Genomic DNA, 72,089 nt, shown 5'->3' on the forward strand with positions numbered 1-72,089 from the left:
ACAAATAATTCAACAAGCAATAAAGCTACCATCATACCTTCTGCTGGTCAGATATGAACACCCATTGCTTGTCATCTCCTATTTCAGCAAGCAATAAATTAAGAAACCAGGTCCAACTGTCCTTTGTTTCAGCCTCTACTACTGCATATGCGAATGGGAAGTATTCATCATTGGGATCTCTGCCAACAGCACACATCAGCTGACCACCTGTCTTGGTCTTCAGATGGCATGCATCTAGACCAATGATTGGCCTGCACCCTGCCAAGAAACCCTTCTTGCAACCTTCAAGGCAGATGTAGATTCTTTCAAAATATGGCAGCCCGGTTGCCAATCCATGCTCAGCTGCCAAATCACCATCCTCATAAGTATGCACCTTCATCAATATTGTGCTCCCAGGACTGCACCTTCTCAACTCATCACAGTACTCCCATAGTTGGTTGAACTGTGCAGTGTGGGTCCCATCAACAACATCTTGAGCTCTCTCTCTAGCCCTACTTGCCTTGCCTGCACTTATGTCAACCACATACTTCTCATGCACAGCCTCCTGAATATCCTTAAGTTTTATGCTAGGCTGTCTCCTAACCCTCTTCACTAACTTCTTCCCAATGTATGATGCTGTGCATCTTGGATTTCTATAGCTTCTGCTGCATGTGTGTTCCATGTTCAGTGTTTTCAATCTAAAACTCTTCTCCCTTGGCACCTTTGTAAGGTAGGCAACAAAATTGCACCCTGGCTGGCATCGGGCTCTCACTCTCACCAAGTCATTTTTCACAAATTTTATACCCCACTCACCATGGACTGCATAATCAGTTATAGCATCTTTAAATTGTTTAGCTGAGATGAACAACATATCCTTTTCAAACCTAAGGTTCTCAGTTTTGGCTACTGGCCTAAAGATTGGATATTTCTGCTCCTAATAGAATTGTCAATCTCAGCAACAGGGATGTCATCATCACTTGAATCATCACCACCCTCACTGCTTGATGATGATTCATCAAGGCTAAGCAACTCCTCACTCTCATAGTCAGAATTCATGACACCACCACCCATTTGTCCTGCTTCAACCTCAGCATTTTCAACTTGATTGTCCCAACTATTAGGACTATCTTCACCAATATTCATTGGTTGCACTTTTGGTTCTGGCTCTGGCTCTTCTTCTAAGTCACTCCTCTCATCCTCACTACCCTCACTGCCCTCACTGCCCTCACTACTCTCCTCAACTTGGTTATCAACAACTGGTGCTTTGCCAGCCCTCTTAGCACAAACTTCCTCATCCTCTACCTCATATGGCTCACCATGGTCAACATTAACAAATTTAGCATCATCATGGCCTCCAAATTGTGAAAAATCAGGTCTGTACTCTTCACTATCATTTTGAAGCACTCTGTCACTAGAAAAAACCTCTACACCTACACCTTCTACTTCACTACCAGGTACTCCAGCAGCTAAGGGATCAAAATCCTCCATTGGTAACTCAACTGGTTCATGCACTAGATGCTCCACAAAGACATGAATCTCCCTATATCCCTTCACCAAGTCAGTCATGAACATAGCAGCATCATCATCAACCACCTGATGGAAATTTGACCGCTCTGGGTCCACACCAAGCATTTTATACCATAACTTATCTACTTCAGAGTAGCCAAAATCCCTACATATACTCTCAATCTCTACTTTTGACCACCTATCTGGGTCACAGTTATCCACTATATCAACTGTCCCTCCCACATACGCTTGAGGGTTCCACATGAAATGCCCACTATGGTGGACATGCAGAGTAAAAAGCTCATTCATCCTGCATGCAAATCACGGGAAGAAAACAGAATGAAAATGAAAACAGATATTAATAATACTTTGTTAGGCTAATAAACAAATAAAAAAGCATATAATACCGACAAAGGGATCACATGGACCCAGCCACTTCTTGAAAAGCAAGACACAATACAGACAATCAGTGCAAATACAGACAATCAGTGCAAATACCAACACAAAGATTCCATGGTTTATCAAAGGTCAATATAGTGGTCCCTGATAAACAATAGTGACACATAATACAGACAAACAATGCAATTGCCAACAAAAATACAGTCAGTAGTGTGGTCCCTGATAATGTGGTCCCTGATAAACAAAAGTAAAACAAAAGCTATAAAGGGAGACGCAAATAACAAAAGCAACACATAACAGCCAAACAATATTCCACTATCACGGTCAGTATTATGTCCACTACAAAAGCTATAAAGGGAGAGAGGAAGAGAGAGAGTGAAAGTGAGACACAACGAGAGAGAAACAGAGATAGATTGAAATTCCAGAGCAATAACAAAACACAACATCTCAAAATTCCCAAATTCTCAAAACCCAACAACTGAGATTCAAACCCAGAACGATTACCCAGCACTTAAAATGGCATTCATAACATAACTAAAGAGAGAGAGAGAGTTGGAGAGAAATACAACCTTCGCAATCTGCTCAGCACAAACACACTGAAGCTTGCCGATTTGTGGGATTTTTGTGCTTGCCGATTTGTGGGTTCTTTGATCGGTCTTGTGATGAGCAACGGGTAAGGTAAGGTAAGAGATTAGGGATTTTCAGCAAGTTCGCCGTTAGATCTCATCTGACTGATTTGGGGTTTTGTTTGGTTAGGGACCGTCACGTGAGTGTCAAGTGACTAGTAAGGGCGGGAGTAACTAACAGTGGCACTGTAGACATTATTTTATTATTGACTACCAATGCCGTTTGCCACATCAGCAATATCCGTTTATGAAGTAACGGTAGGGACCAAAATGGAACCGTTTTTCTAGAGAGGGACTAAAAGCGGTAAAAAAAAAAACTTAGGGACTAAAACGGGAATCGGGTCAAAATGTAGGGACCAAAATGTGTTTTTCACCAAAAAAAAATTATATATATATAGTGCGATGAGGGTCTTTTTTTTTTTTTTTTTTTTATAAAAATTTTTGGATAAGTTTTTTTTTTTTTTATAAATTTTATAAACAAACTAACTATTAAACACACACACTTAATTACGTTTTCTCACCAAACTCAAACACATTACTTAACCTAAAGTAATGGATAAGTTTGTTTTGAAGACATGGATTAGTAGGAGAGTGTCCTATTTTGTAGGCATTTTAAGTGAAGTTGGAGATATATATTTACCTAGTTGTCGCAAGTTTTGTTTCTATTAAACATAAGGTCTAGGAGTATTTCTTAATCACATAAAAATCTAGTCAAAAGAGAGAATCATGTTATAAATAGTATAGATAGATAACTCAATTGGTTGGTACCTTTGGCATGATTTGCAACCAAACATGGGAATCTGATGCCAGAGGAATCTGGATTTCCCCTTTAAACCCCTATTAGTAAAAACGTGGATTCCCTTTAAAATAAGTGGGTATTTAAATTCCCAAACTTAAAGGAAATTATATTTTTTATAAATTGACAATTTTAACCATTTTTCCTTATCATCTAAGCAATTATGATAAGATATAAAACAAATCATCAATATTTTTTTCCCTTATTTTTATCTTTTCCCGCCAAAATAAAATAAACAGGATAAACAATTTTGATATATTTTTTAACAAAATTCTATTTAGATTTCACGTGTGGAAAATTTTTTTTTTTGAAGAGGACCCTCCACTGTTGCCAGGTATTCACTTTTATTGTTGTATGTGTTGCTCAACAAATTATTAATAGTTTATATTTTTCTTTTCATTATTTATTTAGAGGAAGATTTTTTTTTTTTTAAAGGACTTGGTAGTTCATATTCAAATTTAAAGATAAAATGAGAAAAATAAATAATTCATTTAAGATTTTTGGGAATAAACCAAATATTATCATTTCACATTCATAGGAATCTTAAGAAATTCCCAATGAAATCAAACATAAAAATAGTTACGTCCCTAGGCATTTAGATTGTAAGGAATCACATTCCTAGGAATCTGGATACTAGGAGTAATGTGGAATTGTGGATTTCTCCGTACCAAATGCCACATTAGTATTTTTGTGAGACATATAGGGTTCAAATTATTAATATGTTTATAACATTTTCACAATAAATTCTAAGTGTCATATTGTTACTGGTTATTATTTGTAGGCAAAAAAATTAATTTTAGTGAAGGGTTCAAATTAGAACTAATAACAATTCACCTTCTAAGATTTGTTATGAAAATATTGTAGATGTAACATTTCTCTTTCATGTAATTATTATTTTTTTAGGGTGCAATTTATAGGTTTGGATCCTTAAAAAAAGAGATTGAGATAAGGTGCAATAAATTGCAACTAATGCAATTACCCACTTTCATCTCACAAATCTTTTTACTTTCTTAACTTTAACTTCTTTACTTTTTTTATTAATAATTTTTATTTAATGATTGATATGAAAAATAATTTATTTTTTTAACTCTCAATCTCAGCAATCCATTACAATCGCATGTCCTAAGTATTGCACCTCATAGTCAATCCATTATGGAGATGAGCCCTTATAGTTGACAGTTATTCACTAGCGAATGAAGGAAGACCTGAAAGCTGGAAACAGCTCATCTCTTCCACCAATCGCGAGAAACAAAATTCAAGTATAAGCCCAAATCTGTTACAAAAACTAAAACTGCCAGCCCACCGTACCTTTTCTTTATTGTCCTTATCATTTCCCCGTTAAATTTGTCAATCGGCTTTTCTAATACGAGACAATTCTCTATTTTCAGACTATTCCCACTACGCCATTTTACTCGTACTGAGTCAGTAGAGTACATAAGAAAAATAAAATAAAATCCAAACGGAAAGCCTTAAACGACGTCGTTTATTTGTAGTCGTTAGATTGTCCCCTCTCAGATATTTCACGGTGCCGCAGAACCAGTCCTACATGGAAATTTCCCAAAATTAGATTATTCCAGAGTTTCAACAAAAAAATCTCACATCTTAAAACCTCAACAAATCCTAAAGATTCACAGAGAATTAAGGAAACCATTTTTCCAAATCCATAATTGGATTTTGATCTTTTATTTGTTGTCTGAACTGTGTCTGAACTCATTACAGAATTTCCATAATTTTTTGATGGGGAAAGGAGGTGGCTGTGTTCCGAGCAAGAAGAAAGTCCCTTCCACGCTCGATGATCAGCGCGTCGCTAGGGACGCGCCGATCAAGATCGAGGAAGACGGCGCCACCGCCGAGCCAAACGCCGCCGCGGGAACCGCCGCAGAAACCGCCGCGCCACCTCTAGCTGCGAAGCTGAAAATCTTCATCGTGTTTTACTCGATGTACGGTCACGTGGAGGGGCTGGCTAGGAGGATGAAGAAGGGCGTGGACGGAGTTGATGGGTTGGAGGGGGTGCTGTACAGGGTGCCGGAGACGCTGTCAGGTGAGGTGTTGGACCAGATGAAGGCGCCGCCGAAGGCCGAGGGGATCCCTGAGATCACGGCGGCGGAGCTTACTACGGCGGATGGGATTTTGTTCGGGTTTCCGACGAGGTACGGGTGTATGGCGGCGCAAATGAAGGCGTTTTTCGACACGACTGGGCAGCTCTGGAATGAGCAGAAGCTTGCGGGCAAGCCAGCCGGGTTCTTCATCAGTACCGGCACCCAAGGAGGCGGTCAAGAAACCACTGCGTAAGCTTTTTTTGCTTCATCAAAATATTGAATGATCATTATGTATTTGTGCCTTTTATCTGTTTGAAGAATTGCCTCTGTGGTGTATGTCATTCAAAGATAACTAAATTTATGCGGAGTTTAGACTTTAGAATAGAAGAGAATGGAAAGTAATGAAATATTTATGTCTCTCTTGGAATCGAAAGGAGCTAAATGAAATATTTATGGGGATTTCGATAAAAAAAAATTTTAAAACGTAATTTATTTCTTTCAATTCCTTCCAATTTTGTGGGAACTAAAAAAGTAGGATTAAATTTCCTATCAAGCTTCCAATTTCCAAAGGGATTGAAAATAATATTCTTTGAAAGTTTTTTTTCTTTCCATTACATTCCCCCTATGTTCGCTCTCCCAAACAACCCGTTAAGAATTGGAGACCATGATCATTATTGTATAACTCATAATGGGATTGGATGAAATCTTTGTGTAATGTGTTGTTAATGTGATCTTAGTGCTTCTAGTATTAATTAATGATTACTTTGTAGTGTGATCTTGTGCAAGTATTAATGACTGCTATCTAGTGTGATCTTAGCGTTTCTAGTATCAATAACTACTTTCTACCGGGGAAAAAAAAAAGAGAATGTGTCTATCTCATAGTTTCAAGAATGTGATTTACCAATTTAAAAAAAAAAAAAAAGTTTCAAGTATGGGATTTGGTAGATGATATTATAGGGGAGGAGAATGAGGAAAATTGGCTTAGAATTAGCTTTGTTGATATGCTCGGGAAACGTGAAGTTATATGTGATAAATTTTGGGTTATCCTTTTGTTTTCTTGAAAATGAGAATTGAAATGCTGTCAATGTGGATTAACATATTAAGGGTTATTGTTCCCAGAAACTCTTCAGAAAGGTTTCGGGTAACTTATAGACACAGGAAAGCATGAAGTGCTTGTTCCATCAGAAGTTTGACTATGTAGTTAGCATGATTTGCTTCATTTAGTGGAATTATGATATATGTATGGTAAACAGACATGGGAGCATGATTGATAGCACTCAGAAAATGGATGTGTCTTATTATGTTAAAATCTTGAGGCCTACCTTAATAGTTGTTCTTTAAAGGCACTGTGGTTGTCGTTGAGAAAGAGATATATTGAACAAAGGGGAAGTTACATGATTATTTTGTGTATAGTTAGGGTCACTAACATTGGCTATTCTTCAATAGAGAAACATCAGCTGGTTTTATTCTTGTGCTTAGTTTTTTGAGTTCACCTTGGCTATACTTCTGTTGCCCTAACGACATATAAGTTTTGGCAAAGCTTGGTTTGAAATCTGTGGAGGATACTATACAACATTTAATAATAAAGGGCCTACCATGCATCTTTAAGGATGCGTTTTGTTCTATGGCACTAATTCCACTGTTTTTGTCCGGCTGTAGAAATGCTAGTGTGCTGCAAACTTGATATATAGCCACAACTGCACATGATATATATGTATTCCACACGACAATATCATACATTTGCACATACCTGACGTATGTGATGAAAACTATGTATTAATAATTTTTTTTTCTCTTTCTTTCCTCAAACGGGTTACTACACTCTATATAGAAGAATGTTGTTATTTGATTCTGCTTAGGGGTGTTCATCAGTTGCTGCGATCAATTTTTTATTTATTTTTGATAGGTAATTAAAATTTATATAAATCAAAAAGGGACACCCAAGTATACAGGAAGTATATTGGGGTTGACAATCAGTTACAAAAATTGCATAAATCTAATAAATCAACAACAGAAAATAAAGAAAGATTCTTCATTGTTGATAGCCAGTCCAATAATGTTCTGAAAAAGAATAACTTGAGGTCAAGCATAGATCTCTCGGTATCTTCAAAACTCTTACTGTTCATTTCCTTCCAAATGCACCACATCAAGCAATGGGGGATAACCATCCAAACATGACCATTCCAATGATGACCGAACCGACCCTGCCAGCAAGCTAAAAGTTCAACAGATTTTGGCATCACCCAATAAACACCAAACAAACCCAAAACCATGGACCACAAGTCTGAAGCAATAGGACAACGTAGCAATAGGTGATCAACAGATTTGCCATTACATTTGTACATATAACACCAATATGTAATCCATACCCTTTTCTTCCTTAAATTGTCAATCGTCAAAATTTTACCCAAAGCAGTAGTCCATACGAAGAAGGCCACTGTGATGCTACACAACCTGGTCAGTTTTGCAAGAAACCAAACTGCTGCTACACACTCTAGATGTTGAAAATCTGAGCTTTGATCGGTGGTTTTCCATCAGTGTGGCTAATCAATGTTGCTGGTGAGCAAAAAAAAATAAAAAAAAAAGAGGGGGGAGGGGGGCTTTTTACATAATGCCACTGCAAAAAAAAGGGATTTTGTTGCTAGTGATTTTCTTGACAAATTGGTGGCAAGCTTAGGTAGTGGGTTTTTTTGGTGGCCGATATGAATGGGTAGAGAGGTGGATGATAAGGGGTTGGCCAAATGTGGGAAAATGATGGGAGGTGGCTGAGGGGGAGACAGTGTGCTATTCATTGGTCTTCAAAACCTCCACCAAGGACTCTGTTGATTCTTTGGTTATTTCAAACAGCCCTTCCAGTCACTGCTGCCAACATTGTCAAAAATTGCCATTGCCAGTTGGCTTGGCATGGGTTTGGTTGGATGGTTAAACAGCCCTGGACAGTGGACTCCTACTGTCAAAGCAAATAAGTAATGGTTTTTGCCATCTATTAATATGATTTTAGTATGGATTATACCCATCCCAAAAAAAAAAAAAAGAATTTTAGTATGGATTATGGCATTCATCATATGCCTTGAAATGAGTAAAAGACTAAATTTTATATGAGATTTTGAATTTGAAAAACAGAAACTTCAGAACCTTGAAATTTTTGGGAGTATTTACTTTTTCTTCTTATCCTAATTTTTTGGTTGAACTGTTGTAAGATGGTGTTACAATTGTTTCAGCAGTGAATGGAAAGTGATGCTAATTACAGGTAGTTCCAAATATCAAAGTTAGATACAAATCAAAGTTCCCTTTAGCTTTGCTTTCTCTTATTTGGACACTTAGCTGCAGCTCTATCAGTGTCATTTAGATTCAGACCACCAAATCTTGAGGATTTAAGGCGGTGTTCTTTCCCTTATGGTTTGATTTTGATTTTGGTTTTTGCTCCTCTAGAGTATTTCTGTAATTAGAAAATGAAAGATTGTTTCTCTGTGTTGGTAAAATACATCTGTGCATTGGAATTCTAGCTTAAATTTTTATTGAATATGCTCTCCTCAGTTTTGATGATTGTTATAGACTAGTAGAAATAGTTTGATTGGATTATGTATAGGAGTGCCCCCCTACCAAAGAAAAAAAGAATTGGTATTTCTTTGGAACGAGTGGCACAAAAGGTTATATTAGTTTCAATCATTTGAAAGGATATATTTAAATAGTTTTCATTCTGCTATTGGCTGCAGTTGGACAGCAATCACTCAGTTAGCACACCATGGAATGCTATTTGTTCCTATTGGGTACACCTTTGGAGCTGGTATGTTCAAGATGGACTCCATTCGAGGGGGTTCTCCATATGGTGCTGGAGTTTTTGCTGGTGATGGCTCAAGACAACCAACTGAAACAGAGCTGGCGCTTGCAGAGCATCAGGGCAAGTATATGGCTTCGGTAGTCAAGAGGCTCAGCGAAGGATGATGATCACATACTACAGTTCTTGTGTATACATTAATTCAAGTTTATATCAAATCATATCCGTTCAATTTGTGATTGGTCTTTGGACTCTGCTTATTGCAGTCAGTTTTTTCTTCTATTTGTTCTCTCTCGCTACCTCCTTTCTTCTTTCTGTCAGTGTTACTCTTAAAAAAGCTGTACATGGTTTGAAATTCTTCCATTCGATTCATCAAATAATAATGCCAAATTGTCAATGTGTGGTCACGTTTACATATATATATATATATATATATATATATTTTTTGTGTGAAATGTAATTGAAATGAGGAGCTTATTTAATAAAGTTTCACTTTTTACAATTCACTAGATCCAGTTTTTTTTTTTTTTTTTGCTCGGTAATTGCGGGGGATAGAACCCCCGAGCTAACGGTTATAGTCGGAACCAGGTACCACTAGGCTACAAGGCCCGGTGGTCACTAAATCCAGTTTTGATTCAGGTATCTTGTCTCCTTTATCTTTTGTGAGCTATGAATGAAAAAAGGTCAATTTGTTGAGAAACTGAAGCATGATAGAAGCAGGCAACACGGTGAAGTTAGGATGGCAATATGACATTCACTAGCAAATCAAGAAATATTTGTGGAACTTATCATGGTTTTCAGTGGTCATGCTTAGAAATTTAAGTAGTCCATGCCTTTTCCGTGTGACCTAAGTATATATCTCCTGGTGATTTTGGGGGTCTCTCAGCGCTGACGACTCCAACAGGGACGTAGGTGCATAAGAGTAAGTAATAGATTGACATTTTTAGACCCTTGAAGGTAGCTGATCAACAAGCCATTGCTACAATTAGCCTCTCAATCAAACGAACCAGTTAAGTGTTTTAGAAATGATAAATTAGTTGAACTCGAAGCAATTATTATATACCTCCCTTCCAAGACTCCAAAATAAACCCCGAAATTATGGCGTTCACAATGAACATTGAACATGTTAAAATTTAGAAAATGATAAATTTATTGAACATTATACCTCTTTTGCATATCGTATAATTGTATTGAATCATATATATATATATATATTAGTGTGTATCTTCGAATTCAAAGATATGTGAATTTATTTTGAGTTAGTGTACGTGTACATTTTAGAGATTTGGTCAAATTTTGTTAAGTCTAACAACCTAAAAATAGAATGTTATTTGACAATTACATTAAAAATACTTGTAGGTAGGTTTTAGCCGAGTTACAAGATTTTTTATTTTTATTTTTAATTTTTAAGTATAAAGCAACACATTCTCAAAAAAAAAAAAAAAAAAGTATAAAGCAACTGATATGAAAATGATAACACATAGAATAGTACAATAGTACACGAGTATGCACATACACGTTATGGTGAGGAGAATCTGGTAATAAAATTTAACGGAAAGGAAAGGACAAACAAGGAATTTTGAAAAATATAATAACATTAACAATAATAGTAAAACTTTTTTTTTTTTTGAGAAGAACAATGGTACCATAATAGTAAAACTGAAGGCGACAAATTTCCTATAAAAAAAGGTGAACGCAAGCAAATGAAAGAATTTCCAAAAAGATAGCAGAGCCAGAGAATAGAAGAGCATCCGCATTTATCAAAAAAAAAGAAAAAGCATCCGCTTCGCTTTTTTTTTAATCAACGAATCCAGATTAGAATTAGATACAATAATAGTTTCTTCTTCTATCGCAATATAAAAACAACGTTCGCTCTGTAATCCGAAACTCCAAATTGGTCACAATCACAATCACAAACAACACAGTAAAGAGAGAGAGAGAGAGAGAAATGGCAGACACTCTGAGCGCTTTGAGGTCTCTAATGGCTTCTCACTCCCCACCCCTCGATGCTTTGGTTGTTCCGTCCGAAGATTATCATCAGGTTTCTCTTTCCCTCTTTCTTTTTCAATTTTTCGCAATCAAACACTTCGCATCTTCTAATTTGGAAATTTAGAATTTGATGGAATATAGAAATTAATTAATTAATTTATTTTATATAACAATCATGATTCCGATCCATTTAGCACTTCAGAATTTGAATCTTTCATCGTTTATGTTATTTCTTTTAATTTTAAATCTTGAATTTGGCATTATTTTTTTATTTTTTTATAGCAGCACACAATTTAACATAAACAGTATTTCCATGTTACTGATTAATAATAATATTACTATTATTTAATGTTTAATTTGATTCTTATTGCAGAGCGAGTATGTATCGGCACGGGACAAAAGGCGTGAATTTGTTTCTGGCTTCACCGGAAGTGCCGGTCAGTTTTAATTTTAAGAAACAATCTTATTCAATTATAAGTGTTTTCTTGTTTGAATTTTGAATTTTGGAAATGTTATTAGAATATCTTCACTCTGTTAAAATGTTGAGAGTTTAGTCCAATCATTAGCTTTCACTTACAAGGTTTGCATCTTTACATTTGTTATGAATTGCTAATATGTGATTAGATGCACTTTATGCCTAAAATTCACTACCCTTTTATATTTGGCTTTTCGTTCAGGTTTGGCACTTATAACAATGAAGAAAGCACTGCTTTGGACCGATGGACGATACTTTTTGCAGGCTGCAAAGGAACTTAGTGATCAATGGAATCTCATGCGTATTGGAGAGGACCCGGCTGTAGATGTCTGGATGGCAGATGTGAGTAATTACGTTTTTAAAATTTCCAATGAATTGGTCTTGAAGGTTAAGGTTATGAACAATGTAAATTTTCCGGAGAGAGCTTTATTATTCTATATTTATGCAAGTTAAGTCACCTTCTTGGAGTGGATCACTCCACCTTGTCTTTCTACTGGAACTTTTGAATTCAGACTGTTACAATTTAATCTGACATTTCATTTGAATTTTTTTTATCATTGTTACTATCATATATTTTATTGATTTTTTTCCCCTGGGAATTGGCTTCGTGAATCTTGTTCTTTGTCTTATATATTGAGCCAACTTCAATTAGCATGTGATTCCAATATTTATTAAGAATGTCTTTTCATTTCTGTTGGCTTTGTTCTGCACTTCATTTTACAATTTGCTATAGAATGATTCCATTTAATTAATTATTAGCTTTATTGGATAATTGTTTTGATGGTGTTACACATACTATAGATTTCGTTGTTCTTATGTTGATGTATGCATTGTGTTATATATAAAGTGGATTTTATGCTTCCTTTCTTTTAGAATCTGCCTAAGGAAGCGGCCATTGGTGTTGATCCTTGGTGTGTGTCAATAGACACTGCAAAAAGATGGGAGCATGCTTTTGCCAAGAAACAGCAGAAGCTGGTTCAAACTTCTAAAAATTTGGTGGATGAAGTCTGGAAAAATCAGCCACCACCAGAAATTAATCCTGTTATCATACATCCATTGGAGTTTTCTGGTCGTTCTATTAAAGACAAGTTGAATGATTTGAGAGAAAACCTTAAGCAAGAGAAAGCTCGTGGTATAATCATCACAGCACTTGATGAGGTGAGTCTTTCTAAGCTTTATATTTTTTTCTGCTGTTATTTTCTTCTTGTTGAGAATTTCATAAAATTTGGGCCTCTGACCTGCATTTAGATGCTTCATCTTTGACTTTTTCATGAAAAACATAAGTATAGTTGCAATTGTGCAGGTTGCTTGGCTGTATAACATTCGTGGGAGTGATGTGTCCTACTGTCCAGTTGTTCATGCATTTGCTACAGTAACATCCAACTTAGCTCTCTTATATGTGGACAAGAGGAAGGTGTCTTCTGAGGTCAGTTATAAAATTCAATTTTTGATATCTTCTTGCACTGTCCTCTAGAGAGGTAAACAATGGAGCAAACTTATGATACTGGCAGTTAATTATTCTCCTGTAACTGATATCAAGTTTAACTAATATTGCATCTGATAATGGCTGTTGAAAGCACAGTCATTCATTTCCAATTGTATTTTTGTTCCAAAATTCAATTACAAAGTGTTGACCTAATTAAATTGATAGACTTTTTCTGACAATTGTGTTGTATACAGGTGCTCTCTTATATGGAGGAGAATGGAATTGAAGTTAGGGAGTATGGTGCAGTGAGCTCAGATGTGGCCTTGCTTGCATCTAATCAACTCAACACTTTGTCTGCCGTTAAAGGAACTCAAGCTGAAGTAACAGGAAATGATACAAAGGAAATGAAAAATGAGCTTGAACTTATATGGGCTGATCCTACTTCATGTTGCTATGCTTTGTATTCAAAACTGGATGCTGATAAGGTTCTTCTGCGGCCTTCACCTTTGGCCCTTGCAAAAGCTATTAAGGTAGTATATGCAATTCTTATCCAATGAAGATGGTATATGGTTTGTTCTAGTGGTAATGGCTGAAGGTTTCCAATGACATAAATTAGCTGAGATTGTAGAAATTATTCCTTTTTTTTTCTTTTGAAATCATTTTAGCCTTTGTTTTGCTTTTTTTTGCTTTGTTTTGTTTTTTAGTTTGTTTGTTTGTTTTGGGGGAGGGGGGGAGGGGAACTTGGTGAATTCGTAGTTACAAAATTCAGGCCTTCAATTTTTTTGTTGTTGTTGGTAATTAGTAATTACACACACACGGTAGGTCTAGAACTTATGATTGATCCCTCACCACCTTGCTTTTACAAGGGGGAGAGGTGGTAAGTTTTCTTAAATTATGCATTAATTATGAATTTTAAATAATGCCCCCACTTTTAAACATTGAGGTCAAGAGTGGTTACCTCGAGAAGAGCCAACAGATTTTAGATTTAGGGAGGCTTTTGAAGCTACAATATAGGACAAAAGTGAAAATGCCTTCAAGAAAGTTTGAAGTCACCTTACTTCTTGTGTAAGGAGGATGAGTTCTAAGTGTGGCAATTCACCTTTCATAAGAAGTGGTTTAAATTTCTTAGACTATTAATATTGGTGGCAGACATTATTTTCTCTGGGGATGCTGGAAAAATCTGAATATTTTTTTTTTTTTTGGGTGGGGTGCGTTGAGAGAGAGAGCGCTAGACCTGGGAATATGCAAATTTTTTCACTTTCTAATCGATAAATAAAAGGATTATTGGCTTGTTTACAAGATTAAAAGTCATAATCATCTTTAGAGGTAGCTGAGCAATCAAATTATTTTATTGTTTAGTGTTCTTGGAAATATTTTTATAAACATTATTATATTTGTACCTTCTTAATAATATCTTTAGCAAATTTTTTTTTATTTACTTATTGACTAATTGTTATAATATTTTAGAACCCAGTTGAATTGGAAGGATTAAAAAGGGCTCATGTTCGTGATGGTGCAGCTGTTGTGCAATACCTTGTCTGGTTAGATCATCAGGTATATCGTGAAACCTATGATCTCTGAACTTTGTATTCTCTCTGGACAATATACACATACTCTCTCTTCTTGTCTAAGGTTTCTCTCTCTCTCTCATAGGTTTTTCATGCAATTTGTTTTCCAACATATGCAACAACTACTAAGGCCTGAAAATGATGCCTAATCTTGTTTTGTGTTTGCAGATGCAGGAGATATATGGTGCTTCTGGTTACTTTTTGGCGGATGTAGGAGCAAAGAAGAAAAAGCATTCGTGAGTTTGTTTTTCTCATTGACTTTGGTAGTTCTTGTCATGGATTAAGTCAGTACTTGAAGTGAGATGTATTATGGACCAGATATAGCCCGATATGTTATTTCAGTAGAACGTGATGCACCATAACTTGTTGGTACCAATATTGCATTTGTGTTTCACACAGTATAATTGCTGATACTGTTACATGAACAAAAACTTCACCTGGTAACAGTAAGTTTTTGGACGATAATGCATGGTAAAATGACCTTTTGTATACTCATGGCAATAGGTTCCATTGTCATAATCTTACATTATGCTAAGAAACAATGAACATATGTACCAAGGTTGTCCCCATATATGTTCAGAGGTCTTGGCACATACAAATAATGTACCTAATAATAGAAGAAAAAATTATGGCCCCTTTGACATGAATTGACTACTGCTTAGTCTTCACAAGTGGAGCATGTGCTTTTGATCCCGTTGATCACTTTTTATTTGTCATAACAGATAGTTTAGTTTGAAATTATGTGCTATGTGGTATTGGTTCATTTTTGGTTGGAGCAAAGAATGCTGTGAATATATCTGCAGTGACGGGTTCACATGTTTCTTACCCATATTTTGGATTGTTCTTGCAATGAACTATGACAGGGAAACCATGAAGCTAACAGAAGTGACTGCAAGTGATAAGCTGGAGGGTTTTCGAGCTTCAAAAGAGGTAATATCAACTTCATGGAGATTTTATTTTTGTATTAATTAGGCAATTGAAGTGTCCATTAAAACATGTCATATGGAATTAAATTTTGGATTATATCCTTTTCTGAAGCAGCCAAACCTCTTCTGTGTGATCTGGACTATTCTCTTAAAGAAATGGTTCATGTTGTTGTATTATTTTCTTGTTGATAGAAGCTCCCCCCCCCCCCCCCCCCACCCCTCTCTCTCTCTCTTTCTTGTTTCCTCCTTTTAGTGTGAATCACAGTCCCTTAAGGCTGTCATGAAAAAGGTTATCATCCAATAAACTATAGCTTTCAAAAGAAAATCTATGTTTCTGATGTGCTTTGTAGAAGCAGCAGCAAATCTATGCTCATTCCCCTCAGTATTTGTTTGGTGCATAAAGCCCATCCTTCCCATCACTCCACCAGCCTCACCAGGGGGGCTGATTCTGTTGTTACTGAATCTTGCATGGCTTATTTCTTCACCCAGGGAAGTTAGAGTTAGGCTTTTCTTCTAGTGTCCTTGAAATATTATGATACCGCATCTTAGTTGGGCTGCCAATGCCTCAAGCAGACATTAGAGATATCCAATGTCAGTAGTTATTTTCTTATTAAATCCCATGATTTATCTTCTATTCTTTGTTAACAAAATGACTGATTCTAAAAAAAAAATCCCATGATTTGAAAATGGAGAAGATTTTCCTCATTTCATAATATTTTGAAAGCATGATTTTAAGCATGAATTGTTCTTTATAAATTTAGTGAAGAATACTTAAGAAATATAAGGATAGGAGGTAGGGAAGAAAGACCCTGATTTGGTTGCTGGAATATGAACCATGTAATGCTGTTTCATTTGTCTTTCTGTCTGTTTGGTTCAATCATTCAAGTGATAGTGATGTTTTTTGTGTTATGTTTTCAGCATTTCAGAGGCTTAAGTTTTCCTACTATTTCATCAGTTGGTCCCAATGCGGCAATTATCCACTATGCACCACAGGCAGAAACATGTGCTGAGCTTGATCCAGACAGAATCTATCTTTTCGATTCGGGAGCACAGGTTTGTCTACTATTTTACATGGTTGTTAAATCAAAACTATCATAAATAGTTTGAATATTAGCCATAGCTTAATCCAATAAATTACCTATTTTGCATTTTAGCGTACTGAAATAATCTTGATGCTTCTATTTCTTTATTGATAATGTTGATTTCATCTTTGAAGTATGTAGATGGAACGACTGATATAACAAGAACAGTACATTTTGGAAAACCTTCAGAACATGAGAAAGCATGCTATACTGCAGTAAGTGTCTTCCATTGCTCTCTGTGAAGATACTTTGTTTTGAATTTATGTTGACTTTGGTCATTTTTGTTTGAAAGTTGACTGCACTTATTCTGTCTTAATATGCTTGGGTCTGCCAAAATCTTGTCCCTGGTTGGACATTTGATTCTGGTGGAGCAAGTTAATAATTGTGCTTTATGGCGTCCTTTTGTTTGGCCTAGAAACGGGTGCAATGGGATATGGGAACCACTCAAAAAATTGAAATGCTTGGATATATAAAATTATAAATATATTTATATCAAATTTAAAGCAAAATCAGAATCCAAATTAGTTTCTAGTTGTCTTCTAATTTTGTGTCGTGTTCAATTTTATCATATTAGATTATATGTGTTCAATTTTATCATATAGATTATATTAAAGTTGATGCACAATTAAAATCCAAACTAGTTTATGATTGTTGTCTAATTTTGTGCCACGTGTCCAATTTAGAGAGAGAGAGAGAGAGAGATTTCTCTCTATTTTTTCTTCATTTCTTCAAATTTCATATTCTTTATTTTATATAGGTGGTTAAAATGCTTTTGCACCCTGCTTTCTCCTTTGTAATCATGCATGCGTGTGTTTGTATATGTAAGATGATCCATATGTTTGATTCTTAAGAAGTTGCTTAATTTGTTGCATTTCATTTCAGGTCCTCAAGGGTCATATTGCTCTAGGAAATGCTCACTTTCCTAATGGAACGAATGGTATTGCAAGTTCCAACCCCCCTCTAACCCCAATATATTTATTTATTTTCATATTTGAATGAGCATCTCTTTTAAGTGTGTTATTGTAGATCTGCCCCTTTTGAAAGTAATGGAAATGCCTACATCTGCTTGGCTTTTCAGGTAATGCCCTAGACATTCTTGCTCGAGTTCCTTTGTGGAAGTATGGTCTTGATTATCGACATGGTACTGGTCATGGAATTGGTTCTTACCTAAATGTTCATGAAGGCAAGTGATGAATGACAACACTGGCTGTTTGCTATTCCCTACCTAGTTTGTTTTTTAAATTAAAATACTGGTTTTTTTCCACTTTATTGTGCAGGACCCCATTTAATTAGTTTTAGACCACAGGCACGGAATGTTCCACTACAAGAATCCATGACCGTAACAGATGGTTAGTTTTATTGTCATCTAATATGTACATTACTATTTTTACCAAACATATTTTTCCCCAGCTGTATATGTCGTGTATACTTGGGTGACTCTCTTTTTTAGTGTTTGAATAAAATTTTTAGTACTTAACCAAAAAAAAAAAAAAAAAAAAACAAGAAACAAGAAAGTATTACATTTCTGGGGATAGCCTTGTGGACTGCCCTTTTTGTTTTGTTGATTCTTCTGGGGAATCTGGGTAGAGTGGTATACATAGAAGTCCATGCTTATTGCTTAGAAAGATTTTTTATGGTAAACACGAGGGCATACTGCTTTTATCCTTTTTAGCAACTAGTACTAAAATGTTCAAGCACCTCAATTTTGCTGTATAATTTTATTTTGTTGTAGTTTATTGGGTTCTTTTTCTTGCTGGGCAATCTGCACAGCTGGGGCATGTTTGGTCCAAGGACTTTGGGATGATAATCAACACTGGTGCATTAGAAAAAAAATGCTCCCAAGACTTGCAGTTATAGGGTTTTGATTGATATCCTGGTGGTGCCGGCATCCACTGTTTCCAGTGTCTGTGGTTCAAACCCCACCTCCTCCCTCCCCCACTATTTACCTAGCCAAAAAAAAAAAAAAAAAAAAAAAAAAAAAAAAAAAAACTAAAACTAAAAACTAAACAAGAAATTTGGTATCTCATGACTTTATGCTGGTTCTGGATTTTTTTCCTCCAACTCAGTTCCTTTAGTTTTTCTTGAGAATAGAAATGCTTTTATACTAGACTATTGCAACTTATTACTGTACATTGGATTTGCAATTTTCAGAACCTGGTTACTATGAGGATGGGAATTTTGGTATTAGGCTGGAGAATGTGCTCATAATAAAGGATGCTGGTACAAAATTCAACTTTGGCGACAAGGGTTACTTATCATTTGAGCACATAACATGGGTAAGTTTGTGATAAATACATACATACATACCAACGACAAAAAATGTGATACATATTTAAAATCGCCCAAATTTCATGTGTTTGTTGTTAACCTTTTCATTTGTTAATTTCAGTCTCTCTTCTAAAGTAGAGATACGTGTCATATTGTTTTGAATTGCAACTGATGAAGAAGCATGCACAAATTGACTTGGCTAACTCAGACATGTCAACAATTAGACATTGTTGGTTTTAACTCCCAGCCGCACTCTTATCAATTATCATGCTCTCTAATACGCATTTTCTATTTTATTCTTATTATTAATTTTTTACTTATGTATGGGTTGCTCAGAATGCCAGTTGAGCTAAAGTTTGTTTGTGTCTAACACCCATTGTTGTGTAACTCATTCCAAATGTTGATGTTCTATTGACCTGACCCAGTCCTATGCCAAGTTTTTGTTGTTTTCCCTGTAAATAGTAATATACTCCTCCCATCCCAAATTATTAGTACTCTATTTTATTTTGGGATGTTCCAAAATGTAGTCCTCTTTGAAAAGTCAATAAATAAATTTCCTAACTTACCCTCTACTTTATTTAAAAAGTCAATATCTTTCTTTTACTAGAGTTTAAATTAAGGAAAGTTTTGGAAACTTGTACCGTTTTAACTAAAAGAGAATACATTGAATTATGTTCCTTTAAAAAGTTAGATTTTCTAAATATGGGCCAACAATATGGGATGGAGGGATTGTAGTATTTAATATGCCTTTTTCTTTCAAATTGTCTTCACTCCCTTTCATTTTATAGCTCTCAATGTGAAAGGACTGCTGTTGCAGGAGTATAGATTATGATAATATGATTCTCCCTGGGTGTTACTCCTACATTTATCTGTAAAAGTCAAGAAGCTAAGGCTAGATTTCAAATTTGTCCTAGAAAAGTTTAGAGTTATGGTATTTGCACAAGCCATATAGGATACTAAGGTTTTGAGCAAGTAGAATTTCTCTCAAGCTTTGTACTCCTGTGTAGTCAAGTATTCGTCTAGTGTTTGATTGGTTTTGAAGTATTAACTGTTCTTTCATCTCATACACGAGCTCACAGATTTTGACCATTGTAATCCTTTCTATGCCACCTTGAATTTTTATCTTGGGTTAGATTAAGAGGATCTTCTCTGAAGTTGGAACAGTTTAATGTGACATTTGCATTGCAACGATAAGTATAGTTAGCTAGGCTTTCTAGTATTTGATGATTCATTCTATTTCCAGGCACCGTATCAGAGAAAGCTGATTGACTTGAGCCTTTTAATTCCTGAAGAGATAGATTGGCTAAATAGCTACCATTCGAAGTGTAGGGATATCCTTGCCCCCTACTTGAATGAATCTGAGTCGGCATGGCTGAAGAAAGCCACAGAACCTATAAGCATTTAAGGCTATGGAAAAGAGACTGGTGCTTAAGCTTGTGATGTACAAGTTGATTTCAATAATTTGTTCCATGTCTTTGGACCATTGTATTTTTTTTTCTGCTTGAATCAATATGTTAATGATTTTTTAGAAGTTTTAATTGAAAAGTTTATATTTACCTTTTGTTTTTTGGTATTCCAATTGGCCCAATTCCAAGAAGGTAGGATGGAGAAAGTATTTTTGTTTATGATGCATTATTGTATATTATATATACATGTGGCCAATCCTTACTAGCTAGTATGTTGAAGATCGAAAAGTAAATAACATATGATTAATACAAAAAAATTGGTGAACACAATTAAAAAAAAAAAATAGAAAACATGTATTCCAATATTAATTTAATAAAAAGTTACTAAGTGATATAACATTGAGAAAAATTACATTAGGTGTAACTTCATCTTAACCCTCTCTCTCTTTCTCTCTCTCTCTCTCTCTCTATATATATATATATATATATTGACACTATAATATAACGGGTTGTTCTCTATATTTTGTCACACTCCATAATAATTTCTTTATATGATCTTTTGGAAATGGTTTTCCCTCCTATGTCATCCATTATCTTCCTCACCATTTTCTCTATCTTCTCACAAGGGCAAAGTTTGCTCTAGTCCGCCTATAGACACCTCCAAATCCACAATCACTTTCATAATATGCTTAAGTGTCAATTTATGATTAGATTACATCACTTACACAAAGGACCATTGGAACTTGGTGAAAAGTGAAATTAAGGTACACCACTCACAAGTTGATAGTCACTTAAGCATATTGTGAAATTGGGTGTCTCTCAAGTTTTCCAACTACCACCTGAAACTCCTCTATAATCATTGTATCATTCATAGTTTGCTTTGAATATAGTGTCTAAGATAGGCACATCGTTGACATTATTGTTTAGTATTGAGTTCCACCCACAAATAGAATATTTTGAGAGCATAATAAATATGTATTACTTCCTCTCACGTATAGTATTTCACTAATTATATTCGAGATGGAACCCATTATTTACATGAGATGAGAGAATATACATTATAATATTTCTAAAGTATTCTATAATTTCCCGAATTGATGGCTAGATATTAGCATGTGGACTCACTTCCCGACAACCAATGGATAATTTCTGCCCTTGTTGGTTTTCAAATCCCCCACCCCCCCCCCCCCCCCCCCCAACAAAAAAAAGAAACCCAAAACAAAACTAATCTTCCATATTATGGTATTTAGAATGAAACATTATGATATATGCATAAGCTTCTTTTTCGATTTTTGTTGACAAACATTGTTCGAACATCGATAATCTTAAAGCATTCACATCAGTAGGTGTATAATAGAAAAAGATGTCAAATTTACACATTTTTACTCAAAAACTACCCACGTCAGTTTATTTATAACACTAAATATTTACATTTTTGCTACAGTAAGTCAATATCTGTGTAAATATATACGACAACTGTAGCTTTGTATTAAATTTTTTTTTTCTTTCACTTCTCCCATTAGACTCTCTCTCTCTTCCTTCTCTATCTTCTCTTCAATCCCAGCAAAATGCTTTGCAAATTCATCAAATCAATACAAATCATCAAATTCATCAAATCTAGATCACAAACTCATCAAACCCATATACAAATCCATATGAATCGTCAAACCTAAAAGAAGAAGCAACAACAAAGTAGCAGAGGCGAAGAGGTGAGAAGTGAGAGAGTATTCTTTTGAGAGAGAGGGATGAGAGGCAGAGAAGTGAGGCGAGAGAGTATTGTTTTGAATCTTTTGATATTTGAGAGAGAGAGAGAGAGAGAGAGAGAGAGAGAGAGAGAGAGAGAGAGAGAGAGAGAGAGTAAATGAAAATGAAAATAATAATAAAAATAATTATTTAAATAAACAGAATGTATAATAGATAATCTGATATAAATGTTTTTGAAAAGTGATTGCGTAAAATAGAAAAAAAAAAAAAGAAAAGAAGTTCTTGTACTAAAATAGACAGAAAATTTTAGACAAACGGATGCAAATGCTCTTAGGAACATAATATGTTAAAACAATTAATGCATAATGTAGTGACTTAAAAGGGAGGTCTTGCATTTTATGAAATCCCACATCGCCTAGGGAAGCACATGGGGATGTGCCTATAAGGAGTGACATTCCTTTAATGTGTAGAAGCATTTTTCCCCACTGCTGTGTGCTTTGGGGGAGAATAAAACCGTGAGGGGTATTAAAACCGTGAGGGGTATGAGCCTCAAAGCTGACAATATCTACACCGTTATAGACTTTCTTGGGCATTAAAAGATGCATGCATCCAAAGCTCCTTCAACCTTATTTTAGGACTTGCAGGTTGAGCTCACAGTCTTTGGCCACTTGAGAGTTGAGACAATGAATTATACGAGGAGCCACCCTTGCTCAAAGCATTTATAGGCTTTTAGCATTGTATACTCGAGCTCCTTGATTCTAGCCCTCGTTTCCATTCCTTCTTTTTCCCCCATGATCTTCCTAACCAGCTTCTCTAGACTCTAGCTCCTCTCTCCCCACAAATCCCTTCCATCGAATAGCCACACCAAGCTCTTCGGTCAACATCGAAGTGTTTATTTTATGTTTCATTTTCGATAAAGTTTAATATATCAAAATTAATTCTTAAAATATTACACACAAAATGAGTGTTCTACATGAGCCATATAAATAATTTCTTACTAAAATTAAACTAACAGCGTACACGCACGTTGCATAAGATATCAACTAGTTTATTTAGACGTTGGATAAAATGTGGTTTTATGCAAATCAGTTAACTTTAATAAGATAAACTGCCCTATTTACTTTAAGTCATTTTTTATTTCATATTTAAGCAAATAAACTAATAATTAAAATGCACTATCAAATATTAGTGACTAAAATAAAATAAAATAACAAAAATATAGTAATGGATATCCATACATGTTTTTTGATTAATAAACAGATTGGCAGGTGTGTACCCACGCATGTTGATTACTGAAACCAAAAGATAGTCATGAACATACATTAGTTATTTTATTTCTAGGTTCCAGTTAATTCAATTGGTAAAATTGCTTATTGTTGAATAATAGATTTGAGATTTGATCCCATCTACACCAAAACACTAATCAATATCTTAATATAATGATAAAAATCAATTATTAAGAACGAATATCATAAGTTGAAATTATCTCTAAAAAAAATAGTTATTTTATTTAAGAAATAAATATTCATTATTCCAAAAGTACAATGTGTTAATACTCATTCCATTTACAAAAAATTATAAAATACTTTGGGAATGCAATAAAAATGTATCCCTCCTCTAACATAAATAGTAGGTCCTATTATCAATTTATTTTGCAATTGGATTGCGAATTATAAGACTATTTGTTTGTATTAAGTCACTTGATTCATTAAAAAAGTCATGTAACTAAAACTACATATAAACAATCTCTTTAATTGTTGTTGGAGCAAACTAAATCTAAACAAGTTTGAATAACTTTTGATATATGTATAGGGATGATATTATATTACACCTTTTGTCTCAATGTCGTGATATATATTGAACACATTGCAGTGAGATTAGGTACATGCACCTGATGCAATTGTAATCAATAGTTGAGATTTGAAGTATTAAAAATTGAAAAAATACACAATTTTCCAATCTCAACCATTAAATTAAATAAATTTTAAAAAAAAAGTAAAAAAAGATTGTGAGAGAAAAGTGGGTTAATTGCATAGGTGATCTCAATCCGTACACACTAATGTCTAGAAGTGGTCTAATGTTGTAGCTGCCTGGTACACAGTACACTAGTTGTACAGATCGAATGGTGGTTGCAACGGTAAGTCTTTGCCATTTGCTGTTAAAAATTAGAGTAGGAAAGAGACACCTGCGGGAGAATAAGAGCATTAGTATGGGTGGTGTTAAAAAGGTATATTGCTATTTTTAGCGCACCAAACAAATTTATAACTACAAGGAAGAGCTAAAGTCAAATAATTTGACTCCATAGCCACAGCTACAGTGCAAAACCAAAAGTTTTTGGTTGTGCACTGTAACTCATAGGTAATAAAAAAAAAAAAAAAAAAAATATATATATATATATATATATATATATTAAATTGTGTTCACTCTGTTTTATATTGAATATATTAGTGGGTTCCAGTTACCTCAACTGATAAAGTTTTTGATGGTTGAATGAGAGATCTGAGGTTCAATCCCCGTCTACACCAAAAATTAATTGATGTTTTGGTCTGATGATAAAGAGCTATCATCAGTGGTGGAGCCAGGATTTCAATTTAGGGAAAACAAGATTAAAAGAGAAAAGATTGAAAGTAAAATTATTCTAAAAAATAGCAATTCAACATTAGTAACAAATAAATAAGCAATTATATGCTAATGTAATTGTCATTTGTCACACACAATCTAATACAAATGTAAACTTTAAAATTTTTTTTTTATATACTTAGTTTAATTTACTCAAATGCCCTCAATGTGAATAGTTAATTAATGATAATCAAATTGGGAGATTAACTTGAATGCGTACAGTTTAATCATTTAATTTGATGATTTCTTCAAAGAAATTGAAAAAATAAATCAATACAAAGTGTTAAGAATATAGCAATATGCCTACAATTGTCAGGAATGCTGTTAAAAAACTAAATAAAATTCAATTTTCTTCTTTAATTCTTCTAAGCAGTTAAAATTTTGGATTATAACAAAAATTCAAAATTTGAAATTGTGAAGAGAATGAAGAGAAAGATTAGTAGATGCTCTAAGGTTTCCTTTAACAATTAGTCTAGAGTCACCATTTTTTTTTTTTCTTTTCACAATCATTGAGTTGACAATTTGTAAATGTAGACAATAAAATAATGTCAATGATAAACCAAAATGAAAATAAATAACATCTCAAAAGTTGTGGAATTTGTTGCGGAAAATATTTTGTTTATTAGCATTGCTTGCTTTTTAGTAGCATACTTCTACTAACATGTACAAAGGCATGGGAGAGTTTTTTAATTTTTTAAAAATTTGTGGGATTGGCACCTGCTATTCAATCTTGATTCTCTCTAATCATCATTAGGAGTGGATGTCATAAGTTGAAACTTTCTATAAAAAAAAATTATTGAATTAATTATTTTATTCATGTGTTCACACTACTTTTTAGTGAATATATTATTTTATTGTAATTGATATATTATTTTATTATATTGTTTATATTATTTTATTGTGTTGAAAGCTAAAATAAAACCACTGATATTGAGTGTTTTGTAAAGTGAAAAGATAAGATAGATAAAATAACTTTTTGTGGAGTCATATTGCTAAAAGAGATGCTACGTCTACAACATTTTTACAACAAATCACAGGTGGTTAGTTGTTATTGGTTCAAATTTGAAACTAACTCTAAGATTACTTTTTTGCCCTAACAATAACAACCAGTAACAACCTACCACTTAGGATTTGTTGTGAAAATATTGTAAAAATATTGTAAACATATCATTTCTCTATTGCTAAATTTATGTTTCACCCATATGGATGCTCTTAAGGGGCATTCATTTATGGTTAAACAAGGAGCAATTTTTCCTCAAAAAAAAAAAAAAGAGCACTTTTATACTTAAAAGTGTCAATTTAATAGATAATTTTTGTTTTTTTTTTTTAAGGAAATTTTAATAGGTGATGTTAGTTACATTGTGTTACACCACTTACACTGTTACTTAAGCCGATCTCTGCTTATTTTTTGTCACAATTTTAAACCATATATCACTTCTTAACGATCAGTCAAACCTTACTTCCAAAGTTCGGCCCACTATATTGTAGGTAGTGGGTAAATCTGATCCAAACGGTAGATCTCCAAGATGGCCCGTTAGGGGGGCCACTAGGCCGGCTACACTGTAGGTACTAGCCTACTAGGTAGTGGCCGGAATAAAATATACAATTTACACACACGATGGAAGCATCGCAGACAAGGGGTTGTTAAAAACATTTGCTGGGGGAAACCTGATATGGGGTGGCTGAAGCTCAACACGGATGGGGCTGCAAATGGTGTGCTGGGTTTAGCCGGGGGCGGAGGTGTTGTAAGGGATGAGAATGGCAACTGGGTTATAGGCTTCTTTAGGAGATTAGGGAAAGCTAGCAGCTTTTTGGCCGAGCTTTGGGCTCTTAGGGATGGCCTTCTCTTGTGCCAACAACTAAATTCCCCCAAGATCATTGTGGAGTTGGATGCTAAGTCTCTTGTAGATGCTTTTAACAATCCTAGTTATGCTAATACTGTCATCTCCCCTCTCTTTGAGGACTGCAGACAGCTGCTGCTTCAATTACCCCACTGTCGGATCAAGCACATTTTTCGCGAAGCCAATGGGTGTGCAGATAGGCTAGCTAATATTGGCTGTGTGCAAGCTATAGACTTTACTGTGTATTCAAGTCCACCTGTGGACGTTTTATGTTTTGTTGAGGCTGATAGCCACGGCATTTGTACAAGCAGGGTCTGTCCTGCTGGCTAGTTTCTTTAATGAAGTTTTCTTTCTACCAAAAAAAAAAAAAAAAAAATAACTGAAGCGTTTTTTTTTTTTTTTTTTGCAAAGTGGAAACCAAACCTGTTTGTCAACGAGTCTAGTTAACTTTAATAAAACAAGAAAGTTAGTGATAATGGCCCATCTAACTGTTATCATGGATTCATGATTCTATGATTCCTACCGGGGAGGAATGTCGGATGTCATTAACACTTTGCTGAGTCTTTCTTTAGACAATGTCCCTGAAAATCTAGTTGTCACCGCCATAGTAATTATTCCCACCTATTAGCTCCCTCCACGCGTTAAATGTTGAAATACTGCCCACTGACATGATCTGATCTCTCTTCTGGAGAGAACTCAAATATCTCGCCCCATTTGTTGTAAGCAAAATCCTATATATACTCTATCATAAATCAATGCTAAGATTATTGTTAAGAGTATATTGTTCTCTTTAAACGGATCCCAATTATGAATTTACAAAATTTTAAAGAGGGAAATATTTTGCTGCATACTAATATGCAGTACAACAATTGTTTTTTTTTTTGGTAAACCAAGATATAATATTAACTAAGAAATAAGTCTATTACAAAACAAGTTAGCATTATCAAAAGCTAACAAACTTTCCACCACAGGCGGTGGGTTACAAAAAACTACAAAATTAGAGCCGGTTTGTGCTCCAAGCTTTGCCAAAGCATCCGCACATTGATTTGCTTCACGGTAGACATGAAGCACACGCTTGTTTGGGATTTGTTTCAAGAGGCTCCTGCAATCAGAGAGTAAAGGTTCCATCATGATATTTTCAGCTTCATTGTTCATAAGTAAAACAATGCTCAACGCGTCTAACTCAATGATAAGGTTGTTCACACCCATCTCCCTAGCTATATTCAATCCATCTCTTAATGCCCACAGTTCAGCCATGAAGCTGTTGGTGTACCCGATGCCTCTAATATATCCCTTCACCCAATTACCTTCATGATCGCGTAACAAGCCTCCTCCACCTGCTTTTCCGGGATTATTTAAGGCTGAACCATCAGAATTCAGCTTCAACCAACCCCACGGAGGCTTTTCCCATCCCACTAGAATGATAGATTTGACCGGCTTGCTCCTAGCTTCCAGCCCAATAGCAAAAAATTCAGTGCTATACCTCAAGCATTTTTTCCAACATTGATTATCTACAGTTCCGGTTGCATAATGAGTTATGTGACAAAAAAAAAAAAAAATGTCAAAAGGTCATGATTAAGTGGAACTTTGGACACATATAACTTTCTTTTTATTGTCACATAACCTATTATACAATAAAATCATTCCCTATTTTAAATTGACTAATCTTGTATTTATAATAAAACTCTTAACTTTGAAATGGACTATTTAAATAACGAATGAATTAAAATAAATGAATATCTATTTTATGACCTCATTGTCTACAAACTCACACAATTTAATTTTAAAAAGTCACCACAAGCATATAATATAACCATATATACATATAGTTTACATATTCCTCACAAATGTATTCTTGAGTAACTGCAGCAAGCAATCGGTAACAAAATAAATAAATAAAAATGATAATAGAAAGAGTGAAAAAAAGTTATAATCCACAATTTCTTAAGCATTACTTAAGATACTTTGGGGGCGTTTACATGTATTTAAAAATTAAAAATATGTTTCTAAAAATATATTTTTAATTTTTAAATAATATTATACGTATTTTTACATATTTTTTTACCCACAAATATTTTTAAAAAAATATAAATAACGTTATTAGAACAAATCTTAATATTGTAATTACGTACTGGTGGCTCATACAGCCTACTTCACTTTCTGACGCTGCAAGTTCTTCTCACATTGCTTTACCAGTTGAGCCAATGCATTGAAAGAAGAACCACCCTCAGCGCAAGCCTTTTCCCCACTGTCTTTAAGTTCCTTAACTCTAGCCCTCATTGCCTTTCCTTCTTGATCCCCCATTACTTTCCTTACCATCATCTCAATCTCTTCTCTTCCTACAATTCCTTTAGTTGGTGCGATTTTGGGACGCACAGCCACTCCTAACTCCTCAGCTAGCATCGTAGCATTCATTTTCTGCTCTGCATATAAAGGCCATGCTATCATTGGCACACCATTTAGTATGCTCTCCAGCGATGAGTTCCACCCACAATGAGATAAGAACCCACCTATTGATTTATGGCCCAAAATTTCCGATTGTGGAGCCCATTGGGTGACCACTAGTCCCAAATTGTGGGTCCGTTCCAAAAACCCATCAGGCAAGTAATCCAAGGCATTACCACCTTTGTCCTTGATAGGCGGACGTAGCACCCAAATAAATCTCTTTTGGCTAAGCTCTAGACCCCAAGCAAGCTCAGTGATTTGCTGGGCTGAGAGAACCCCAGCACTACCAAAAGAAATATAAATTACAGACTCAACCGGTTGCTCATCTAGCCAATCCAGCAACTTGTTCTTTAAACCAGACGGTTTAACCGGTCTAACCAACGGTCCGACCGCATAAACCGGTACTGATCCGTAACCTTCTTGTTCTCTCATTGCTTTAAGCGTTGTGGTGTCCAAATCTTCCCAAGTGTTCACCAAAACCCCATCACTCTGACGCATCTCTAATCCAACCTGTAAGAACACACGGTATTCAAGCTTTGTCCGGTTCAGCAACGGGTCAACCACATCAGCTGGTCGAACCGGCATACAACCCGGCAACCTAAGCGGTTCTTTTTGAACAACGTATTCACCTTCTACTTCCTTGTCGAGGACAGGAACATATAATATTAACGCAAGTGGCAATGCAGAGGTAACAAATACGTACTTTAACATGTGAAATTCGTCAGCAACATCAAGTGCTGGTGTTCCGAAAATATCAACGAAGAGAGCTGTTGGGCTAGGATTCAGGGATGAGATTGCTGACCTGAGAATTGGATTTGTTTTGCGCATGATGGTTGTTAGCCTTGTGAAGATCGGATAATTGGGTTCGACTTTGTCTGAGATGTCCACAGGTGGTAGTTCGATGATGTCTAGGAGATTTTGAATTCTGGCTGATTGGATAAGATCGGATTCGCCGGCTGAGGAGTTGGATTCAACGACGACGAAGAAGGTGACATGGACGTTGTGATCGGCGACGAGGCGATTTCCGAGCTCAAGATCACAGACAAGGTGGCCAACGCCAGGGCTGGAGACAATTACTACGTGTGTTTGTGGCTTTGAGGTCATCATGGAAGTGAACGAGAAGAGAAGATGAAAAAGGTGCGTGTCGAAGTATCGATCGATGAAGGAGATGGATAGTTTATGGTACAGTGAGATGGGTATGTTAGATATTTTATAGAGGTTAGGGCCTAGGGGGTTGTGCCCTCCACTAATATACGTGGTTTGGATTAAATTATGACGTGGCATATTTTTGACCGATATAATGCAAAGATGATCTTATCCGTGAATGGGACATTCTATATTTCAAAAGGGAAATGAGAAGGATCTGGAGAGGAGAAAAGGGAGTAATACCTACAGCGGTGTTTATAAAAAAAAAAAAAAAAAAACTTACAGCCGTGTACCTTTCTCTCAGGTTTATTTATTAAATTTACAATCTGAGAAGAAAAAACATTATTTATTGCTTCAAAAATATCTAAAATTTTCATATAGAAAGAGGCATAAACGAAGTTGGAATGGATGATTACGTGTACTGAGTGCAGAAGTCAAGAAATAAGACCACCAATTTTTTTTGGGAAATGAGCAGCTTTTCTTTTTTAAAGGACCATTTGATACCGTTTGCAAAAGCCATTAATTAATTAATTATTTATATTTATTTATTAGTTTAGTGCTGATAGGTGAATATATATATATTTTAAGAATATTAAATGTTTTTAATACACAGGTAGAGAGAGGAAAGAAAATCTTAAAGAAGTATTTGATACTCATTTGCAAAAGCTAATAATTATTTATATATATATATATATATATATTTATTAGTTCAGTGATGGTAGGTGAATAAAATCTGAATAAACTTTATATGTTTTTGTTATAGTATTGTATTTGTAATATAAATTTATATTGTAAACATATATAAGAGATAGATGTTACACATATTTGCAAAAAGTGATAAATACTAAATATTGAACACTTTTTGTAAATGTGTATAGTATTTTTTACTTTTTGTCTTTACAATGTAAATTTATATTTTGCCGTGTAAAATATCAATTTTCCAAATCTTAAATTCGAATTACAGGTATTATGGTACAGTGGTAGTGAAATAGCACCATATAAACATGTAAAACTATTTGTACTAGATACGGTTTTTCATTTAAAAATAACAAATAACTAAAATTGTAAAAGAAGAACATGCTCAGAGCATGCCATATGAATCATTGTGTTATTTTTGTTTTTATATATATATATCTTGATTATTAGTTCTTTGGTGGTAGTGGATCGGAACAAAAGGAAAATTAAAAGAGATTAAAAAAGAACAGTAATCCCTCAACTTAAAAGAATTTATAAGAGTAAAAAGATGAAACCAAGAAACTCAAACTAGTACTACCTGTGGGTCTGGCTTTGAGCCATCCATGGAATAAAAGTTTAACAAAGATGAAAAATACGTGTCAAAAGACGAAGGAAAGGCAGTTTTTGTAATCAATTATTCAAAGTTCAAGATTATCACGTTGCCTTTTTAATATACTGATTTGCACAAATTATTTATGACAGGTTTGGGTAACGATATTTGGAATAGCTCCTCATCAATTTTTTTACAAGTAATATTATAAATTTAACTTTTTTTCATAACAGATTTCCTAAATATTGAGTTTGTCGAATGTGAGTAATGGACATATTTGAAATTCATTAACCCCATCTTTTATTCATCATTTTCACCAAAAAAAAAAAAAATTATGAAATTTGTTGTGAATAATTGTTTCTTACCATTTTATTATGCACAAGCACATGATATATATGCTATTCCTAAATGTGTCATGAAAAAAGTTTGGGAATTTTTATCCCTATTCCTAACTGTGTATTTAAGTATTTATAGTTCATGCTAAAGTACTCGTTTGGATTCAACTAAATGTGGCGTTTACGTTTTGCGATTTCAGACTTTTTTTTTTTTTTTTTTTTTTTTTTTTTTTTTTTTCCTGCATGTGAACAGTAATATCACATGATTTTATTGTACAGGAAAAAAAACACTGTTCATGTACTGTTCACACATTGTTCATATACTGTTCACGGGTCTCACAATACTATTCATACATTTAAAAATTATTTTGTTACAGTATTTTCAGTTTTCAGTTTCAGCAAAAACTAGTCGCTAACCCGTATGATGCACGGGATAATTCAATAATAATCATATATATTTAATTTGCTTGAAGGTTCATTAATAATTTTGCAAAAAAAGAAAAAAAAATGTACAATGAAACCCCTAATTGATAGCACACCATAACATCAAAGATAGTAAAAGACTTAATTAAATTCAGTTGGATTTTAGTTGATAGGTGGGGAAACTAAAGCATAACTTGCTTAGAAAAATTTTCATTTTGATAAGACCAAACCTTGAATGTCACAAAGGCATCAAGCCAATGTTCTTATCTTCAATGCAAGGTCTCAATAGAAATTCTCAATAAGTTTAGTCACTCCAAGCCTCCAATTAAGAAGATTTTAATTCGAATAATTAAAACAAACATAATTCATAAACTATGAAAGATGTAACCAAAGAAATAAAAATTATTTGAATACGTTGGCTAGGACACTCGCAATGCAAGCACTTGTCCATTCACTTACAACAAAAGTATCAAAACATGAAAATCACAATAACAAAATACAAGTTTTTAACTAAATAAAAAAGTGCATTAACCTATATTTTACAATAATACCCATAGAGCAAAATATAACAAAGGAATAAATATGTTTGAAGAATAAATGTAGAGCAGAAAATAACAAAGGAAAAATAGTTCAAATTAAAAGTCTCTAACGTCAGATTAGTCACGAACACAAACAAAGAGAATGTTTATTTGTACAATATTGAAGGGTGAACTACAACAAACCAATGAATGCTTCAGAAATTAACTGTAGCCTAATTTTGGCTACTACAACTAAATTCAATCTAAATTATTGCCAAGACCCCTCTTACCATGCTACATGTTTTCATAATCCACATTATGCATCTATACAGTTAATACTACCTTAGTCTTTGGCAATTCTAAATAAATGTATATTGTCTTGTGGCAACTTTAAATTAGTGATCTACTTTTACAAACATCAATTTAGTGTTGTGAAGCTGTGAAGGTAAACATGTAGAATTTCATGTTCAAAAAGTTATATAATTGAAGGTCTATGCAATAGTAAAGATATAATTTTGGTACACACATACCTTTCTTTCGGCTGATCTTCTAGCCTCCAATTCTCTCTCAACTTCTTCTTTCTTCCTAGTTGTTTATTCTTTTGCACTCTCTCTTGTCGCTACAATAGGATCCTTTGTAGCTTGACTGTAAGCTCTGTAGCTACATGACTTGAAAACCCAATATGGATAAATGTTTTCTTGAAGGCAGAGGGAGACGTTGGCTGCAATGTTTAGGGTTGTTGAAGGTTTAGGGTTTATGGAGGCAACCTTTATTTGAGTCAATGATGAAAAAAAAAAATGATGTGGCAAATAAAAAGAAAAAGAAAATAGTGAGTCAATGATGAAAAAAAAAATGATGTGGCAAATAAAAAGAAAAAGAAAATAGTGATGACGTGAAAAATTGTGGAAGCTCCAAAGACTTCGGTTTTATATATATATATATATATATAGATAAGTTAATCCAAATGGACCAAAGTGTAAATGTGTTCTTACGCGCTTGCTTGCTAGTACTGATCTGACTGGTAGTTATAACGATAAGTCTGCCATTTGCCGTTGAGAAATTGAAAATTAGTTCAAATAAGAGATCCATAGAAGATGTTTCATTTTTAAATAAGGCTCCGGTTAAGACAAAAAGGACAGTTCTGGATCTTCATTATTTTGTACGTATATATATATACATATTATTTAAAATTAAATAAATAAATAAATAAATATTTTTTTGGTGTGATGTATAGTCATGAAAGTCAAGGAGAAGAGGAAGATGAAAAGATACGTGTCAATTAAGGAGGAAAGAAATTGAGATATTTTCTAATGAACAGTTCATATAACTGATTTTCCAATGAGCTGTTCATATCACTGTTTTAGATGGGGATGAGGGGTAGTGGGCCCTACGCAGCTGGGTTCGTTGCTAATAGCAACTACCTGGGACAAGATTAGACTGGTGACAATAGTATGCGAGAAAGTTTAGAGAAAAAGCAAGAGCTCACGCCATTTTCATGCCAGTTTTGAGTTTTGGTAGGTCATACTACAAATTTTATTTTATTTTATTATATTTGACATCATCTTCCTTACTTTTAAAATATTGTGTGATTTTGCTAGGTAAAGAATATATATATATATATATATATATATAGAGAGAGATAGAGAGAGAGAGAGAGAGAGAGAGAGAGAGAGTATATAACTATATATTATTCCTAAATAGTTGTGAATAATCCACTCTCCAACCACTCACCTCGCTATTGGACCACCACAACACAAAAAAAAAAAAAAACAATGTTATGTGATCCAAAATTTTGTTTATTTATTAGATAAAAAATGTTAAAATATTATAAATTTTACTACATAAATATTTTTTAGCTTAATATAATACTAATGAATATGATTGATAGATGTCAGTAACATATAATAAATGAAGAGTGATGTTAGGGGAATTTGGATTCAGTGATTGCATCGAGCAATTGTACTTTTAATATGAGGGATAAAAGTTAAAAATGTGAAAAGCTAGAATGGTATAAACTTAAAAAGAAAAAACTTAGGTACAATACTTTAGGTGCTATTTCTTAAGTTCTCCTCCTAAGATTCAGCCATATGGCTACTTAACTAAATAATACACTTCTATCCCATGAGAAAAAATCCACATGATAGAATCTTAAAAGGGGAACCTAATGAACAACACCTAAATATTATACCTAAGTCTTGCTCAACTTAAAAGGTTACAAAAAGAATCTAATCCAATACCTGAGATTAACAAAGAATTTTTTAACTTTCAATCTAAATTCAAATTGCATGAATTAGATCTTAATCCTTCCTAAGGATACAACAAATTTTACTATATATGACTTACAAATTAATGTGGCATCATCAATCATAATAATAATAAAAAATTACTATTCATTTAGTATATTTTTGAAAATCATCAATCACATTCATTAGTCATTACCATATTAAATGGTAAAACTCCTGTAATAAAAGGAAGCTAGTTCAAGACTCTTTGGTGGATCAAGATGACTAATGAAAAAGGGTGAGGGTGCCTGCCAATATCTGTGAAAATTTATACTTATTAACTTATAGCATTTTTAGAATAAATGATAGAATTATTTTTTGTGCATGATAGATGACACATCAGTTTGTATTAATTATTTAGTAAAAATTGTAGTATTTTTAGTACCACTCTTATTAGATTGTTGAAGTCCCCTAATCATATTCATTGCTACATCAATTTAGAAATATTTTATTAATAAAATTGATAATGACTTTTGTTATGAAATTTTAAAATACTTGCAAGTGCACAAATAGTACAAAAGATATTTTGGCAAGAACATGGATAAACCCATAGAGACTTGTATAAATGTAGGAAAATTAATCAAATCTTAACTAACATAAATCCTAATTTAACTAAGTCAATAGAAATTGATTACTTTGAAATTAAATAAAACTAAGTGTGCTAGAAAAGTTGGGGTGCTCTCAAAAAAGATATTTGGGTACTTTTAAGGGCACCTCTCTTTTTGGGTAAGTGATGTGGAGTCATTACTTATTTTTTATATAAAAAAATAAGAAAAAATAAATACAAATTACATGTTCAAAATACTTCATTGTCATTGATTGAATAAAGAAAAGTACAACTTTGGTAAATTAACCTTACAAGGCTTTAGGTCCTAGTTACAATCTATGCAAAAGAATACAAAGTTTTGGTCCTAGTTACAATCTACCAAAATTAAAAGACAAAACACTAGTCTATATATCAAAAAAACCTAAGCTCGGAGGCTAGGTTATGGAATGGGAATGTGTTAGGCACCTATTCCGCCTAGACAGAGTCTGGTCTTTTAGACTCTAATAAACAATATACCATTTTTGCATGATGTTGAATGATATGTTGAACACATATGATAGACACTTGACAAAAATTAATTTAAATAAATTTGCCTTATGAATGATGTCCTCTTTTAAAAAGAAATTTCAGATTTGCTTTGATAATTAAAAAAAAAAGATTTGGTTTGTAAAAAAAAAAAAAATCAGATCTGTTTTTGTGAAGGGTTAAAATAATAAGATTTTGTTAAAAAGAATCAGATCTATTCTTGTGTAAAGTTAAAAAAAAAAAAAAATCAAGAAAAATCAGATCTGTTGTTGGTAAAAAAGAAAAAGAAAAAAAAAAAAGAGATTTTGAAAAGAATCAGACTTGTTTTGTGTAAAGTAAAAAAGAAAAAGATTTTATCAAGAAAAATCAGATTTGTTGTTTGTAAAAAAAAAGAGATTTTGAAAAGAATCAGATTTGTATTGTGTAAAGTAAAAAAAAAAAAGATTCTATCAAGAAAAATCAGATTTGTTGTTTGTAAAAAAATGAGATTTTGAAAAGAATCAGATCTGTTTTGTGTAAAGTAAAAAAAAATGATTTTATCAAGAAAAATAAGATTTGTTTGTAAAAAATGAGATTATTATGCATGCATCACATTAAAAAAAAAAAAAAAAAATTAACCTAACTTTCAATCCCTTCTTTTGAATTTTAAAATCTGCAATTTTATAACAAAGAAAACTTAAAAAAAAAAAAAAAATCAGATCAATTTTGAGTTTTAAAAAATATAGATAAATTTTGAGTTAAAAAAAATCAGATCTGTATTTAATGAAAATACAGATTAGTTTTGAGTTTAGAAAAAAGCAGATATGTATTTAATGAAAATATAGATCGGTTTTGGGTTTAGAGAAAAAACAAGATCTGAAAATACAGATCAATTTTGAGTTTAGAAAAAAAAAATTAGATTTGAAAATACAGATCTATTTTGAATCTTCATAAAATTTTTTGTTAATCATTACAGATTTTGAAGTCAAAAAGAAAGAATTGAAATAAACAACCATCTAAGATATCTAAGCATGGCAATTATATATTAAGAAAAAGATATAATAAAACATACTAAACATATTTATGCATCAAACAAAAACAAACTAATTAATAGAAAAAGAAAAGAAAGAAGAAGAACAGAATTCCTCTTGCATGAGCGTGCTCTTATAATGAAAGAGTATTTTAGAAATCAAAGAAGTTTGTTCACCTCTTTGAAGTCTAAAATACTTTACTTACAAAAGAGAAGTTCCTAAAGCAAAAGCCTTAAGAACCTCTTTAACGTAAGGGGAGTAGAATAGTCAGAAGAGAAGAGCCCCTATTTCTGATTTGTTTCCCCTATTTATAGAGGTTAGGATGCTAAATGAGATCATATACGAATTGAAACGCGTCCTTATCTCTAAAAAGTCGAAAAAGATAGGCTTTATCTTAATTAGTAATTCCCCGAGCCAGGCTAAAAATTTGGGCCAATCGGCACTCCAAGAGTGTCGAATGGCCTTCTTGGGTGCCGAGCCTGCCATTGAGTTTTGGTCCAATTTGGACTCATTTTTCAAGGATTTTTGAGTTGAGAATTGCACCTAGATGCGTTTTTAATATGTATTCTAAAAATTAATCCCTTTTCCTTCATATTCAGGTCTTTAAAGTGATAATTATCTTGTAAATAAAATATTCCAAAAAGTCTTGATTATCCACAATTTTTTTGTTATATGATTATCCATTTTGTTCCCATGCAAGCAGGCCTATTTTTGACACTAACCAACAACCAATCACAAAATTATTTAATTAATTTTAATTGTCTAACCAATCATAATTAATTTAAGTTAATCATGCGTGGTCGGTTCCACTAAAAAAAAATGCATGCAGACTGTGAAAACTTGATCATGTGATATCTTTCAATCCGACGGTCTAATTTGGGAATTAGACATACCATCGTGATCGTTAGAACCCCAAGATCATTTTTATGATATGCAATGAATGAATTAATTCATGTAATGCAACTCTAAATTTTGGGTATATGAATGGTCACTTTAGTCATCTTCCAAGATTAAATTATAGGTGCAAAATTGAGTGTCTATACTAAGAAAATAATTAATCTAAGAAAGAAGATAGTAAAATATTCTAGAAATCAATCTTGCTATCATGGAAAATATTCTCATTAAAATCAGTATTTTAAAAATCTAAGGTATGCTCTTTTTCGCTTCTTAGGTATAAAATCAAATCATCAATTGTATTTGTTGACAAAACAAATCACAAGAGAGATCCATTTTTAAAATCAAGAAATAATAAATCAAGCATTCAATCAATTAAGATAAATATGGAGTCCATCACTGATTTCACAAGAGACAGGGAGAGGGAGAGAGTCATAAGGCACTGTGGATTCTATCAGCAAAACTAATCATATAATTCATCGTAATCCAAACTCCTCTAACTCATCCAAATTTAAAACTATTTTATTTCAATCACCACAACATATTCATATCATTAATGTTTATCCAAAACTAATTAAAATAAATTAGGCTTGAAATAGTGTCTCATTATAGGTCTTTTTCATTCTTCTTTTCGTTGGTGAGTTGTGATTTTTGTGGTGGATTAGTCCAGAGATGATGAGATTAGGAGACAACGTTTATGATAACTCTTCGCAATTCAAGAGACCCTTTGGTTCTTCTCTTGAAGACTCGTAAGTTTCTTTCTCTACACCTTTTTGGTTTTTCAAAATTTTTGGTTTAACCTCTCTAATGTGTTTGCTTGGTGAGTTTTTGTATGATGGTATTTGCTGAATTTATATGGGGCTTTGTGAGGGAAAAGAGATATGGGTTATGTAATATTTCTGTACTATTGTTTGAGTTTGAATTGTGCTCTTGGTATATGTGTTTGTGGATTTGAAGCTACGGGCAATCCCAAGTCCCAGAGGGTGGAAAAGGAGGTAGTGGTCTTGGTGTTACCACGCAGAAACTAAAAAAGATTGACGCCTTAAAACCTATCTCAAGGCGGTGAAGGACACGTGAAGATTTTGGAGTGAATGCAAATTTGGCTTCTTATGATGACAAAGATACCTTAAAGAGTGAGTCAACAGTTGAATTTCTAGGTCCTCCACAAAATAAGGTTGAATTTTAAGAAGTTATCAGCTTTGTGAACAAGATAAAGGTGAAGATATTGTTTTGCTTTGTTGAATTTCAACTACAAATGTTGGTTCCTTGCAGTTTAATGTTGATTTTTTTTTGGGTACAGAAACGCTTTCAAAATGATGAACATGTTTATAAATGTGTGCCAGAAGGAGCACAAGGGCATAATAATTAAGGCCTAAGATGAGGTTAGTGTGTTATGGCTCTTTTTTTTTTTAGTTTTCTTATTCATGTAACTTTCAATAGTCTTAGTGGGCTGGATTTTAATATTCTTAGTGGTTTTTGTTTTACAATTTTCAGGTTGCAACTCTTTTTGATGATCATCTAGATTTGCTTGATGATTTTTCAAGATTTTGGGTTGATTTTTATTAATTTAGGTATTTGGGTTATTGGTTTTGATTAAGCTTAAATGACGAAGAAATAAAAGGCATGATCAAAGACGTTTGAAACCCATTTAGCTTAGGGTTGACAGCCATTGAAGGTATTGCCGAGAAACAAGGAATTTTCTTTGCTTAAACGTGGTTTGGTTGTCATCCTATGTGATGTTCTTTTCTTCTTCTTCTTCTTATTTCAATTCATTCTCTAAATTTTATTTATTTATTTATTTTATTTATCATTTGTTTTTTAGTTCCTTTTGATTTTGGTGTCTTTTTTTTTTTTTTTTTTTTTTTTTTTTTTTTTTTTTTTTTTTTTTTTTTTTTTTTCGTATCTACTGGTTTGGGTGTCAATGTTAACTTTCTAATTTAATGAATACTCCAAATTGGATTGAGTATTGCACGCCAACTATTTGATTTGTATTACCCTTTTCTTATTATAATTATGATTGTTATTTGGAATGTAAAATTGTATTATTTTATTTTTCTATTTGTCTACAGTGGACAAGAACAAGGCACTCCATACATATAGTAGAATTCTTGCAAAGGTCTATTTCTACCCTCTTTTGTGAAACTTTATTTCTTATGCCGTTGCACTGCCAGAGCCATTATTCGGTAGGTTCCTTTGACTCTCTGTTGATTCGATTTTAATATCATTTATCATTGATTTATTTCAAGTATAGATTTCCTATGAGATCTCGACTGCACTCTTTGTTAATGTTTCTTTATTTATTTCTAGGTTTGTATGTGGAAAGGCCAAGCCTTTGAGGCAACCCAAAGTCCAAGAAGAATGGGTATGGTTAGGTCTATTTTTCCCTTTATTGAAATCCCTTTCAATTTGTGTTTCAAAGTTTGTAGTTTTAATGGATTGGTACTTTGGGTATCTATCTACTGATTACAATAACTTCATTTCTTTTGCATATTAACTTTTCGGCTTTATTTAATATTTCAACTCTATCATATTATGTATCAATTATTTACACTTTTACAGAATCCTCATACGTACGGTTAATACTTTAATATTTTTTTTCATTGTACTTTTTATTTTTGCATCTATATTCTACCACGATTGGTTCTCTCTTTTATGTAGAAAGATGTGGCAGGTGATGTTGAGGGCAAAGGCAAAGGAAATAAAGACCTAGACAATTCATTGCAAAATAGGTATGTTCCTAAATTCTTGGTAGACAATAATTCATAATGTATTATAATGAAACTTGAGTTCTTTTAGCAAAAATAGTATCAACAGATTGGTAATTGACTTAAAAATTTGCATTCATGATTTATGTTAGAAAAGCATTAGATTTAATAGATGACTTGGTCAATTAGGAATCACACCAAAGCTCTAAGTGTTGCTACTCACACTAGGTGAATATTGAACATTATTCAAATTCTTTATTTATCTTTGTGTGTGTGTGTGTTACATTGGTGTTTCAACATTTGATAGCAATACTATATGCTTACAACAAAGTTATTTTTTGTGTTTGATTTACTTAAAAGATATGTAACTATAAACCTCTATCATAAAAGTTTAGTGGTTTGTCATGCACATTAGAATGTCTAATTATCAAGAATTAGGTAGAGTGGGAAGAGTTAATCACCATGCAGTTTGCATTGCTCTGTACTAGAAGAAGGATTTCAATTTGGTTATATACATGTTGCTTTAAAGAATATAAGTAGCAATTAAATTTTTGTTGAATGGTTATGTTATGATCTGCATGATCACTTACTTTAATAATGATATCTTGATTGTGGATGCAAGCTAATGATAATCTGGTATTGCATGCTTTCTTGACATTTGGTTTTGATCAATGCTAATTTCTATGTTCATTAATTCTTGAGCATATTGTGGTTCTTTTAGTGAGGAATAATGGTTAATTATGCATTAAACTTAATTCACAACGATTTATACTGCTAGACATTAAGTACATTTCTATTGTGAATTGATGTGGACTTGCCGACCAATTATGCATGGCATCATAATTCAGCTTCCAAATCGGTTTGTAACAAAATTGCAATAGAACTTATAATACCTAGAGCAATTTTCATGTGAATTGGAATTACAGGCGAGGACACATTATATGAGTTTGTAATAATACTATTAATACTAAATAGAGATGAGTCAAAAGGGACTATTCTTTATAAAGGTTGCCTTTTAATATATTTTCTTGATGGTTTATGAATGTTCAATAAGTGTATAAAACACTATGAACGTTTAGACCCTCAATTTCCAAATAATCAATTCAAGCTTATTATCAAACAATTAATGTGCGGAATATGAACATAAACATATAACAAAATTGATAAACAATCTAAACAAAATAAAATCACATCCACAGAAGAAATTAAATGGCAAAGATTAAGGGAAGAGAGATGCAAACACAAGGACAACACAATGATGTGTTATCGAAGAGGAAACCGAAGCCCTCGGTATAAAACCTCTCCTTATGGCAAAATAGAAATAGTTGAGAGGGAGATTCATCTTCCTTATGGCAAAGAGGGCATGAGTTTTGAAAAACAATACCCCTGTTCTTCAAGGTGAGAAGAGTGGGAAGACTATCAAGGAGAAGCCTCCACATAAAGTTGCAAATTTTGAGAGAAACTTTAACTTTCCATATCAACTACCATAGGTTTGAATCAAGTAGTGCAGTCCCTTTTGAGAGAAGGTTATAAGCTTTTTTAACTTGGTAATCACCTGAAGTAGAATGTTTCCAAACTAATTTGTCTATCCCAGTTCCTGTTTTAGAGATAGGAAGGTTCAAAATTTCTTCACTAAGGGGATGGGGGTACAGAGTTTTGACAAGGCCAGAATTCCATGAGTGGTTTGTGTGATCAATTAGGTTTGCCACAGTACCAGCACTCAAGTTATGCTGATTTAGCAGATGTGGTTGATAAGGGAACCAGGCTGAGTGATCAAGAGGGATATTTATACCAGATCCTATGATCCATCTTCCTTCCTTTAGACAACGTGAGAATAAAAAACTATTTTTTTTAAAACAAACCTAGGACAATTACCCATTATTTAATAAATTCTTAATACAACCTACTTCCCTTCCTAGTGCTGCAAGTTCATCTTGCATTGCTTTGCTATTTGAGACAACGCATTGAAAGAAAAACCACCCTTAGCCCAAGCCTTTTCCCCACTGTTTTTAAGTTCCTTAATTCTAGCCCTCATTGCCTTCCCTTCTTCGTGATCTTCCATTACTTTCCTTATCATCATCTCAATCTCCTCCCGTCCTACAACTCCTTTAGTTGGTGCAATTTTGGGACACACAGCCACTCTTAACTCCTCAGCTAGCAACGCAACATTCATTTTATGCTCCGCATATAGAGGCCATGCTATCATTAGCACGTTGCTAATTATACTCTCCACAACTGAGTTCCACCCAAAGTGTGATAAGAACCCCCCCTATTGATCCATGGCCCAAAATTGCCGATTGTGGGACCTAGTCCGCTATGACCACCAGTCCTAACTTGTGTGTCCGTTTTAAGAACCCATCAGGCAAGTAATCCAACAAGTTAATACCTTTGTCCTTGTTGTTTGAGCGTATCACCAACACAAATCTCTGTTGGCTAAGCTCTAGACCCCAAGCAAGCTCAGTGATTTGTTGGGCTGAGAGCTTCCCAGTAACCCCAAACGAAACATAAATTATTGACTCAACTGGTTGCTCATCCAGCCAATCCAACAACTTGCTCTTCAAGCCCGACTGTTCAACCGGCCTAAACAACTGAAAGGCATTAATCCACATCTCTTTATATAGCATAATTACACTACACTAAGAAACTTCTAGAGGCAAAGACTGTTATAACAGACTGACAACCATATTCCAAATTATGCTCCGTGAAACTAGGAGTGACTGCTGGAAGACAGTTATGACTCAATTACTCACTGAGAGGCCATAGCTGAAGAACCAGTCTTTGATAGAAGCAGAGCTTTTCTAGAACGATGACTAATGAGGGAGACTTGAACCAAAACAACCTCGTTTCTCATTAAAGTTAAGTGACACCATTTTGTCCAATTAAAACGATATCGTATCCTAGTAAAATAGCTATTAACTAGCCGTTAGCTTGTTCCTCCTCTATTTTCAAATTTTGTTGTTGTTGGTTGTTAGTACTTGCTTTCACATCCCCCCTCAAAACCATGGGGTCAAGAGACACCATGATTTTGGACCTGAGAAAAATAAAACGAGAGGTGGACAAGCTTTTAGTAAACACATCAACAAGCTGATCACCAGTTGAAATGTACTTGACTTGAAGATCTTTGCGAAGAACTCTCTCACAAACAAAGTGATAATCTACCTCCACATGCTTGGTACAAGCATGAAAAACGGGATTAGAGGCAATAGCAAGGGTAGAAACATTATCACACCAAAGCTTGGGTGAGAAAGGAAGAAAGATACCTAGGTCCTTCAACACCTGGCGAAGCCAAGAGAGTTCAGTAGCTGTAGTAGCTAATGCCCTGTACTCAACCTCAGTGGAGGACCTGGACACAGTGTCTTGCTTCTTGGCACACGAAGTAATAGGGTTAGAACCTAAGTAGACTATGTAACCAGCAATTGAGCATATGTCAAAGGGATCTCCAGCCCAATCTGAATCAGAGAAGGCAGAAATAGACAAAGACCCAGGTTGAAGAAATATTCCTTGATGCAAAGACCCATTAACATATCTTAGAATCCTTTTAGTAGCAACTAAATGAACATCAATAGGAGCAGACATAAACCGACATACTTGCTGGACAGCAAAGCTAAGGTCAGGCCTCATGAAGGTCAAATAATGAAGTGAACCTACTAAGCTTCTGTAATCATGAGGATTAGATAAGAGAGAACCCTCAGTAGGTATCAACCTAGAATTAGGAGCACAAGGAGTGTGAGCTGGTTTGGAAGACAACATATTGACCTTGAGCAATAAATCTTGAGCATACTTAGCCTAAGATAAAAACAAGCCTTTTGAGGTCCTGGTGATTTGAATGCCAAGAAAGTAAGAAAGAGGACCCAAGTCCTTAAGCTCAAAAGCAATGTTGAGTTAAGCAATCAAAGTAGACAAGAATTGAGGATCATTACTAGTCATGACTATATCATCAACATAAACAAGAAGATATACCACATGATGCCCTTGTCTGAGAATAAATAAAGAAGAATCAGCAAGTGAAGCTTGAAAGCCAATATGGAGCAGTTGAGTGGAAAACCTCTCAAACCAAGCTCTAGGAGTTTGTTTGAGGCCATAGAGAGATTTCAGAAGTTTGCAAACATGATTAGGATGTGCTGGATCCACATAACCAGGTGGCTAAACCATGTAGACCTCCTTTCTGAGATAGCCATGAAGAAAAGCATTACTTACATCACATCAAGCTGTTTGAGAGGTCAATTGAACTGAACTGCCAAGGAGAAGATGATTCTGACAGTAGGAGGTTTAATAACAAGACTAAAGGTTTCCTCAAAATCAACTCCATAGTATTGATGAAACCCTTTGGCCACCAATTTGGCTTTGTATCTATTAATGGACCTATCACTATTGTGCTTAAGCTTAAATACCCACTTGCAACCAACTAAATTTTGAGTTGGAGAAGGAGGTACCAAAACCCAAGTACATTGTCTCTGAAGAGCTGAAAATTCATCATCAATTGTTGAGCACCATTGAGGATACTGTGCTACAATTTTATAGGAAGGAGGTTCTGTAAGGGTGTAGTCAGGCTTAGGAATAGAGCTGACCTTGGTGGATTTGGTATACTGCACTGTAGAAGCATTAGAGGCATGTGGTACAACATGGAGAGCTAAGGGAATTGAATTAGTCATAGCAGCAAGAGCCTTGGGTTAAAAAATGCCATCCTTTGATCTAGTAATCATGGGATGGTTGTTCACAGTAAGAAGGGCTTGTGGTGGAGCTGCTGTGGGAATGGTAGGAGATTGGGATGATGTAGAGTGGGGGAAAAGGAGCAGGAGTAGGTGCAGACTGAGATGATGGTGATTGAGCAGATAAAGAAGTAAGAGTAGGTGTAGACTGAGATGATGGTGGTTGATCAGATAAAGGTGTAGGTATAGGATGAGGAGTAAGCTGACAAGAGGAAGACTGATCAGGTAAAGGGTGTGATGAAGCATGTAAGGGCACATCAGACTGTGAGGTAGATAAAGGACACTGAGTTGTCACTAGAGGTATGGAAATATGAGGTGGTTGAGTAGGATTCAAACTGGGATCAACAGATGGACCAGTGGACAAAGGTTGTGGATAAAGAAATTCACTCTCATTAAAGTGAACATGTCTTGAAATATAGACCTGAGAAGTGAGAGGATCTTGACAGATATACCCTTTGGTATGAGCAGGATAACCAAGAAAGATACAAGAAGTAGTGTGTGGTAAGAGTTTATGTGCATTGTAAGGCCTCAATAAGGGAAAGCAGATGCAACCAAAGGTTCTTAAGTGTGTAAGATTAGGTTTAGACTTAAACAAGGCTTCCTAAGGAGTAGAATTTTTAAGATTGGGTGTTGGAAGTCTATTGATAATATGGACAACCGTGGAAACAACATAAGACCAATAGGATGGAGGTAACTGAGAGTGAGAGAGCATAGTGAGTGCACACTCAACTATATGTCTATGCTTTCTCTCAACTACTCCATTCTGCTGAGGAGCGTGAGGACATGAAAATTGATGTACAATGTCATGTATTGAGTAGAAATACTTAAATGCATTGGATGTAAATTCACCACCATTATTAGTTCTCAAGATTTTAATTTTGGAGTTTAATTGATTTTCCACAGTGGCTTTAAAGAACTTGAAAATATCAAGAACATCAAATTTGTGTTTAAGAAGATAAAGCCAAGTAAATTTTGAGTATTCATCAACAAAAAAGAGGTAATATTGAAAGTCATTGGAAGATGTAACAGGAGCAGGACCCTAAACATCTGAATGCACCAATTCAAGAGGTTTTGAGGCTTGAAATTCAGAAACAGGAAAAGAAAATTGATGCATTTTACCACTCAAGCAATGTTTACAATGAGAAAAAGTTTTATTGGCATCTGAAATACAGATTTGACCAACAGAAGACAAAGCTGTATTCAGAATAGCATCACTTGGATGTCCTAACCTATGGTGCCACAGCAACCATTTGTTTGACTTATTTACATGAAAACTTGACAGAAAAGAAGTACCAGCTGAAAAATGATTCTTGTAGGGACATGAAGGACATTTTTGAGAGAAAAGTCATGATATTTTGTGTGTAAGGTAGCATTACCTATGTGGTTAATCGGTAAGGATTGTCCATTCCCAACAGTAACTTGTTCTGGCCCCTTGTACTGAGATTGAACTGAGAGATTGTTGGTGATAGCTGCATTAGAAGCACTGGCCACAGCAGCAGGTTTTAGTGGAGGATTTTTGCCTTGATAAGCAAAATCCATCCTGTGATAGCAGTCCAAAGCTTGATGTCCAGACTTCCCACAGATTTGGCATGATGGTCTTTCATGCTTAAAACCTTGAAAGGAGTTCTGTGGAGAGATTCTGAGAGGAGTTAGTATTTGCTTTCACAACAACGGCCCGACTGCGTAAACTGGTAGTGAGCCGTAACATTCCTCTATTCTCACATTGCTTTAAGCGTTTTAGTGTCCAAATCTTCCCACATGTTCACCATAAGCCCATCACTCCGACTAATCTCTAAGCCAACTTGTAAGAACACATGGTATTCATGCTTTGTTCGGTTCATCAACAGGTCAACCACATCATCGGGTCGAACTGGCATACAACCCGGCAACCTTAGCGGTTCTTTTTGATCAACGTATTCTCCTTCAACTTCCTTGTCGAGGATGTTAATATATACTGCTAATGCAAGCGGTAGTGCGGTGGTTACAAATACGTACTTTACATGTGGAATTCCTCAGCGACATCCAGTGCTGCTGTTCCGAAAATATCAACGAAAAGAGCTGTCGGCCTAGGCTTCAGGGCTGAGATTGCGGACCTGAGAATTGGGGATTGGTTTCCCGCATGATGGTGGTAAGCGTTGTGAAGATCGGAGAATTGGGTTCGACTTTGCTGGAGATGTCCACAGGTGTAGGGCCACCCAAGATAGTTTGAGGCTTAAAAGGGGCTTTTTACATCTAAATATCACTTAAATAATATTTAATTTTTTCATTATATATATATTTTTATTTCAAATCTATTATTAATTCATACTATTAATATGACTAATTTATCCAAAGTGAGCTAATGATATTTACTACTCCAATTAAAAAAAAAAAATACGTAAACTAGCATATCACCAATTAAAAAAAAGTTATTCATACATTCATTTATTATACTGTTTACGTGACACTGATTATATTATCTTCACATTAATTTATAAATTTTTTGTCGTAAAATTTGTATTAGTTTTAGTATTTTTTTATTCACTTAATGGAGATTAGGTTGCATTTCTATTAATCCATATTTTTTTTTTATTGGAGAAAATACTAAACTTACTATAAATTTTATTATAAAAACTTACAAACTGATGTGACAATGAGGTGACGCTTCAACAAAAGAATAAATGAGTATTGAATTACTTTATATGATTAGTGACATCAATTTAATTATAGGACTTATGTAATAAAACTTGTAATATACTACCATAACTCTAATATTTTACACCTTGGAAAAAAAAATGTACACCTAACTCATATTTTTTCTTTAATTAACAAAAAAAAAAAAAAAAAAAAAACTTAAAAACTTAAAAACTTACTGTCCCCATACTTGGGGGCCTTTCCATGTTAAGGGCCTTAGGCCACGGCCTAAATGGCCTACGCCTAGGGCTGGCCCTGCACAGGTGGTAGTTGGATGATGTCTAGGAGATTCTGATTGGATGGTCTCGGATTCGCCGGTTGAGGCTTTAGATTCAGCGACGACAAAGAAGGTGACGTGGAGGTTGTGATCCACAACGAGGCGATTTCCGAGCTCAAGGTTACAGACAATGTGGCCAACTTGTGGGCTAGAGACTATGACTACGTGTGTTTGTGGATTTGAGGTAACCATGGAAGTCAAAGATAAGATAAAGATGAGTCACGAGTGTCTAATGATCGATGAAGGAGATGGATGTTTTGCAACTTATGGGACGGTGAATGGTAATCTACTAGTATGTGATTTTAGAGAAGGTGCAGTGAGATATTTGTGCTTGCATGTGACCCACAAATTTGTAGTGACACACACTGACAACTAAGACCTGCAGCCACCCTTCTTTCCTAACATTTTTTTCGCTTTTCACTTTTTTTAATTTTAATTTTTACTTTTCTTTAACTTTTTTCCTAACATTTTTAATAAATGGTTGAGATTGAAAGTTATTTTTTGCAACTATCAATTTCAACCATTCATTTAAGTATTGCATCAAGTGCAATACCCCAAGAATACCGTACGTGTAATAATCATTATTATAATTAAGCATAGTTGTTGTCAAAATGTGAATCATGTCTTGTATTGTATTGTATTGTATTATGTATGTATGATCTACAAACACTTCTAAAAAAAAAAAAAAAACCACAAACACTTAGTAAAATTATTTAACAAAATTATAAATATACATATATAAAATGTATATTTTAATTATAAATTAGGAATATATTCAATTAATGATCAATTTAATTATTACTTATGTAATACTGTAATAATTAATAAAGCTAAATAAATAAATCAAATTAACATATTTTATTTGATTTTTTTAGATTATTGGATTTTCTTTCTCTCAATTAATTTTCAGTTTCTACTTACAACAACAACCAAAAAAAAAAAAAAAAATTGCATTATTTGTATTAAATACAGTTTCTCATTTAAATATATATTGTAAAAAGAAGAACATACCCAAAGCATGCCATTGTATTCTTTTATATCACCGTGTTATCCTTGTTTACAAATATATATATATATATATATATATATATATATTTATATAGAGATTAAATTCTATAAGGACGTGGTGTAAAATACATGTTTTATCCCTCCAATCCCAACATGCCATATCATCTTATCACATATTTAAGAATAAACACAATCATACTCAATCAATTCTAATACCCATATATAAATCCAACCAAATTGGAAATTTATCGAGATGTTATTAGGTGTGGTAGGATGTATTGAATTTTAAGTAAAATGCTGATGTGGCAATCACTTATTGGATGGTGTAAAACATGAGTTTTACATCCCATCCTTATAGAATTTAATCTCATTTATATATATATAAAAGTTAAAAATTAAGACTTCAAGTCACGAGTTCAGGGCAAAAAAGTGAGTATATACTTTGTATGCAATTAGTGTGTGTGAAATAAACAACACTATATTTTATTAGTGCATTGGTGGTAGTGACAAACAGAGAAATGAAAATTAAAATAAATTAAAAAAATGACTAAACACTCAACTTAAAAGAAATTATAGAAGAGTAAAATGATGAAACTAAAGAAACTCAAACTAGAACTGCGTGTGGGTGTGGCTTTGAGCTATCCATGGAATGGAGATTTAACAACAAGAAGAAAAAGTTACTAATGTCAAAGGACGAAGTAAAGGCAGTTTTTGTAATCAATTGTCAAAAACTCAACTGATCAAAATTTTGATGGTTGAATAAAAAATTTTAGATTCAATTCTCATCTACATAAAAAACTGACTGGTGCCTTAGTCTTGGTATATTATTATTTTTTTAATACGATCACGTATTGACTTTTAAAAAAAAAAAGAAAAAAAAAGAAACGCATGTATTACCTTTTAAATAATAGGGTAAATTTTAATAAACTACCTTGAGGTTTGGGCTAATACCAACAAAGTCCAAAACTTTTCAAAAATGACCAAGTTGGTCCTATGGACACAATTTGATCCCTAAACGGCATTTAGGCCTATTACTCATTCTTAGCCTTTCTTCTCCCTCTCCTCACTTAGAATCTCTCTTCTTTATTCAAAATGATTATACAAACATATACACTAAGCCATATAAAACGTAAAACCCCCAGAAATCTCTAATCACAAAGCATATATACATATCCATAACCATTCATACGCCAACAAAAACACCATATTAGAACAATTTTGAGACAAAAACCAAAACAAAAAATACCCACAAATCTACAAATAACCATACCCAAACCCCACCTTTCAAACCCAAATAAAAAATAAAAAATCACCAAATCCTTTGTCACCCAAAGAAAAATAAATCCCTAAACCAACCAAGACCCGAACCAACAAAGGAGGAGGAGAAAGATCGGTGGCGAATGGTGGTATTTCCGATGTGATTCGCTGCATGTGGTGATTGCAGAGGTCGTGGGTCTCTGCCAAACGTTCCCTTGACGTTTGGCACACAAACCTAAACTCAAACCTAAACCCAAACCCAAACAAAAACACAAATGCAAACTCTCTCTTCCATAGCTGAGGACACCAAAGCTTGTGTTAGGAGCACTCGATTGTAGCCTTCAACGAGGAATAGCAGCGGTGGTGGGGAGGAGCTCGAAAATTCCTAGCCCACTATGTTCATAGCATTGATTTGAAGAGTGAGCACAATATGGTAGTTTTGCCATTGTGGGTGAGAGGGAGAGAATAGAGAAGAAAGAGCGTTTGAGACAGAAAAGAGAAGAGAGAGCGTTTGAGAGAGAGAGAGAGAGAGAGAGAGAGAGAGAGAGAGAGAGAGAGAGAGAGAGAGAGAGAGAGAGAGAGAGAGAATAGAGGAGAAAAGATAGGTTAAGTTGAGAATGGCTAACGGGCCTAAATGCCGTTTAGGGACCAAATTGTGTCCAAGGACCAACTTGGTCACTTTTGAAAAGTTCTGAACTTTGTTAGTATTAGCCCAAATCTCAAAGTAGTTTATTGGAATTTACCCTAAATAATATATTGATTTGGCGTAAGCAGCAACAATATTACATATTTATTTATGAGAGGTTTGTGTCATGATATTTGTTATAACTTTTAATAAATGTCAAAGTAACAACATCACTTTTATTTGAATTATTCATGTCAATTTTATTAAGGTAAGTAATATTACAAATTAAAAATTTTAAAATAAAAAATTGTGTGCGTACTCCATGCATTATGATTTTATTGTGATTTATGCACAACATGCCATATGTGTTAGTTGCAGATATGTTGTCATAAAAAAAGTTCAGAAATTTTATGTTCCCATTTCTTATTTTTTTTAGAGAGTTTTAACAATTGGTGTCCACCCTTGATGAGAACAAGACATCAATCGGTTTTTGGTATAAGCGGAAATTGAAATCTAGACCTCTTATTCAACTATCAGAGACTTTATTATTAAACCAAGATACCAATCAGTTTTTTAGTGTAGACAGGAATTGAACATCAAATCTCTTATTCAATCGTCAGAGACTTTATCGGTTGATCGAGCTAACTGAAAACTACTATTTATAGTCCACCTAGATGTGTTCTCTTATACAAAAAAAAATTGTAAATGTGTTCTTTAATAACGCCCATACATGCTCGCAAGTACTGGCCTGATTGGTAGATGCAACAATAAGTCTGCCATTTGCCGTCGAAAATTAGTTTAAATAAGAGATCCCATAGTCATAACAGAGGATGTTTCATTTTTAAAACTTATCGTCTCTCAACGATCAGTCAACCCTCTCATATGCAATCTACATCAGAACCGTCGAGAAGCGAACTAATAATGAAAACAATAGTATGGGCTCCATGCCAATATGGTTTTTTAAAATATTTTTTCCGTATTACTGTGTATACTGTAAAGTCATGGAAGTCAATGCGTAAAGGAGGAAAGAAATGGATGTTTTCCGATAAATTATCAAACGTTTATGTACTATTGTTGTTTTAGATGGAGATATGACGAGGTTTTAGTGCCCCACTGCCCAGGTGCAGTTGGGTTTGTTGAATTACCAGGATTCACCTACGGCAAATGACAAAGACATATGCTAAATCCACAGGTCAACAAGTAAAAGAGAAAAGGGCGATAGAGCACATCTACAAGTTATGTTGGCTATAAATAATTGATTGCAAAAGATCCATTTCCTTTATCCTTAAGACTAGTAGCTTTTTCATCTTCTTGTTGTCTTCCATTAATCCATGGAAAATCCAATGCCACAAACACATGCAGTAATAGTATCTAGCCCCGGCGTTGGCCACCTTGTCCGCGACCTTGAGCTAGGCAATCACCTCGTTGTCGATCACAACCTCCACGTCACCTTCTTTGTGGTAGTTGAATCTCATTCCTCAGCCGGCGAATCGGAGCTCGTCGAATCAGCCAGGACTCGGAAACTCCTAAACCTCATCGAATTACCTCCCGTGGACATCTCCAGCAAAGTCGAACCCAATGCTCAGAAATTCACAAGGTTGACGGCCATCATGCGCGAAATCTGTCCCACTATCAGGTCCTCCATCTCAGCCATGAAGCTTAGCCCGACCGCCCTCTTCGTCGACATTTTCGGAACACCGGTACTGGATGTGGCTGATGAATTTCACATGTTAAAGTACGTTTTTGTTTCCTCTGCATGGCCACTTGCGTTAATGTTATATGCTCCTGTCCTTGACAAGGAAGTAGATGGAGAATACGTTGTTCAAAAGGAACAACTCAGGTTGCCTGGTTGCATGTCGGTTCGACCCGATGATGTGGTTGATCCGTTGTTGGACCGGACCAAGCTGGAATACCGTGTGTTCTTACAAGTTGGGTTAGAGATGCGTCAGAGTGATGGGGTTTTGGTGAACTCGTGGGAAGATTTGGACACCACAACGCTTAAAGCAATGAGAGAACAAGAAGGTTACGGCTCAGTGCCGGTTTACGCGGTCGGACCTTTGATTAGACCGGTTAAACCGTCTGGTTCGAAGAGCGAGTTGTTGGACTGGCTGGATGACCAACCGGTTGAGTCGGTAGTTTACATATCGTTTGGGAGTGCTGGGGTTCTCTCAGCCCAGCAAATCACCGAGCTTGCTTGGGGTCTAGAGCTTAGCCAACAGAGATTTATTTGGGTGCTACGCCCACCCAGCAAAGACAAAGGCAGTAACGCTTTAGATTACTTGCCTGATGGCTTTTTGGAACGGACCCAAAATTTGGGACGAGTGGTCACGCAGTGGGCGCCACAATCGGAAATTCTGGGCCATATTTCAATAGGGGGTTTCTTATCACACTGTGGGTGGAACTCATCGCTGGAGAGTATTCTAAATGGTGTGCCAATGATAGCATGGCCTCTATATGCAGAGCAGAAAATGAATGCAACGATGCTAGCTGAGGAGTTAGGAGTGGCTGTGCGTCCCAAAATTGCACCAACTAAAGGAATAATCGGAAGGGAGGAGATTGAAATGATGGTAAGGAAAGTAATGGAAGGTCACGATGGGAAGGCAATGAGGGCTAGAGTTAAGGAACTAAAAAACAGTGGGGGAAAGGCTTTGACTGAAGGTGGTTCTTCTTTCAATGCGTTGTCTCATCTAGCAAAGCAGTGCGAGAGATGAACTTGCAGCGACGGCCAGAAAGTGAAGCAGGCTGTATGACAGTATGAGGCCCCAGTAAATACCGTATTAAAAACTATTAAGGGTGAGTAATTGTCTATGTTGCTTAAAAAGTGTGTGTTGTTTGTATAATAACCATGGTTTTAAAAATCGTACTGGAGTAAAATCAAATTTGCCTCTAGTTCACAATTTTTACCGGTTTTGGCCAGTTTTTGTCTGGTTTTGGGCATTTTTACCAGACCGAACTGATACCCAATTCCCAGTTAAACCGATTAGATTGGCTTGTCTGGTCCGGTTCTTAAACCATGATAAAAACTTACTTCATCCTTACTTAAAAGTTAACATGATTTTTTAGTGGGTGTTTGTACTGTGCCTTTTATTAAAACCCAATTTAGTCTCCCTATTTGCATGTTTGTTCTTCAAAAAAGTGGAAAAAAAAAAGAGTTGTATACGATTGATTTTCTTTTAAAGTCAATTTGGTAATTAAAATTTAATTTGAATAATTAATCTTATAGATATACTAGTTAAAGGCGGATGTGTTGCATGTTTTTATCATAAACTTATGTAATATATATTTTATTTGATAAACAATAACGAAATAAATAATTATTATAATAACAAAATGAATAAATTGTATTGGTATAATAATTATCAAATATAAAATGATAAAACTTAAATAAAAAGTTATTATTTTGTAACATACCAATTGTGCTCTAATGAAAATTTTATATCTTTGGGGATTATTGAACACCTCTTTGTACACTATATTTGTACACTACAAATCTTGATCGTTGTAAATTCATAATCGATATTCGTTTTAATCTTGCAACTCTTGTTATTTCAGCATTGTTCAATTATTATTATTATTTCAATGTTTATATTATTTTTAAAACTTTAAACTAAAAATATGTATATTATGTATTATATTAATTTTAATGTCCATGACTCTTCTTTGGTTTTATTGTTCTTCTTTGCTCTTCTTATTTAATTTAAATTCTAAAATGAATATAAATCGTCAAAAATATATAAAATTATATCTAAATATAAAATTAATTGTACGTTTTTAGACCCCTTAAACACAAACAAGATTAACCTAGTTATTTAGCCAAGTGATTAACTTAGGTAAATTATGCAGATCTAGGTCAACACAGATAAATCATATCATTGAAACAGTGCGGAAAATAAAGAATACAACAATATGATAACTCAGAAAAACCAAACCGGTAAAAAACCTGGGGAGGATTTAACCTAGCTATCCTCAAGGTAAAACAGATCTACTATGAAAGAATTGAAGTTTTACAATAGCGACTTAGACCACTAACATCCTATTGCTACCTCGAGTCGAAAACTTACTACCACGGCCACGTGACAGCTCCGAGTCCACGGACTACTTCTTTCTTGGATTCACAGTAACCACAAGTACTCCTACTTGTGTTTCTCTTTAAGCTCTTTGTGCAGCAACTGAAACGATCACCAAGCTCTCGATATCAATCTCGATCTTGATAACCCTAAGTATGTATGAAGGCAAACACTTCTAGATCTCACAAGAGATTCATACACACAGCATAAACAACAACAGTAAAATGTGGCTAGGGTTTTTCCTTTTATACTTAAGGCAAAAAATTAAACCCTACACGTCATACGAGCTTGGGCTTGAGTTGAAAAATTCTGCAGAAAAACAATCTGCACATGCTTCGATCGATTGAGCTTTGCAGATTTACACAATAAATTCTACAGTACACTCGATTCCAACTTTATACAAAAACACACTTTGAGTAGCCTAAATCTAGACTATATGTTTTGATCATGGTTTGCCAACATTACACATTGAGGGTCTATTACATTAGTTACTAATACCTTAGAACCTAACAAACTCTCCCTTTGGCAATCTATGACAAAACACATACCAAAACAAAATGCTCAAAGTTACAAAAACAGCTCAACCAAAAACAATTCAACCTAACTACTATCTATCAGTTGCAAGTGTAAATAGCAGCACGACTGAACCAATCTGTATATTCCTGTAACACTTAACAAACACATAAACGCATGTGAAAAATACAAGTAAAACAAAATAAATTCTTGATTTCACATAACATAAAATAAAAGATATATATCATGAATAACCTCATAAATATAAATCAATAATCAATGTAGCACAATGTGAAACAAGAAATAGAAATAAGAACATAATGTCTCCCCCTATCATACACAACTCATAAAAAATAAAGACATCATTAGCCAAAAAAAAAAGTACAATGTGAAGCACCTAGATACAATCTAAAGCTCCAAAGCTCCCAAAAAAAAAAAAAAAAAACTCCCCCTATCTCCATCCATATGTACTTCCTCTTTTTGTGACGAATTGCCAAAGGGCAATCAAGACTCATCATTAAAAGGTGGTGGTCGAGGTGACCGTCTAAAGCTCACCAACTCTGCACGCAATGCCTGAAGCTTCGTGAGCATGTCCACCAAGAGCTGACCATGAGCTGCCTTAATGGTCATGACAGTATCTAACATACGACGAATGCTCGAATCATCCAAAGTAGAAGGCGGAGGAGCAGCAACAGTAGTCGAATCAACATACTCATCAGCAGTTGGATCACTTAAAGAAGGAGGAGGAGGAGGTGAAACACTCGAAGAAGACTCAACTCTAGGGTGTTTAGAGCTAGCTCTCATATGAGCAGCTCTCTGCCTAAGGAAGGTGGCAACTATAGGAGCTATAATGTGTACAGGCTTAGACGCAGGAAACTCCTCTAAACCTAAATGCAATAAAATCCGATGAATAAAAATCGGGAAGAAAAGAGCATGAGCAGAAGAACTACTCCTATGAACCTCAACCAAGAATCCAATGAAAAGATGAGGAAAACTCATAGGAGCATCAATGACAAGGGCATACAAAAATGCACATTTTTCTATAGGAATGGTGTGCAAGTGAGAGATGGGCCAGATAGAATGGCAAGAAATCCGGAAAAACAAATAATGAATCTCGGTTAACTCATGAGAAGTGATCCGAGGATCAGTACCCCACTGATTGGAAGTACTAGTCAGATATGATATAATGTCATCGAGTGGAGGAAACTTATCATACGGATATACAGGATGCTGTACCTTAGGCACCCCAAAAGTAGAGGCCACTACCGTAGGAGTAATGGTATACTCTTCATCCAGTATCCAACTATTCTCAAACTGAGTGTTGGAATCATTAGAGTGGACAGAAAGGTTCGAGTAGAACTCTTTGATCAAGGTAGCCGGAGGAGGATGGTCAATATCCATCAAAGACAACCAGCCCCTACGCTCAAAATTTCTCCTAATTTCCGGGTTAAGCTCATCTAAAACAACTTTTCTCTCAGCCCACATAGATCTAAGAATGTTCAACTTCTCATAGGTCTCCTAGTTTTTCTCACTGAGAAACCTCTCATTATCAAAATATGGTGTAGAAGAGGAGGTGGATGTCCTATGGGCTCTAGTCTTCCTAACCATGATGCTAAGGATTGGAAAGGATAGACAGAAAAGAGACAAGAGAAAAAAAAGAAAAAACCAAGGACAGACTGCATCAGATATAGTTAGAGCATAAGAAAAACAATCTATATAATGCATGAACATTATTAACATATGATTCATGCTCTAATGCACTGAGAATAGCTCAATTATACTTTAAAGACACAGAATTGGCTTGAACATAGAGTTTATAACAAAATCCCCAAATTTTGAAAACCCACTTTCAAAAATCCTAACAAATTGATCAATTTATCATTACACAAGTTAGATAACAGTATATAATGACAAAATGAATCAATAACACAAGCCAATTTCATCAATTTATGCTTAATTGAACAAAATCCCAAATTCGGGTAGTTTCAAGCCCTAGAAATTTCAATTTTCCCAATTCATCAAATTGATCAAATTAAACCATGAAGAACATGTTAATATCATCCAACAACAAAAACCCATTGATCAATTTTGAAAGAAATCAATGAAAACACCCAAAACCCCAAATTTCTATAGGTTCGAAAGTTTCCCTTAAATGCATGAAAAAAGAGATTAAACCAAAAAAGAAAGGGCAAAATAGTCTTATTGGTGCTAGACGATAAAAACTTTTGTGAAAGATTGAGGGAAAACGACAAAAGTTTGTCTTTGAATCTAGATCGGTCGAAGAGAGAGAGAGAGAGAATAGCTTTTTGAAACTTTTGAAATAGTGAAGAACACATGAAAATCTCATGTTTTAAAAAACTCTCTGAACGATTTTTGATTGATCGAAAAATAGATTCAATCAAATGAAAATTACATTCGATTGATCCTTAATCAATCAAGCATCGATTGAGCTAGGAAGATTCAAACCAAATTTTTTAATCGCAATTTCAATCGGTCGAGCAACAAATTCGATCAATCGAAAATCTGGAAAAATCAAAAATTTGAAAAACAGAGCATTTTAATGCAGAAACTCCTTAAAGTACAATGTTTTATGAATAAAACGCATGAGTATGAGATAAAAAGTTTTTCAAAAACCCTCAAATTTAACACAGATCTTCCAAAAACAAGATTTTCAATCAATTCGTCCCCAAATCTCAAACATTAAACATATTTGGCATTAAAATCAAGGGACTTTTAATCTTGGATGGCCACAACAAGATCACACACAATATAATGTACCAAGTTTAGCAAAGAGTAACTTGTGTAGTGTGTATAACTAGCAAAAGCTTGAGATACATGTATGGTGATAAGTAAATAGTGATCAATCACAATTTCTACAAAATTCATCATATAAGTTTGAAAGTAATTATCACCTAAAGAGTTACATCATATAACTCTCATATCTCCTAGAATAAAAGCTTGCAATCATGTAAGTTTCTTGATTTGCCTCATAATGTACATACCAATTTTATTTAAATTTGAATTTTATTATAAGCTGAGGCTACACCTTATGTTCTTTTTGTGTATGTGCTACACTTTCTTGAGCACAAAATCTTATGATATGCACTAAGGTGTCCATGATTGGCTAGTAAACAGTGGTGAGATGGTTATTTATGCCTTTCTCTTAGGATTTTTTAGTCTTTACAATCAAAAGCATGTGACTTTAAGATCAAGATCATGTGATCAAAAACTATAAATAACTCCCACACAACATGCACTATAAAGCTCAAACTAGTAAAGTGTAATAAAATAAGCTCATCCAAGATAAACAAAGTACATAAACATGTTATGTAAAGATAATGTGACCAATCTTGATTTCAAATCTAAGAAAAATAATGCAAAACACATTTTTCCTTCCTTTTTCCTTTTTAATATTTTTTTTTTATAAAATTTTTGAAAAAGAATAACAAAAATAACCTAGCATGAAATGCATGAATGTTATGCAATGCAAATCCTAGAAGAAAACCAAGAAAGAAAAACAACAAAGAGGAATGGTTACAAAGAATAGAGAGATGAAGCACAAGGACCATGTCAGAAAGACTCAATTAAATTGAGTTTTTTTGCATCCAAAACTTTTTAGATGCAACTCTTGCATTGGTGTTATTATTCATATTAAAGTGTTGAGCAACTCTAGAATTGGAATAAAGGTTTAAAGCCTTCACCAATTCACCAATAAGTACCATCGGATCTTGTGCTTGAGGCACAGGTACTTTTGGCTTACTTGCTCGCTTAGCAGCTTGCAACTTGAAACAGTTTGGACGAATGTGCCCAGACTTTCCACAAAAATGACAAACCTATGCAGGTCTATCATGCAACTTGTCCTTAGGAGGGTTAGGAGTCTTAAGTTTAGACTCTTTGAGATCAACCCTAATCTTCCTAGGAGGTGTAACTTCTGTTGGTTTGACAATCTCACTCACGGGAGGCTCAGAAGAAGAGACAAAGTTTGTGGAATGATTCTTAGAAACAGTGATGCTATCTTCAAAACCTAGACCGGTTTTATCTAAGGGAGACTTCTAAATACTCAGTATGTGTTCAAGTTTGGAACTAGCAGTCCTATTTGTTTGATCTCTAGCAACAGATAATTCAAGTTCCAAATTTTTTACTTTATCAAGCAATAACATGTTCTCAATCTTCACCTTATCAAGCAATTATTTAGCATCAAACAATTTCAAGAGCAAATTTTTTTTTATCAAGTTCAAGAGAAGCAATTTTCTGTAAGCCTAAATCAACATTCATAGCATCCTTTGTAGTAATCTTGTAAAGTTTATTATAGGCTTCTTACAAATCAACACTCTCTCATTAACCATAACATTTTCATCAACTACAGCAGTAGCTGTGAAAGCAATGAAGTTTTCATCCTTATCACTACCAAACTCATGATCAGAAATTTCATAATCACTAAGGGTTACAGCCATAGCTTTACCTTTTGATCTCAAGAATGTAGGACATTCTGATTTCACATGACCATACCTTTGACAACCAAAATATTGTTGACCCATAGAATTATTAGAGGTTTGACCTACTTTCTCTTTAGGTTTTTCATTATTGTTCACCTTAGTGGATTCATTCCTCCTAAAATTTCTAAGTTTAGCATTGTTTTTACCTCTTGTCTTTCTGTTATTGTTCCTAAGAAAGTTTCTAAAGTTCTTGGTAAGAAATGAAATCTCTATAGCAGAGAGCTCATCTTCAAATCTATTTCCATCAACATCATCAACAGACTTAAGAGCCATTGATTTGGATTTGTTTGTCTTAGGTAGGTCCAACTAATAGGACTGAAGAGATCTTACAAATTCATCAATAGGGATGGAGTTCACATCCTTACTTTCAGTTATGACAGTTACTTTGGGTCTAAAGTTCTCAGTCAAGGATCTAAGTATCTTCCTAACAATTTTAGGTTGATCATAGATTTCACCCAAATTATAAGCAAAGTTAACAATATCATTCATTTTAGCATAGAATTCATCAAAATATTCATCATCAGACATTCTAATACTTTCAAATCTAGTAGTTAATTGCTGTAGTTTGTTAATCTTAACTGCCTTTGTGCCTTCATGCACAGTTTGGAGAATATTCCATGCAGTATGAGCAACCTCAACATTAGAGATTCTCTTAAATTCCTCCATAGAAACAGCATTAAAAATAACATTCATGGCTTTGTTATTAAAAGCGGCTGCTTCTTTTTGAGAAGTTTGCCACTCACTAACTGGAGTAGTGGGCTTCTCCCATCTATATTCAACGAGATTCTAGACTCTTTCATCAATAGATTTCAAGAATGCTTTCATTCTTACTTTCCAGTAGGCATAGTTGTTTCCATAAAAGTGAGATGAGATCACAAGAGAGTGATCGTGTTCCATGACAACAGGGGTCAAGGATTAACTCTTAGATCAAAGGATCTAAATGCTAGAGCTAACCTGTTCTGATACCACTTGTACGTTTTTAGACCCCTTAAACACAAACAAGATTAACCTAGTTATTTAGCTAAGTGATTAACTTAGGTAAATTATGCAGATCTAGGTCAACACAGATAAATCATATCATTAAAACAGTGCGGAAAATAAAGAACACAACGATATGATAATCTAAGAAAACCAAACTGGTAAAAAATCTCGGAAGGATTTAACCTAGCTATCCTCAAGGAAAAACAAATCCACTATGAAAGAATTGAAGTTTTGCAATAGCGACTTAGACCACTAACATCCTATTGCTATCTCGAGTAGAAAACTTATTACTATGATCACGTGACAGTTCCGAGTCTACGGACTACTTCTTTCTTGAATTCACAGCAATCACAAGTACTCCCACTTGTGTTTTTCTTTAAGCTCTTTGTGCAGCAACTGAAACGATCACCAAGCCCTCGACATCAATCTCGATCTTGATAACCCTAAGTATGTATGAAGACAAACACCTTTAGATCCCACAAGAGATTCATACACACAGCATAAACAACAACAATAAAACGTGGATAGAGTTTTTCCTTTTATATTTAAGGCAAAACATTAAACCCTACACATCATACGGGCTTGGGCTTGAGTTGGAAAATTCTGCAGAAAAACAATCTGCACGAGTTTCAATCGATTAAGTCTAATTTTCGATTAATCAAGCTTTGCAGATTTACGCAATAAATCCTACAATGCACTCGATTCCAACTTTACACAAAAACACACTTTGAGCAGTCTAAATCTAGACTAAATGTTTTGATCATGGTTTGCCAACTTTACATATTGAAGTTCTATTACATTAGTTCCTAATTTCTTAGAACCTAACATTAATTAATAGCCACACCCCAGATGTGTCATACTCTAATTTTTTAAAAATTGCTGTACCCTCGTACCTATACTTCTATCGTACTCGTACCCGTGTCAATGTCCATGCAACCTAGGATATTGGCTGATGGTGGTTGGGATGAGGTTGGTGTTTGTGGTGGTTAGAGCGGATTTGTGGATCTGGGTTTTTGGCTGGCTTTGGTAGCTATTTTTTTTTTCTTTCAAATATGGAATTTGGGTGGTCATTGGTGGTGGTTTGTATGTGTAATTGTGCTTGCATTTGTGGGATTTGAGAGTGTGAAAGTGCCTTTTTTTGTAACACTCAGGCCCAAGGATCTCGGGCCGAATAGTTGTGGTTTGGTGGACCGGGCTTTGATTCACTGCAGCTAACAAGCTGGTTAAGAATCAAGTAGTGCACAAGGGATGCTTCCTACAATACATATAAACTGACAAACAATGATATTTGTATTGAACGACAAATCAAAACAGCAAAGTAAATGCAGAGAACAAAATAACAAAAGCACAAAGTAACGTTATAAGGATCCTTAAATTAGTGGAAAGTATTTCATTGAATTTTTCTTTATTATGGTTACAGTACGCTCACTAAGATGTGATACAAGGTTCAAGCAAGCTCAAAAATTACAGTCTTGAATGGTTATTCCAACCTTCAAGACTTGCAAAGTTTGATTCTTTTTGAATCTGAGTATGTGCAATAGTGGCTTTTCTAGGATACCGAGAAGTAGTGTTACTAATTTTCCCTGAGTTTTCTCTTCTTTACAGAATTTTATCAATAGTTCTTTCACCCCTAAATTCTCTGCCCTTCTTCACAACCTTTCCCCCCCTTTTTATAGTGATATTCTGGAGTTCCAGGGGAACCACTGGTTCCCTTGTTTTGTCCTCTGGTCAACAGGGCATGTATTGTGCCCATCGCTCAGCAGGTTCCATTTCCTTGCTTTTTCATCCTCTCCTTCCTTTAGTTTTGATTTCTTTGAAAGTCTATGGCTAACTACCTATTTTGAGACATGCTGAGGTCACGCCTTTCTCGATCCCACTTTTGGCAGTTCTTCTTTATCTTTTTTCTCAGATGGGCGGAATCCCGTTCTACCGGTTTGAAAGTCTTTTGCTACTATTCCTTTTTTTTATACTTCTTCATTCTGGTTCCCCGAGGCGCTTCCCACTTGCGCCATGAGAGGTCGCTGATTCTTTCTTCTTTTCTTGCTGGGTCGTTTGGTACTTGTGGCTTTTCCTCTGTTTCTTGTGTTTCTTTTTTGTCCTTTTCTTTCAAACTGTCTTAATCTTTTGTTGACTGTGTTTGTACGCCTAGGAGGATCCGAGCCTTTTGGTGGTCGCTGAGGATCCCGGCTCAGCTTTCTTCTTCAATCCCCTGACATAGGCTTCTCTTCCTTTTCTTTTTTTTCTTTTTTCTCATAAGCTTCTGGGCCTCCTTTTTTTTTTCTTCTTGTTGCTTCTTTTGGGCTTCAAGCCTCTTGGGCCTGCCATTCCTTCTCTTTCGTGGCCCTCTTGCACTTATTTCTTTGGGCTTGGGTACTGTGATCTTTTTAGACCTCAACATTTAGCGCCCCGAGCTTGTGGGTTGCTTGAAGCCCACGCGTGAGTAATTCAGGGTTTCTTAGATTCTGTAGGATCTTCTTTTAATTACCCCTGGGGTTCCCTTCTTTCTTACTCAGGATCCGGGCCTTTCCTAGTGCTTTTTGGTCATCTTAGTCTTTGTTGTGTGTTGTGTTCCCTCATTTTACAATTTCCTTTTTGCACGGGACGTGGCAGTTGAGCATTTGGAGTAAAATTTCCTTTACCCACCTTTTTCGTTCTCCGTAACTTCCATTAATAACTGCTAATTAATCTCTTCTTCAAAATTAAATTTTTTGGCAACTGGCGCGTCTTTCCATACACTGTCTTCTCCAATTGCTCTTTGCGCTTTTATTGCGGTCGATTCACATTATCACTTTGCTTCCCTAAGTCTTTCATTCTTGGGTCTCTTTTCTCTCTTATCAGACAGTCTGTTATTCCCATCTTCCCTTTTTGTTCTTCCAATCCCTTTTTCTTCTCATTATTCTCATTGTTCCAATGGCTTCTTCTTCTTCCCGAAAAAGAAGAGAGCGCACCCCAAGCCCTTCTGAGGGCGAAGGTTCTTCTAGTTCTGCTCTGAGTGAATCTCACGAAGTCACTGAACGTCCGGCCTTTCCTTTATGGGACCCCTGGTACTCTCCCAGTATATTTTTTCCTCTAGTGTCTCATGGCGAGGCTCCTCCGTCCCCTTATGCTTGGACGTTTTCTGGTCAGGCAGGTTTTATTGGTTCTGCCCAGGTTCTAGACCCTAGAGAGATTTTCGACCTTCAGATTAGACAAAGGCTTTGAGAGGTGGTGCTTATCTTTTTTGATTTTGTTCCGGCGAAAATCCAAGGTTGGCCCATCTGGGTAGATAAGGAACTATCCGATGGGGAGTTTGTGGGTCGCCTGGAGCGCGCTGGTATCCTAAAAGCGGTGGCAATTTCCAGAAATCTTGAGGGTTTCAGAGACGCCAAGGGGCTCAGGCATCTGGTACGTTGTTGGTGCCCTTCTCTTCATACTTTTTTCTTTTCTGTTGGTGAGTTGACAATTACCCTGGAGGATGTGGTTAATAACTTTCTTCTTCCGGTATTTGGTGATGAGAGTCCTTTTGATATTAGCCTTTCTGAAGAGGATCTTGTGGTGGAAGATAAGCTGTTTAGCCATTTTGGCGGTCGCATTGCCTCTCCTGGCGATAAGCCGGCTAGAATGGGGAGATGGGTGATGACCCTTTCCCGTGAGAAGAATAAAGAAGTTCGGTGGGCTGGTTTCCTAGCATTCTGGCTTAGCAAATTTTTGTTCAGTGAGTTCCCTGGGTACGGGGTTAAGTCTTCTTTCCGTTAGCGATTAAGTTGGCTCGAGGTACTCAATACCCTTTAGCCCCTCTGTTTCTGGGCCATGTTTATTCTCAATTGGATCAGCTTCATGGAGATGAGGTCGAGGGTGATTCTTATTATGTGATTACTTTGTCCCTTTACTGTGCTATTCTTCAGATTTTCATGTGGGACCGTTCTTTAGCCACTTTGGCTAAGTGTAGGAATTTGAAGTTTGTGAAGGATAAATTCCAAGGATCCCTCGATATAGTGAAGGGTTTTTGTGGTAATTTGACTGATACTTTCCCCATTATCTTTCGTTGGATTAGTTTGAAAGGTGGTGGCCTTAACCTTGTTGAGTTATTTGATCAAGCAGGAAATTTACGTTGGAGATCTCCTTGTGAGTTTGGTCCTGGCTTTACCTGTGACTCTGTGTTGTCTTCCTTTTTAACTTCTACAGGTAATACTTTTGATCTGCGTTGTGGTGATGAGGGCAGTTTGGCTTATCTTGCTTGCATTAGCCCCTCTTGGCTTCCTGTGCCTTCTTTGAGTGGCCCAAGATACACCCATTATTCAGCACACCGGGTGCTCCGGCAGTTTGGTTTTGACCAGGACATTCCCCCAATTTTTAAGGATATAGTGTCGTCCCTTCCTTCTCTGGATCCTTTCTTGAGGCTGCAGGCCTTCTCCTATTGGTCATGGAAGAGCCCCCAGTTTGCAGTGCCTAACTCCCAGAGAGGAGTTTTTGCTTCTAACGGTTATACTGGCTACTAGAGAAGAATACAGAAGTCTTTTGTTAATTATGTTGGCTCTAGTACAGATAGAGAAACCCCTAGTCTTAGTATTTCCTCTGCTCCAACATCCAATAGATGCTTATCCCTGCCCACTGCTGGGATTGTTTCCGCTGCCGTAAGTAGCAAGACTGGGTTTGCAGAATGGCATGCCTCCATGGGAGGTTGGGTGACATATGCACAAGATTTTTCGGGAACTTGGTTGGGTTGCGGTCTTATCATTGGTACTTCCTCCAGGGTACCTATTAAGAAAGGTGCAGTGGAGACAATAGGTGCTGCTACCCCTGCGAGTAAAGGCAAGGATGTTAGGCCGGAAAAGACGAAAACAGTTGATGTTGAGGAAAGTACAAAAGGCGTGAAGGCTGGTCCTGAGGCGAAAAGGAGAAAGACTGGGAAATCCCAAACACATTTGGTATCCCAGGAAGACAAGGAAGTCGGGCAACCTTTGGCTTCAAGGACCCGGAAGAAGACCAAGGTAGAGTCTTTTTTTTCCTAGGTTCTTGTGACTTCTTCAGTCCATGGTCCTTTAGGATCCTCTGATTTTGTATCCCAGCCCCCCTTAGGACCTTCTGGGTGTACTCGTAGTAAGCAAAAGACCTCCAAAGAATCTGTAGAGAGAGAGAGAAGAGCAAGACCTCTTTCCTTCTTCTCTCTTTTTCATTTGTTAATATTGTTGCAGTTACTTCCTCTTTTTTAGCTAATGGGCGATTGTTTCCTTTGCAATCCAAACGCAAGTTAGACTTCAAGAAGGGCAGAAGTCAATTGTCTGGTGATGATGTGGTATGGATTTCCCTTGTTCATGCCTCTCCGTTTGCTTTGGTATTGTGTTGTTTGTATCACCCTGTTGTCTTCACTTATTACTGTTTACTTTTCCCCTTATTTTCCTTTTTTTTTTTAGGTGAAGGTGTCCCCTCCTATGGCCAGTAGAGTTCTGGAGGAAGAAACTGTTACAGCCCTTTCTATTGCATTTCCCGTTATGGAGGAAGAACCCCCTAGTGGTGGTATGGCTGAGGAGACTAGGCAACCGATGCAGGGTGTCCAAACTACTCAGGATCCCGAAGCTTCCAAGATCCCTGCATCTCAAAGTCCTCAGCTTGAGCGAACTCCTAGTCCCATCAAAACCGTTTTTTCTCAGACATCATCACGTAAAGAGACTTTGGGAGGCACACCTTTATCCAAACAAACAGGTGAGCTGTATTTTCCTTTAAAATAGTGTTTCATCTCTATTTCTCTTTTTTTTTTTGTTCCTTTTTTTTTTTTTTTGAGTTTCTTCTTTCCTTTTTCCTTTTAGGTCAAGACAGTGTGAGTTTTGCTCCCAGTGTTGCCTCCTCCTTGGAATCAGAAAACTCAGAAGGTGAGTGTAGATTGTTCCCACTGTGTTTCCTTGTTCTTCCTTTCTTTCCCCACGCCCTTTGCTTTTTCTTCTTCCATGGCGAAGCCCCCTGCATCTCTTCCTTCCTTTAGCCGTTTCGCCACAGTTTCCTCACCCTTTCTTCAACTTGCTTTATATCCTTTCCCAGAATCTTCGAAGAAATCAGAGGAGCAGGAGGAAGAGGCTCCACCTCAAGAAGCTGGTATTGGTTTGCCCTCCTTTTTTTTTTTTTTTTTTTTTTTTTTTTTTTCACTCCTCCCCTTTTCTCTCTTTTTTTTCAAAAGACTAAATTTGTTCTTCCTTTCTCTTTTTTTTTTTTTTTTTGCGAGTGTTGATACAGGCGTTAGAGACTCTGAGCTTGCTATTCCTGAGGGAGTTGTGAGATCTGTTCAGATTGCTAATCTTCAGACAAAACAAAAGGTTGCAAGTTTTCCAGTTTCTGCAGGCGGGGACACAGTGATGGGAGATGTTCCAAGAGTGGCTGCCCCAGATCTTGATTCAAGGCTTTCCTCATTCTTAGCTCGTTTTGATCTTATGGAGTTCAACAACCTTCTTGCCAGCCACTTCTACTCTTTTGGGTCTTCTTATGGCAGCTTCCTGCGCTTCTCCGTGCCTGTTGAAGGTCTGCCACTGTTAGAAAGTTTGCTCAAGAGTCATGGAGATTTCACTAGTGGTTTTAGGGGAGGTGTTTTTCTGGGTAATATTTTGATGGAGATGCTATGTGCTGTGCTGGTTTCGTTGATAGATTCTTCTATGGACTCCTTGTCTAAAGAAAAGCTTTTAGAATGGAGAGGGGTGATCCAAGACCTTCTAGAGGCCAAGTTCAATTTGTCATTTTTGCAGGATCATTTGCGCCTATTGGCCCGCATGCTGTTTTAGAGACAAACCTCCAGGAGCATAGATGCTGAGATTGTTGTTGCTGAGGAAACTTTGGCTCGTGCTCATAAAGCTTTGTAAGATTTGAAGGTCAAAAGGCAAAGGATTCTTTCTTCTTCAACTGTATCTGTCATTCCTTCAGATGGCTCCTTGTTGGCCGGCCTCATTCCTTAGCTTTTTCTTCTCCCTTTTTAGATCCGTATAAACAATTTGGGGTTGCATAAGTTTCTATTTTTTTTTTGAACACTGCTCTCTTTTTTTTTTTTTTAGCTCTGTGTTTGTGTTTTAAGACTACTCCTAATTTCTTTCAATAGCATGTGGATTTGCTTTTCTCTTTGATACATTGCTGTTTTTTTTTTTTTTTTTTATACGTGGATTTTCTCTTTTCTTTTCTGAGTCCTGGACCATGGTTCCTACAAGCTTCACTGTAGGTCCTAGACCAGGTACTCGGTGGTTACTTTGTCGTGCAGGTACTGAACTGGGTACACAAGGTATCTTTTTTTTTTTTTTTTGGTATATATATCTTTTTTTAGATATGGTCCCAGTTCATGAACTTGACAGGTCCTCCTTTTTGTCAAGTGCTAGGCTAGGTATCTTGGGCGTTTTACTTTTGCCTGTGATCCTAGACCTATGCACTTGAAACTATCTGTGGGGTATTTGGAATCATCTGTGAGGTGGATCCTGGGTCATGTGTAAAAGGGTATTATATACCTTTTTTTTTTTTTTTTTTTTGACTCAGATATCCTCTCTTAATTCTATCCAAACCTGGACTTTGCAATATTTAAAACTCAAAGATTGAAGAAAAGAGGAACTTCATTAAAATATGGTCACCATTTAAGGAACATAGAGAAATCATTTAATATAGTATGGACCATAGAGTGTCAATCTTCCATAGGTTCCTGAACAAAATCATTTAGACAAGAATTCATGACAAAAGCTAAGAAAACGATAAAAGAAAAACAAAAACACTTAACGGGTTGTGAAGCCGGCGAAAGGATCCTGACGTGCTGAGATCCCTTCCTCCTTATGCATAGTATTGTTTCAGCCATTTCCCGTTTATGGGTTCTATCAGGACTGTCCCATCTTCTTTTGTAAGGTGGTAATACCCACTTTCATGGGCTATCCTGATGATGTAGGGTCCTTCCCATTTTGGGGTGATTTTGGAGGGCCCCGGTAGGTTCCTCCTTATGTGTTCCGCCATCCTTAGTACCAATTGCCCTTCAGTGAAAGTCCTTGGGTGTACTGTTTGTGCATATGCTCTAGTCATTCTTTGCTTGTACTTCTGGCTTCTTTTCTTGGCTAGTTCTCTTTCTTCTTCTACTCCTTCCAAATCTGCCAATCTCCTTTCATTGTTTGCGTCCTCATTTTCTTCTTGGCTTTCTTCAAGGACCACCCTTGGTGTAGGAATAACTAATTCCATAGGGCTGATAGTTTCTGTTCCATAGACTAGGGAAAACGACGAGAATCCTGTGGCTATCTTTACAGAGCTTCTACATGCCCAGAGTACATCTGCCAAATGATCACTCAATTTCCCTCTATATTCATGCTTCATCTTTTTAAGGATCTTCAACATCACCCTATTGGTGGCCTCAACTTGACCGTTTCCTTGTGGGTAGTATGGTGTAGACCTCCCATGTTTGATATGATATGCCTCAGTTAACCCTTTCATATCTTTGTTTATGAATGGGTTCCCGTTGTCACTGATCAATCTTCTGGGGATCCCGAACCTTGCAATGATGTGATCTCGAATAAAGTTTGCTACAGCTGCTCCAGTGGCCTTTTTCAAAGGGATGGCCTCTACCCATTTTGTAAAGTATTCGGTGGCTACCAAGATCCATATGTAACCATTGGATGGAGGGTTTATAGGCCCTATGAGATCGAGCCCCCAAGTGTGAAAAGGCCATGGTGTCGTCATATCTTATAAAACATTTGGGTGAGTGTGAATCGCTTCTCCCAGGACTTGGCAGGCGTGGCAGGTTTTGACTAGCTCCTTAGAGTCCCTTTTCATCATTGGCCAGTAATATCCCAACAATAATAATTGTTTATAGAGCCTTCTTTTTCTCGGGTGACTCCCACAATCACCGGAATGAACTTCCCTGACCACTTCTCTAGCTTCTTTTGGCCCCAGGCACCTCAGGGGATCCCCACTGTATCCCTTTTTGAATAAGATACCGTTCTGCAAGAAATACCTATTTGCAAGTTTCTTAAGTTGGTGGGCTAGTATCTTGTCAGTTGGCAGGATCCCTTGAGCTAAATATTCTATGAAGGGAACTCGCCAATCTTCTGCAACAAACATAGCATAGCTTTCTTCCTTATCTATTGCCAGGCGACACTCCTGACATTTTTCCTGTGTAGTTGCTGCCTTTTTGTTCATATTTGGCCAGTAATACCCCATGCGTTGCATTTTTCTATATAGGCTGATCTTTTCTGCAATTCCACAGGCTTGGGTATGTAATTCTTCTAGCTTCAGCTTTCCTTCCTTCTCGTTGTTGCACTTGGACAAGATTCCACCTGGCAACCTTCTATACAACTCTCCTTCTATCTAAGTGTAATCTTTTAGTTCTTTGATGTTCCCTCTGGGTCTTGCCTTCTTCATATTTTCTTTGACTTTGCTCCTCCAATCCCACTTTTTGGACTCTTCGAGGTACATCCCTTGGAGGATCCTTACAATAGAATGTTCTTGCCTTCCTATTTTTACCAGCGTGTCCTTTCCTTTGAATGGTATTTGGGATCCCAAAGTGGCGAGCGCATCAGCAAACCTGTTTTCACTTCTTTGAGTGTACTCTATGCTAAAGGTTTGGAATTCCAGCTCCAACCTTTGTGCCCAAGTTCTGTAGGCTGCTAAACTTTGTTCCCGTAACACAAAGTCACCTTTCACTTGGGAAACTACAAGATTGGAGTCTCCCAACACTCTCATATGCTTTACTCCTATACTGAATGCTATAGTCAGCCCGGTTAAGTACGCCTCATATTCAGCTGCATTATTAGAGCACGAGAAACCAAGCTTGAAAGACAAGGGTATGGTGTCCCCATTCTCACAGCTTAGTACGATTCCTACCCCATTTGAAGTTGTTGTAGCTGACCCGTCGAATCTCATGGTCCATTTCTTTCCTGAGATCTCTGTTACTGCCACCTCACTAGGGATTTCTTCACTTAGTGGACTTTCCTCCTTTCCTGGGAACTGAGCCAGCAGATCTGCTATGGCTTGGCTTTTGACAGATTTTGGAGTTCTAATGCCTATGTCATATTGAGAGAGCAAGACTAGCCATTGTGCTATTCTTCCCGTGAGAAGGGGCTGGTGTAGGAGTGCCTTTATGGGGTGGGACTTAGTCACCAAAAAGATTTGGTGAGCTGAGAAGTACCTTTTTAACCTCTGGGATGCGTAGATGATTACTAGGCAGGCTTTCTCTATTCTGGGGGTACCTGGTCTCAGTGTCCTTGAGTGTCCTGCTTATGTAATAAACAAGTTGCTCATTCCCCTGGTCATCTTCTTGTGCTAGTAAAGCTCCTATTGCCTGGGAATTTGATGCCAAGTATAACAACAGAGGTCGCCCACGTACTGGTGCCTGGAGGGTGGGCAAATGATTCATGATGTACTGAATTCTTTGGAAAGCCTCCTGTTGTTACGTTCCCCAGGTAAACTCAGTTCCCTTTTTCAACAGTTTGGATAAAATTGTCGTAACTGAGGCCAACCCAGGCACAAATCTCCTAATATAGGAGACCTTTCCTAGGAAGCTCTTGAGCTCCCTCACAGTAGTTGGTCTTCTCATCGTGGCAATGGCTGTGGCCTTGGCTGGATTTACACTTATGCCTTTGTGATGTACCAGAAACCCCAGGAACTTTCCAGCAGACACCCCGAAGGCACATTTCATGGGGTTCATACGTAGTTTGTACTTCCTGCATCTTTTAAAAACTTGCTCAAGTACTTGGAAGTGTCCTGTTCTAGTCTCTGATTTGACCACAATGTCATCTACATAATCTTCCATTTCCTCATATATCATGTCATGAAAAATGGTTGGCATGGTTCGTTGGTATGTAGCCCCTGCATTTTTTAGGCCAAAGGGCATTACAGTGTAGTAAAAGTTCCCGATTGGAGTTTTGAATGCCGTTTTTTCTACATCTTTAGCAGCTATGCGGATTTGGTTGTATCCACTATACCCATCCATAAATGAGAACATTGAGCTTCCTGCAGCTGAAT

The 72,089-nt window shown here is 35.5% G+C and overlaps 4 protein-coding genes across 8 annotated transcripts; 3 read left to right on the top strand and 1 right to left on the bottom strand.

Moving 5' to 3' along the window:
• Window positions 1-4,464: 4,464 nt before the first annotated feature.
• Window positions 4,465-9,520, top strand: LOC126732579 (probable NAD(P)H dehydrogenase (quinone) FQR1-like 2). The gene is made up of 2 exons (XM_050435520.1): window positions 4,465-5,594; window positions 9,062-9,520. Exons 1-2 carry the CDS (start codon window positions 5,044-5,046, stop codon window positions 9,288-9,290), a joined length of 780 nt encoding a protein of 259 aa, XP_050291477.1. The 5' UTR covers window positions 4,465-5,043; the 3' UTR covers window positions 9,291-9,520.
• A 1,315-nt stretch (window positions 9,521-10,835) lies between these two features.
• LOC126732580 (aminopeptidase P1) lies at window positions 10,836-20,418 on the top strand. Its single transcript, XM_050435521.1, has 16 exons — window positions 10,836-11,164; window positions 11,486-11,549; window positions 11,790-11,929; window positions 12,461-12,745; window positions 12,891-13,013; window positions 13,268-13,543; window positions 14,481-14,567; window positions 14,750-14,817; window positions 15,445-15,511; window positions 16,426-16,560; window positions 16,724-16,804; window positions 17,472-17,526; window positions 17,668-17,772; window positions 17,867-17,938; window positions 18,741-18,865; window positions 20,101-20,418. Exons 1-16 carry the CDS (start codon window positions 11,072-11,074, stop codon window positions 20,260-20,262), a joined length of 1,938 nt encoding a protein of 645 aa, XP_050291478.1. The 5' UTR covers window positions 10,836-11,071; the 3' UTR covers window positions 20,263-20,418.
• Window positions 20,419-27,283: 6,865 nt separating this feature from the next.
• On the bottom strand, window positions 27,284-30,096 carry LOC126732581 (anthocyanidin 3-O-glucosyltransferase 5-like). 5 transcript variants are annotated; one of them, XR_007659504.1, is made up of 3 exons: window positions 28,560-30,096; window positions 27,735-27,938; window positions 27,284-27,529 (listed from the first exon to the last, which is right to left on the bottom strand). XR_007659504.1 is itself a non-coding variant. In XM_050435524.1 (2 exons), the coding sequence occupies exon 1, from the start codon at window positions 29,977-29,979 to the stop codon at window positions 28,576-28,578; it is 1,404 nt and encodes a 467-aa protein (XP_050291481.1). In that variant the 5' UTR covers window positions 29,980-30,096; the 3' UTR covers window positions 27,284-27,529; window positions 28,560-28,575. The 5 variants fall into 5 exon arrangements, 4 of the variants coding, with proteins under 4 accessions (XP_050291481.1, XP_050291482.1, XP_050291480.1 ...); XM_050435524.1 differs by lacking the exon at window positions 27,735-27,938; XM_050435525.1 differs by having other exon boundaries at window positions 27,284-27,871.
• Window positions 30,097-52,243: 22,147 nt separating this feature from the next.
• LOC126732582 (anthocyanidin 3-O-glucosyltransferase 5-like) lies at window positions 52,244-54,153 on the top strand. The gene has a single exon (XM_050435526.1). The coding sequence runs from the start codon at window positions 52,423-52,425 to the stop codon at window positions 53,800-53,802; it is 1,380 nt and encodes a 459-aa protein (XP_050291483.1). The 5' UTR covers window positions 52,244-52,422; the 3' UTR covers window positions 53,803-54,153.
• The last annotated feature ends 17,936 nt before the right edge of the window (window positions 54,154-72,089 follow it).

This window comes from Quercus robur, chromosome 6, assembly GCF_932294415.1.
Source record: "Quercus robur chromosome 6, dhQueRobu3.1, whole genome shotgun sequence".
Taxonomy (NCBI): domain Eukaryota; kingdom Viridiplantae; phylum Streptophyta; class Magnoliopsida; order Fagales; family Fagaceae; genus Quercus; species Quercus robur.

Bases quoted from the DNA above. Each gene is read 5' to 3' on its own strand.
- LOC126732579 (XM_050435520.1), top strand. From the start codon at position 5,044: ATGGGGAAAGGAGGTGGCTGTGTTCCGAGCAAGAAGAAAGTCCCTTCC. The intron at 5,595-9,061 runs GTAAGCTTTTTT...TATTGGCTGCAG, and splicing joins GGCGGTCAAGAAACCACTGC to TTGGACAGCAATCACTCAGT.
- LOC126732580 (XM_050435521.1), top strand. From the start codon at position 11,072: ATGGCAGACACTCTGAGCGCTTTGAGGTCTCTAATGGCTTCTCACTCC. The intron at 16,561-16,723 runs GTTTGTCTACTA...TCATCTTTGAAG, and splicing joins TTTTCGATTCGGGAGCACAG to TATGTAGATGGAACGACTGA. The intron at 17,773-17,866 runs GCAAGTGATGAA...TTTATTGTGCAG, and splicing joins TTACCTAAATGTTCATGAAG to GACCCCATTTAATTAGTTTT.
- LOC126732581 (XM_050435524.1), bottom strand. From the start codon at position 29,979: ATGATGACCTCAAAGCCACAAACACACGTAGTAATTGTCTCCAGCCCT.
- LOC126732582 (XM_050435526.1), top strand. From the start codon at position 52,423: ATGGAAAATCCAATGCCACAAACACATGCAGTAATAGTATCTAGCCCC.